We start from the raw sequence: 55,959 nt of genomic DNA, 5'->3' as shown, positions 1-55,959 counted from the left end.
AACCCATCTGCTCAGGCTGCCTGCCCCTTCTCTCTATTCTCCCTCTGCTCAATTCCATGTTTTCTCTCTGCTCCTCACTTTGTAAAAAAATTCCCTTTACTTGCCTCCCCCAGAATTTAAATAAAAACCAATCAATCAATAAACCAAGTGCTGCGGTGGACTTTAATGTAACGAGAAAAGGTTATCCCTAGCTGTGGGGTACCCAAAGCGCTGGTACTGCAGAGGGAAACATAGATGGAATGAGAGAATGGGAGCTAGAGAGAACCAGAGACAAATGAGAGAAGCAGGAAAGCAAGTCCTGGGCAGCAAGAGTGAGAGTGAGCAAAGTAGAGAGGGAGCCGGGGACATGGCAGGAAGGACGGCAGGAGACAGTGATGGGCAGAGCGGCACCGTGGAAGGGGAAGGGGGGGGCGGGGAGGAAAGGAGACTCCAAAGGACAGTGATCGAGAGAGTGGGCAGAGAAACGGGGAGGAAGGAAGCGGCTAGAAGCTAATGCACGATGAAACATGTCCCCCTGGAGACAGACCATTTCTCCAGCCGTGCATAATGAGCACGCGCCCCTCTGTGCGTTGGCCCTGTACTGTCAGCGTTACTTACGTTCCGCAAGAATCTCCCCATGTCTGCCCTGCTTGTGCGAGGTCGGGAAGAAGGTTTGAGCCCTCAGAACCACCTTCTCAACCCAGCCAGGCCAAAGACAGGAAACTAGAACTCTGTCTCACAGGAGGAGCTGGGTCACAGATTCGGTACCTTTTACCTTTTTACTTTTAGGTTCATGAAGAGACCCTCTCTCCCCTCTCGGCTCCGAACCCCTGGCCACGCCCACCACACTTGCATAACTCATCCCGTTTCTTTCTGTAATGCCCACAGGTCAGGGCCAAGGCTGTTCAAGTGGAGAGAGGAAGGCCACAAACTCCCAGAAAGACGGGAATAGCGGGTGCTCCCAGTGGGAAGGAAATAAGCAGCTCCAAGGAGGAATGTGTGCAAATCAGAAGGGACCAAAGTCAAGGGGATATTTTTGCAACTACTGCAGCTCTTTTCCCAGCTTAGCCTCAGTGCCACCGTTGTCCCAAGGACGTTCATATGTTTGAAGCTTCCCCATGCATACAGAGTTTCACACAATACCTAGGCTCTTGCATGGTAGCTCATCTCCAGCGGTGATGTGTGGTGATGGGCGGTGGTGTCTGAGCAGAGGGAATCCAGTGAGTACCAGGGTTCTGTGGGAGGGCTTGTAATCACCCGGTGTCTCTTGAGTCCTGAGGCTGCACCCCCAGCTTAATCTCTAGAAAGAAAGCAGTGGAACATTTTAAACCAAAACAACAGGTGAAGCATAGTCCCATAGTAGCCCCCAAAGAAGCAAAATGTGCAGAAAGGTGGCTCAGCCTTGAGTCAATAGAGCCTGAATGTGGTCCGTGGGTAGGGGTAGCAGTGTTCCCCAACTCATTTAAACAGTCTATGGCACATGGCCCATTGGAGAGCGTCTCTGTTAGGGTCTCTGGTTATTTGGTGATCTATCTTCCTTTTCAGTCAAACAATTACTAAGCTGTACTTTTTGTTTGTTCCTATATGTCTAGCACAGTGCAGTCTACTCAGTAGAGATAATATAATACATGTATTTTTTTTTAAAGATTTTATTTATTTATTTGAGAGAGAGAGAGAGTGAGAGAGAGAGCGCAAGAGGGCTTAGGGTTAGAGGGAGAAGCAGACTCCCCGCCGAGCAGGGAGCCCAATGTGGGACTCGATTCCGGGACTCCGGGATCATGACCTGAGCCGAAGGCAGTCGCTTAACCAACTGAGCCACCCAGGCGCCCTATAATACATGTATTTTAATGAGTAAATGAATGAATGGACTTCACTATGTGCCCTTATGCCAATGGATTCTTTCTTCCCTTCTCGGAACTGTGACTCCCTGTAATTGTTGAATTTCAAGATGCTGTTTGCTGCCTTTTTGTTTGTTTCTAAAGATTTTAGGGGCACCTGAGTGGCTCAGTCGGTTAAGCATCTGCCTTCGGCTCAGGTCGTGATCCCGGGGTCCTGGGACCGAGTCCTGCATCGGGCTCCCTGCTCAGTGGGGAGCCTGCTTCTCCCTCTCCCTCTGCCTGCTGCTCCCCCTGCTTGTGCTCTCTCTCTCTGTCTCTCTGTCAAATAAATAAATAAAATCTTAAAAAAATAAAAAAAAATAAATCTAAAAAAAAAGATTTTATTTATGTATTTGTCAAAGAGAGAGAGAACACAAGCAGGACGAGAGGCAGGCAGAGGGAGAAGCAGGCTCCCTGCTAAGCAGGGAGCCCGATGTGGGACTTGATCCCAGGACCCTGAGATCATGACTTGAGCTGAAGGCAGACGCCCAGATACTTAACTGACTGAGCCACCCAGGTGTCCCTGCTCTTTTTTTTTTTTTTTTTTTTGCTGCTCTTAAGCATACTTTGAAACATATATTAATTTCTTTAAATATTTTATTTATTTATTTGACAGAGAGAGACAGCGAGAGAGGGAACACAAGCAGGGGGAGTGGGAGAGGGAGAAGCAGGCTTCCCGCCAAGCAGGGAGCCCGATGCGGGGCTCGACCCCAGGACCCCGGGACCATGACCTGAGCCTAAGGCAGACGCTTAACAACTGAGCCACCCAGGCGCCCCTTAATTTTTTTTTTTAAGATTTTATTTATTTGACAGAGACACAGTGAGAAAGGGAACACAAGCAGGGGGAGTGGGAGGGGGAGAAGCAGGCTTCCAGCTGAGCAGGGAACCCCATGTGGGGCTCCATCCCAGGACTCTGGGATCATGACCCGAGCCGAAGGCAGATGCTTAACGACTGAGCCACCCAGGCGCCCCTAAACATATATTAATTTTTAAAAAAGATTTTATTTACTTGAGAGAGAGAGAGTGCGGAGGGGGAGGGGCAGAAGGAGAGGGAGAGAGAGAATCTCAAGGAGACTCCTCACTGAGCACGGAACCCGACTCAGAGCCTGAGACAGGGCTCCATCTCATCATGACCTCAGCCAAAACCAAGAGTCAGATGTTTAACTGACTGAACCACCCAGGCGCCCCTAATTTTTTAAATTAAGACAAAATTGAGAAGTTTTTAAAAATGTTATGCCACCCCCTGCTTATAAATGAAGACAACTAGGTGTCATAAAAAGCAGTTTTTATTTTATTTTTAAGTAATCTCTACACCCAACATGGGGCTTGAACTCACAACCCCTAGATCAAGAGTCGCAGGCTCTACTGACTGAGCCAGCCAGGCGCCCCGTAAAAAGCAGGTGTAAGGAGCAATCTTGCCCAGATTCTGCAGTCCTGCTGTCTTTCCCTTCAAATGCTAGCATTAGTCTCACACAAAATATGGTCAGGCCCTGAAGAATTGAGTTCCCCAGGGTAGCTCTGCAAGGTATCTCTCTTAGCATGTGTTGTTTTGTTTTGTTTTCTGTTAGATCAATGGGCAGAGGCTTAGCCGATACTCAAGTCTGGTCCCTGGATGTCAGGTGCGTGAGTAAGTTGCTCTTCACAAGGGAAGAACTAATCGATGGTGAAAGGGAGGTTCGTGTATCACCAACCCCCTCATCTTAAAAACAAAAACCACTTTTCTTTGGGTTTGGGCTTTTCTCACAACTTAGAATTGTTGCCACTTGTTCTTCTTCCACCTGTTTAAAAACATTCTTTGATTTTCTAGGTGGTATTCATTAACATGTTCTTTTGAATTTTCTGAAGCATTGTATAACAAAGTCTAAAATAAATCAGGGAATGCCAGAGACCATGAGACTATTTCCTTGTCTCAAGTAAGGGCTGAATCTAAATATCTAAAGCAAAAACATGAACTATTTTTATTATTTTTCAAATTTTGAAATGTTTCAAGACCAGAGAAGTTGAAAGAATAGTACAACAAATACCCATATACCCTTCAAATAGGTTCACTAATTGATATCATTTTGCCACATGTGGTTATCTCTATATGTATATATCTATTTATTTGTTAACATGTATTTTACCGAATCATTTGAAAGTTAAGAGATCATGACATTTTACCCCTAAATGTGTCTCCCAAGAACTAAGATATTCTCCTGTGAAACCACAATACCACACCAAGAAATTTAACACTGATACAATCATATTATCTTGATATCTTGTTCATATTCAGATTCCTCATTTGTCCATATAGTGCCCATAATAGTTTTCTCTTTTCCTGATCCAGAAGTCAATCAAGGCTCACACATCACATTTAATTGTCATCTCTTTTTAGTTTATTTTTTTATTTTTTATTTTTTTTTAAAGATTTTATTTATTTATTTGACAGAGAGAGACACAGGGAGAGAGGGAACACAAGCAGGGGGAGGGGGAGAGGGAGAAGCAGGCTTCCCGCCAAGCAGGGAGCCCGATGAGGGGCTCGATCCCAGGACCCTGGGATCATGACCTGAGCCGAAGGCAGAGGCTTAACCGACTGAGCCACCCAGGTGCCCCTCTTTTTAGTTTAGTTTAGAACAGGCTCCCATGTTTGTGTGCGTGTCTTTTATGACATTTATATTTTGAAGAGTCCAGGCCATCATCTGTCATGTGCAGCCCAGATTGTCTGATTGTTTCCTCCTGATTAGATTCAGGTTAAACATTCTTAGCAAGAATATTACCTAGGTGATATTGTGTATTTCCCATTGTACCACACCAGGAGGCACATGTCAGTTTGTTACATTACTGGTGATGTGAAGTTTGTCTGTTAGATTTCTCTACTGTAAAGGCATGTTTGCCCTTTGTAATTAATTACTAAACTGATAATTAGTAGAGTGATCATTTGAGATCATTTGAATATCCTGTTCTCCGACAATCTTGCACCCAGTGGATTTAGCAACCATTGATTATCCTTCCTGAAACCATTTTTGCATTGGTGGTTGCCAAATGCTGGTTTTTCAATTTCTGTCATTCTTCTACATACATTAGCTGGCATTTATCTTTCTCCTCCTCCTCCTCTTCTTTCTCATTCTCCTACGTTTTCACATTTATCTATATTTAATTTTTTTACATTGTAACTTTTTCTATACTTATTGCTTTTTGCTGGCCTTTAAGAAAGACTTCTCAGCTGTTTATACAATTTCCTTTGCATTTAATAATCAGTCTGATTCAGAAATTTTTTCCTTTAAAATCTAATCTGCCCTGGGGTGCCTGAGCGGCTCAGTGGGTTGAGCAGCTGCCTTCAGCTCAGGTCATGATTCCAGAGTCCTGGGATCGAGCCCAAGTTGGGCTCCCTGCTCAGGCGGCGGCTGCGGCACCTGCTTTTCCCTCTCCCTCTGCTCCTCCCCCTGCTTTTGCTCTCTCCCTCCCTCCCTCACTCACTCAAATAAATAAATAAAATCTTTTGAAAAAATGAAATAAAATCTAATCTGCCTTCACTCTTGCTACAGTATGAACTCCTTTACTCGCTGTTCCTTGAGTGCTATTCTCTGCTGCCTGCCTATCTTCCTTCTCTTTCCCTTTGCATTATCTTCGACCTTTCTGTAACCTCTCTCTTCAAACCTCAACTCTCTTACACTTCCCTCTCCAGTCCCTCTGAGGACATACTCCGAACTGACTCTGGGATTTCCTTCCACTACTGTTCTAAAATGCTCTCGGGTGTGTTAATGAATGACTGCCGGAAGAAGCTTCCCGGCCTCACTCCAGGGGAAGTTAGATTTCACTGTATGGGGAGGCTCCCATTGGATTTCACTGAGTAGAAATAGCTTAAAATAGAGAGATCTCCTTGATTCAAAGCCAAATGAGCAGCTTTTCCTCAATCGACAAGTCATCTGTAAAGCTTAACATTTGAAATCTCCAATGTTTTGGAGTTCAAAATTATAATTTTTTTTAGGTGAAAAAGGTGCATTTTTCTTTCTATTCTCATTACCTAATAGCACAAAAATGCTTTACTCCAACTTTCTACCAAAGATTCCTCTATGACCATAGGGGGGAAAACAGAAACTTAAAATGAAATGGCTTTTCCAACTTAATTCTGACCTTTGTAGAAATGGACTCATAATTTTTTTTTTTTAAAGATTTTATTTATCTCACAGAGAGAGACACAGCGAGAGAGGGAACACAAGCAGGGGGAGTGGGAGAGGGAGAAGCAGGCTTCCCGCAGAGCAGGGAGCCCGAGGCGGGGCTCAATCCCAGGACCCTGGGACCGTGACCTGAGCTGAAGGCAGACGATTAACGACTGAGCCACCCAGGCGCCCTAAATGGACTCATAATTTAAAACGTATCCCAGGACGGGTGTCTGGGTGGCTCAGTTGGTTAAGCGGCCAACTCTTGATTTTGGCTCAGGTCATGATCTCAGGGTCGAGAGATCGAGCCCTGGGTTGGGTTCCGCTGGCCATGGGGCCTGCTTAGGATTCTCTCTCTCCCTCTCCCTCTGCCTCTCCCTCCCCCCCCCCACACTCTATCTCTTTCTAAAATAAAAAAATAAAAATAAAATATATCCCAGGAGACATTGGTGGGGGCAAGGGGGTGGGTATGAACATTCTATTGACCCTCAGAGGGAAGACAGCTAATCTTTCATGGACTCAAAACAAGAGACTAAAAGAGAGTTAACGCAGAAAGGCAGAGTAGATTTCAATTTAGGCAGAGACTAATGATTGCTCAAGGGCACAGGTTCTGAAGTCAGGAGGCCTGGATTCAAGTTCTGACTCCACCATTTAGTGAGCTCAATGACCTTGAGTCTGTTTTCTCATCAGTAAAAGAGACAGTATAATAGTACTTATCTCATAGAACTGATTAAATGAAAGAGTGCCTGGCACCAAATAAACCCTCAATAAATGTTGATTATAGTAATTGTCATTAACAATTCTATTTTTCCTTCATCCTAAAATTTTGAAAATGACCACCTATATGTTTGTGGATATAAGATGTTATAGTAGGGGCGCCCAGTTAAGGGTCCTACTCTTTTTCTTTTTTTTTAAGATTTTATTTATTTGAGAGGCGCCTGGGTGGCTCAGTCGTTAAGCGTCTGCCTTCGGCTCAGGTCATGATCCCAGGGTCCTGGGATCGAGCCCGCATCGGGCTCCCTGCTCTGCGGGAAGCCTGCTTCTCCCTCTCCCACTCCCCCTGCTTGTGTTCCCCCTCTCGCTGTGTCTCTCTCTGTCAAATAAATAAATAAAATCTTTAAAAAAAAAAGATTTTATTTATTTGAGAGAGAAAGAGAACACGAGCGGCGGAAGGGGCAGAGGGAGATGGTGAGAAGCCAACTCTCCCCTGAGCACAGAGCCCAACATGGAGCTTGATCCCAAAACCCTGAGACCATGACCTGAGCCGAAGTCAGACGCTTAACTGACTGAACTATGGTGCCTCATGGCGTCTGACTCTTGATCTCAGCTCAGGTCTTGATCTCAGGGTTGTGAGTTCTTAAATATATATATAATTTTTTTCCCTATGATTTCCTGGCTGGCTTGTATTATTTTAAAAAAATTTTTAGGGGCGCCTGGGTGGCTCAGTCGGTTAAGCAGCTGCCTTCCGCTCAGGTCATGATCCCAGTGTCCTGGGATCGAGCCCCACATCGGGCTCCCTGCTCGGCGGGAAGCCTGCTTCTCCCTCTCCCACTACCCCTACTTGTGTTCCCTCTCTCCTGTCTCTCTCTCTGTCAGATAAATAAATAAAATCTTTAAAAAAAAAATTTTTTTTTAATGGAAAATATGGGAAAAGAAACAGAAAATCTATAACCCTTAAGAATATAAACACTGCTGGAGTGCCTGGGTTGCACAGTGGGTTAAGCATCTGACTCTTGGTTTCAGCTCAGGTCATAATCTCACTGTCATGGGATTGAGCCCCACATTGGGCTCTGCGCTCAGTGTGGAGTCTGCTTCAGATTCGCTCCCCTTCTCTTTCCCACTCACTCTCTCTCTCAAATAAATAAAATCTTTAAATAAATAAATAAATAATATTGGCTCAGTCAGAGGAGCATGTGACTCTTGATTCCCATGTTGGGTGTAGAGATTACTTAAAAAAAAAACCCAAAATCTTTTTTTTTTTTAAGATTTTATTTATTTATTTTGACACAGAGAGAGAGAGAGACAGTGACAGAGGGAACACAAGCTGGGGGTGGGGGTTGGGAAAGGGAGAAGCAGGCTTCCCGCGGAACAGGGAGCCCGATGTGGAGCTTGATCCCAGGACCTTGGGATCATGACCTGAGCCAAAGGCAGACGCCTAACGACTGAGCCACCCAGGCGCCCCAAAACCAAAATCTTTAAAAAGCAAAAAAAGCTATGCTGTGGAGCCAGTGAGGCATAATGATTAAGAACTTGGGCTATGGAACTAGATTTTCTGGGTTCAAATCCGAGGTCTACCTCTTATTACCTGTATAACCTTAGTCACTTATTACAGATGGCCCCTGACTTAGGATTTTTTGACTTTACAGTGGTGTAAAAGTGATACACATTTAGTAGAACCCATACTTGGAATTCTGAACTTGGCTCTTGTCTGGGGCTAGTGATATGCCGTAGGATACTCTCTCATGATGCTGGGCAGAGGCAGTGAGCTGCAGCTCCCAGGCAGCCAAGCTATCACGAGGATAAACAACCAATACACTTACAACTGTTGTGTTTTTCACTTTTGGTATAGTATTCAATAAATTACATGAGATAGTCAACTCCCTATTATAAAATAGGCTTGTGTTAGCTGATATTGCCCAACTGTAGGCTAATGTAAGTGTTCCAGGCACTTTTTTTTTTTTTTTAAAGATTTTATTTATTTATTTGACAGAGAGAGACACAGCGAGAGAGGGAACACAAGCAGGGGGAGTAGAAGAGGGAGAAGCAGGCTTCCTGCAGAGCAGGGAGCCCGATGCGGGGCTTGATCCCAGGACCCTGGGATCATGACCTGAGCTGAAGGCAGACGCTTAACGACTGAGCCACCCAGGCGCCCCTCCAGGCACTTTTAAGGTATGAGGTTCAGGAGGTGAGGTGTATTAAAATCACTTCCAACTTAATATTTTCAACTTAAGATAGGTTCATTGGGAAGTAACCCCATTGTAAGTTGAGAAAGATCTATATACCTTTCTGCATTTGAGTCTCGAATATAAAATGGGGATAGGTGTGCCTGGCTGGCTCAGTCTGTAGAGCATGCAACTTTTAAACTCAGGGTTATGGGGCATCTGGGTGGCTCCGTCATTAAGCGTCTGCCTTCGGCTCAGGTCATGATCCCGGAGTCCTGGGATCGAGCCCCGCATCGGGCTCCCTGCTCCTCAGGAAGCCTGCTTCTCCCTCTCCCACTCCCCCTGCTTGTGTTCCTGCCCTTGTTATCTCTCTCTCTCTCTCTGTCAAATAAATAAGTAAAATTTTTTTTTTTTAAGATTTTATTTATTTATTTGACAGAGAGAGACTCAGCGAGAGAGGGAACACAAGCAGGGGGAGTGGGAGAGGGAGAAGCAGGCTTCCTGCTGAGCAGGGAGCCTGATGCGGGGCTCCATCCCAGGACCCCGGGATCATGACCTGAGCCGAAGGCAGACGCTTAACAACTGAGCCACCCAGGCGCCCCAAATAAATAAAATCTTTAAAAATAAAATAAAATAAACTCAGGGTCATGAGTTCAAGCCCCATGTTGGGGGTGGAGTCTACTTAAAATAAAGAGAGAGAGAAAAATACATTACAAAATGGGGAAAAACATAGTACCTCCCCACTACTGAGGAGATTAAATAAATTAATATTTGTGAAGTGTTCAGAACAACCCTTGCACAGTAAGTGCTCATGAACCATTACTATAGAAGGCACATTCTTGTTGTGGGATCTGAGTTTCAAAAATTTGTGTCTTAGCTAGAAAAAAATTCACTCATTTAATTATAAACGATTTTTTCCCAGTGCTTACCAAATGTCTACAATTATGCCAGCTGCTGAAGTAAGAATTAAACAAAAACAACAACAACAACCAGTTCCTGAACGGAAAAAGAAGTTTAAGATATGATCTCTGATCTCGAACAGCTTACTAGTGTGAAATCACTAAAGTATGTGAAACAATCAAGTTAGAGTTAAGTGCCACTAACCCGAGAAAGCCTGAAGTTCATGCTGATAGGGGAGAAGGAAATGGTCTGTGCTGACTGAAAATAGCTGAAGAAGAATGGGTAAAAACTGACTAGTCAGAGAAGACGAAACAGGCATTATTCCAAGCAGACAGGAGCACTTGAGCAAAGGAATAATTCGGGGCTGAAAAGGTGAGGGCAGTGGGAACCAAGCACAAACCAGGGTGTGGGACCAGATTATGCGTGGTTTAACATTCAAGTACAGGCCACCAGGTCCTCACACAGGAGGGAAAGGGGAGCCATTTTAGGTTCCTGGGAATGCTATTTTAGCCAGGTAGAGAAAAACTGGAGGCTCAGGCTGAGCAAAAGCAACGCCGGAAGTTTATTTTGTCCTCCACCTTGCTTGAAATGTTCGTTCATGTAAAGGTGGGAGTGTCAAGCAACAGACACGACCCAGAGACGTTCTACCTGGAAATCATGAGCTCAGGCCGACGCACCAAGTCCTTGATGCCTAATTCCAGTCTGAAATTTTACTGACTAGCTAGCTAACCAAGTTTAGCAAATTGTCAGAAGGAGCTCGCTCACTGAACTGTTACTCGTAATCGATGCCGAGGGCCTCGTTTCACCGAGAAAGGACGATGGGAAAGGGTGAGGAGGGTGAGAAAGTGAAAGGAAAGCGAGAGAGGTGGGGAAGGGGATAGATGCGAGCCGACCGCCAGGGTCCAGCTGGGAGGGGGTCGGGGGTCGGGGGGCCCTCAGGGGCCCCCTGGGGACCCAGCCTCGGGCGCGGCGCGTGTGCTTGCGGGAGGGGCGCCCGGCGGCCGCCGGCGACCAATCCGGGAGGGCGTCCGGGGAGGGGCGGGGCTTGCCGGCTCGGGCGCCGCGAGTCCTCCTTTTTGCACACACACGAATACAAAGAGCCATACGACCTTCGGGTATCCTTTTTCCATTTTTTTCCCTCCTTAATCTTGTGTGTGTTTTCAAAATTTTTAAAAATAGAGATCTGTGGCAGTGCTGGGGTGAGGAAACTGTTGCTAAGGGGAATTTGCGCTTTCCCCCATTTCTTTTTCTGTCTCTCTTCCTCTTTCTTTTTTCCTGGTCAAGGTTTTAAATATACCAAGAAGTTGAGAAGCCGGATGGCCGTGTACAACTATTTCCAGCCAAATTTATAGAGATTTTTTTTTTCTTTTTGTTATCACATTTTAAAAACTGGTAAATTTTTATGGTCGAGGTATTTAAAAAATTCAGCCGCTTGGGGAGTATAGATTTTTTTTTTTTTAAGGCGGGGTGAAGGGATAATGTAAATTTCTGCCACGAGCAACGTCAAGGGCAACGTCGAAAGAAGCGGAGAATTGAGACTCCCTCACAAAGCTGTTTGCGTGCGTTTTACACACCCTCCCCCAGAACCAAAACCAAGTGGCTTTAATGTGGCAATTGTCCAAGGCCAATAGGTTAAAAATGTTTGGATATTATAATTGAGACACTCATCTCCCCGGGGAGGGGGGCAAAGCCCTTCTTACAAATGTGTCTTACATTTTCATGAAGACATCGTGTGTGTGTGTTTGTGTGTGTGTTTTGAAGCAAATGATTTCATAAAGATTTATCTTGGGGTTTGTGCTTTGTGTATATGTACAGTATGTGTATATGTGCCATATCAGATTTTGTTTTCAAAAGAGATTACCTTTGATTTTATGTGTGCAAAGTAGCCCTTATTAGGATGTGATTTTTTTTTCTGTTGTGTTCCCAAATGTGATCCAAACAGGATTTCGTGTGCAAATTAGAGCTTAGAAGAAATCCTATGCTTAGCATACTTAGGCACTTTCATTTTATGTGCATTTACTGTATTTTTCTACTCCTCTTTTAAAGTATCAGATTAGTGAATAATTAAATAATTGCCAGGGAGTATATAGTCCATGTGGCAAATGAGAGTAGGCAATTTACTGAATCTGTGGTTCAAAGCCTTCTTTAGTGACTGTTTTGCCTTAAGTGGTTTTGCTTTTTATTGTCTCACGTTCTTAAATGTACAGCTGTGTATATTTTGGCCTTCATGTGTGGTTTGGTTGGTGTGTTCAGAGGGGAAGTTCTCTCTTGGCTTTTTGACAAAATGGTCGTTTATAGGTTGGGATTTGTTCGAAAAGCTCCACAGCTGGCAAAGTGTCAGGAAAATAATCCAGTCAAGTCCAATTCTCAAAAACCGTTCATGGTGGTTGTGATGGGGGAGGGGCGAAGAGGAGGCAAAGGCAAATAATACATAGGAGGGGGATAAGAAATGCATTGTGGTTATCGTGTTGCATTTTTGGATTGAGTAGCCTTCTCCCCAGGTCTAAGAGTCAAGAGAAAAGGGTAAAAGAATCAGAGGACAAAACAGGCTCAGAGCAAAGCCTGTTATGTGAGCCATAGTCTCACTTCATTCTGTTACTGAACCACTGTCTCCTATTAGGAGTCATATGGAAAATATATTCAAATCTGTTTTCACAGATTGGAGTGAAAGCATAGGAAGTGTATGGGGTGATGAGGGAGAAACTGGAATGTCACCAGTGAAGTAGCAACCAGGATATAAAAAAGGATCTACTGTAGAGTTCAAATTTAATTACAACAAAGCCTCTGTAGGATGATGGTAATACATTTCCATTCCTCAGCCAGCGCCCTACTCAGTTTCAAGTAGTATTTAGGACGCCTCAACAACAGCTTTAAGATTATTTGTCCAGGTCTTGAAATTCATTATAATGAAAGTGGCCCTCTGTGGGCTCTCTGGGCTTCTTACCTGTACTGGGTGTATTTTTATTTCCTGACAGTGCAAGTCAGATCAGTACTTAATAAATACTGTCTCAAATATGGATCATTCCACAAGTTTAGACCTGCATGCGTATCTTTGAAATCTAGTCAGATTCCAATGACTTTGTGATGGCGGCAGCGCTGGGAATTTTTAATGGAGTTTTGTTCTAATTCTTTTCCACATCACTGCAGGTCATCACTCTTCAGCTTCTCGGGAGAGAGCGCTCGTCCCAGAGAGGTACACAACCCAAGCCTCTGACTTGCTAAGCTATTTGATTTTTCCTAGGAATCTAGACTCACGTCCAGTGTCCTTGCTTTGAGTCCCACGAACATATCGTTGGCTTTGTCTTCCTACCAAAGCACAGCTAAACTCGGTTGACTGGGAATCGCGGGGCTCCTAGAGATTAAAACTTTGAACTAAGGGGAACTGCCACTTTGCTAGTGGTATCTGAAAGACCCGTAACCATGGCCGACAGAAATTTTAAGCCTTCCACCACCAAATGTATGAGACCTATTTGTGGCACTGAATTTATAATCGTGTACACGCAGCTTTGTAAGCAGCAAAGAACTAACCCGAGTAAACAAAACAAAATAAGCTAAAGATGGCGCCTGACGGCCTTGAAAAAGCCTCGCAGTCGTGTCCCTCCCTGAGGTGGCCCCTCCCCTCCCTGGCTCGTTGAGTGATTGCGGATTGCAGCCAATAACGTCCCTTGCCCTGCTCCCCTCATCGTCCAATCGCCAATCACCGGGAGCCAGGGACAGGCGGGGCGGTGCCTCCCCGCGTGCGCGCGCTGGCGGGGTACACGGGCCGGCGCCGCCGTCTTCCTTGCGAGGCTGCGCGCTCGTGTAGGCGCCGCTGAGTCAGCTGGAGCGGCGGCGCCGGGCACACGCGGTGGAACACCCGGGACGAAGCACCTGTAGGGCTGCCAGAGCCGGACCGCAGCGGGAAGTTCCCGGCGGCTCTCAGCCCAAGTCCGCAGAGCTTTTGTGGCCACGGAGTCTACCCACGGTGACCCGGCGAGATCCCCGACCGCGCCTCGGGCCACGGGGCTGTTTGCCGCTACACCCCTTTCCCCCGGAACCCCCAGGGCACTCTGCGGTGGGGCTCAGGGGCGAGTCGTCCTGACCCGTGCGGCCTGACCCGAGGGCAGTGCTCGAGCTCTCTTCTCCCAGTGTCAGAAATGGTTCTGCTGTCTCTGGTGCCCACCTTGTCATCTCTGACTAATATTTAATCAACATTTACCGAGGGTTCAGGGCACGTGATGTAGCTTTAGGAGCTAGCTTTTCATCTTTTTCAGTTGATCCAGAAATGCAGGACTTGTCCTTTATGTCAGGTACATTTCTATGAAAATCTTAAACCAATCTTAGCAAGTTGCATTTTAACAAATGTAAATTAAAAAGACGGCTACACTAGGCTAAAAACTCTTAAACCACTATACAAGTATACTTGAAATCTTCGGATTAGTGGAGGTCTTTTTTTGGGGTCTCATTCTCCCCTTAGATCTACATCTCTCTCTCTCTCTTTTTTTAACCCCTGAAAATGAGGTCTTAGATTTTCTCTGCAGAGCAGTAGATGGGTCGATCTTTCAAAATGTAGGAAAATAATATTTTCTGGTATTTGCTTACTTGCTCTGGTGTGATAAAGGGGCTCTTTCTTGATAGAAACAGGTGAGCCATATTGCACCTCCAAGTGGAGGAGCAGGGCTGACCAGCACGGCTTGAGCTTTAAGTGGCCATTTTCCTCTCTTTATTTCTTAAAATGAAAATTATGGTATGAATTGCTGTGCTTTCAGTAATCACATTTAAGGAAGTCCATTGCTAGCGTGACCCTGAATGAGCCAAGGGCCCATTACAAAGACATATATCATCAGAGTGATACCATATCATACACATCTATTAAATAGTGAGGAAACTTTTATTTTTCATAGTTTGGAGGTGAACTCAGTCATGCAGAAAATTCTAAGCTCAGAATGGGTTGAAAGCAAGCAAGGGAGCTGCCAAGAGGATGATATATTTAGTTCTAACACAAATACATGTGACTTGGGAGGAAAGGCGTAGTTAAGATTATGGACAGTCTCACCCTGAACTGTCTGAAGAAGATGACTTTTGTTTCTTTTTTATCTAAATATTTATTTTTTTTAAAGATTTTATTTATTTATTTGACAGAGAGAGATACAGCAAGAAAGGGAATACAAGCAGTGGGAGAGGGAGAAGCAGGCTTCCGGCTGAGCAGGGAGCCCGATATGGGGCTGGATCCCAGGACCCTGGGATCATGACCTGAGCCGAAGGCAGACACTTAACGACTGAGCCATCCAGGCGCCCCTTTATCTAAATATTTATGAAGAAAATACCAAAATTACCGAAAAGTACATTTTCCGGGCCCCTTTCACATGTGTTAAAATTAGACACTGAATGAAGCCCAAATATATATTTTATGGAAACTTGTTTGACAGCTCCTGTCATTTTGTGCTGGCAACTCATCAAAAGATTAGAGATCTTTTTCTTAACACTCAATTCTAAAAGTTGATAGCATTTTGCAAATGGCCTGTATATTATTCTGTGGCGGTCAACCTTAGTTTATTCCTTTTTTTTTTTTTTCCTTTCTGGAATGAAAATATGAATTATTGGCTTGAAAATAAATTAGCAATCTGAAATTGCAAAAGTTGACCGTATTAAAATGTTTAATAATGATGGTTTATATACTGCCCAGATAATTTACTTCAGTTAACCATTGCTTTGCCAAACATTCCATGGATTGCTTCATGGGTTATTGAATTAAAGTTACACATTTTGAGAAGTAAAATAAAGATATTAGAATAAAGTTTATGCACCTTAATAATGTTGGCAGGGTTAAATGGGCTCTAGAACCGTAAGCCAGTGCTGGAAAAAAGCAAGAATAATTAATTATGTTAGTTTGGGAGCGTTAGAAAAGGATTTAACAGGTTGTAACAACAAATAATGCAGCACTGTTTATAATAAAGTTCTGTTATCAATCTGGATTATTCATACTGAGGAAAGTCTGCCTCTAAGTAAAAAGAGAGTCTCAATAGTATATCTCTTTGTCTTCCTATCTCCACGTCAAAGAATTTTTGCCCTGTATTCATTTTTTCTTCTCTGCAGTTTCAGGGAAAAGTTACCATTCCTTCCTTCTCCCATTGGGAGGATCCCTCCTAGAAGAAAACTTAAATTCTTTTCTAATATCTTCATCCTTTACTTTCTCACGGCCTTCTTTCTTTCTTTCAAGTCTTGTTCTTTTTTTTTTTTTTTAAGTAGGCTGCACACCCAACCTGGGGCTTGAACTCATGACCCTGAGATCAAGAGTCACGTGCTCTACTGAGTGAGCCAGCCAGGTACCCTTGGTAGTTCTATTTTTGAGGAATCTCCATACGGTTTTCCAGAGTGGCTGCACCAATTTGCATTCCGAACAACAGTGCACAGGGTTTCTTTTTCTCCACATCCTCGCCAACACTTGTTGCTTCTTGTGTTTTTGATTTTAGCCATTCTGAGAGGTGTGAGGTGATAGCTCATTGTGGTTTTGATTTGCATTTCCCTGATGATGAGTGATGTTGAGCATCTTTTCATGTGTCTGTTGGTCATCCCTATGGCCATCTTCTTTGGAGAAATGTCTCTTCATGTCTTCTGCCCATATTTAAATTGGATTATTTGTTTTTTTGTGTGTTGAGTTGTAAGTTCTTTATATTTTGGATATTTATTGGATATCTTATTTGCAAATATCTTCTCTCATTCAGTAGGTTGTCTTAGTTTTGTTGACTGTTTCCTATGCTGTACAGAACTTTTTTGTTTTGATGTAGTCCCGATAGTTTTGTTGTTGTTTGTTTGTTTTTTAGAGAGGAAGGGGGGAGGGGCAAAGGAAGAGAATTTTAAGCAGGCTCTACGCCCAGTGCAAAGCCTGAAGAAGGGTTCAATCTCATTACCCTGAGATCATGACCTGAGCCGAAATAAGAGTCGGATGCTTAACCGACTGAGCCACTTAGGCGCTCCCCAGTAGTTTATTTTTGCTTTTGTTTCCCTTGCCTCAGGAGATATATCTAGAAAAATGTTGCTGTGGCTAATGTCACAGAAATCACTGACCTTTTTCCTTCTGCTTTGTAAGTGTAGTAAAGCTCTAGAGCCTCTTCTGACTTCCTTGTTATTTCCTTCCTTTCATAACTAAACTCTAGAAGACTTGACTTCATGTCTTGTTTGCATTTTCTCTCCATCAATTCCTCTTTCATCTACTGCATAGTATTACTTTCACTGAAAAATTACCTCTCTGATCATGACCAATGACCATCACAGACAAATAAAATGTATCTCCTTAATTTTCATCTTTTTTAGCCATTCTGCTGCACCTGTCACAGTTGATTAGATCCACGTTCTTGAAATTCTTTCTACTTTGGCTTTCATAACACTCTTTTTCTCCCACCTCACTGACCATTCTTCTCTTTTAATGAAGCCTCTTGCACAGAGTGGCTTTAAGCACTGTCCTTGGCCTTTGCATTTCACACTTTATCCTTACTCCTGGGAGAGTGCATTCACTCTCTCAGGTTCAACTGCAACCCTCCTGCTAAAGATTCTAAATCTGCATTCCAGCTCTGACCTTCCTCTGGGTTTTTTTTTTAGGTCCTAGTTAGTTGCTATCAGGACATCCATTTAACGATGTTGTTATCAGTTTGAAATTTAACTTGTTAAGTAAATACACATCTGGGGTGCCTGGCTGGCTCAGTTGGTAGATTATGTGACTCTTGATCTCCGGGGGGTGAGTTCAAGCCCCAAGTTGGGCATAGAGCTCCCTAAAATATAATAAATAGGGGCGCCTTGGGGCGCCTGGGTGGCTCAGTCGTTAAGCGTCTGCCTTCGGCTCAGGTCCTGATCCCAGGGTCCTGGGATCGAGTCCCGCGTCAGGCTCCCTGCTCCACGGGAAGCCTGTTTCTCCCTCCCCCTCTCCCCCTGCTTGTGATCCTGCTCTCACTGTGTCTCTCTGTCAAATAAATAAATAAAATCTTTAAAAAAAAAAAGGGGGGGGGCGCCTGGGTGGCTTAGTCGTTAAGCGTCTGCCTTTGGCTCAGGTCATGGTCCCGGGGTCCTGGGATCAAGCCCTGCATCAGGCTCCCTGCTCTGCGGGAGGCCTGCTTCTCCCTCTCCCACTCCCCCTGCTTGTGTTCCCTCCCTCTTTGTGTCTCTCTCTGTCAAATAAATAAATAAATAAAATCTTAAAAGAAAAAAATACATACGTACCTACACATCTTCCCTAACATGGTGGTGCCTCCTCTCAATGTCCTCGTTTCCTTTTTTTTTTTTTTTAGAATTTATTTATTTGAGAGAGAGAGTGTGTGTGCACATGTGCACATGTCAGCAGGGGGTGGGCGGGAGGGAGAGAGGGAGAGAATCTCAGGCGAGTTCCCCACTGAGCACAGAACCCGATGTGGGGGCAATCCCACAACCCATGAGGTCATGACCTGAGCCGAAACCAAGAACCGGGCGCCCAACCAACTAGGCCACCTCAACTTTCTCATTTCTATCATTCTGTCAATGGTACCATCTGCTGACCCTCAGGTTGATAAATCTTAGCCAATATTTCTGTCCCCCATATTTATTAAGTAAAGAAATATTATCAGGTCTTCCTTCAGGATGTTGAAACTTCATATCCACAACCCTCATTCTCAACTCACTTCAGGATTGAAGAGTCTGCTAATAATCTCTAACTCTTCCACTAGGTATCTAAGACAGGGGTCAGCAAATTGCAGCCCATAGGCTGGCTGGCCTGCCATCTGTTTTTGTATGGCCCGTGACCTAAGACTGGCTTTTATATTTCTTAATGTAAGTGTTAAATATAATATCTGATGACATTTCTGTGTCCATAAATAAAGTTTTATTGGAACACAGTTGTGCTCATTATGTATTGTCATGTTTATGTATTGTCCGTGGCTGTTTTGTGCTACAATGGCAGAGCTGAGTAGTTGTGACAGCAGCCACATGACTTGCAAAGCCAGAATTACTTACTGTCTGGTCCTTTATGTAAAGGAAAAGGTTTGCTGACCCCTACACTAGAAGTTTCCTTAACATGGTTTTCAAAGTCCTATGTCAGCTTTCCATACCTTTGCTCTGACCTCGCACATGCACCTTGTAAATTCCTGTAATGTTTGTTTTTCCTTTCATCTCTCACGTCTTCTTTCCACCCTACCAATTCCTTCTGTACATTGCCCAAGGCTCAGTTGGAGGTTTTTCTTCTGTAAGACCCCTTTCTCATATGATTTCATTCTGTTATCTTTCCATTATTTTAAACTATCGCCTCAAGAATTTTTGTCTGCACCATATTTTTAGGCACTTGTATTTTGCTTTGTTCCTTAAACATTCCATTCTCACATATGCTATAAGCTCCTTGCATATAGGGACTTTGTCTTCCCTTCATTTGAGTACTTAGTGGTGGCAATCCATTTTGGTGACTCATCCTTCAGCATGGCCTTGCATACAGAGAATTTTTAGAAACTTTTTTTTTCAACTTGTTTTTTTTTCTCTAGTGGGGATGTATGTAGCTAATGAAATTTGTGCTTTGTTTTATTTTTAATCCAACTTATCCAGCATTTAAGTTGTTATCTGGTTATTAAATATTATAATGTGAAAGATTCCTTTATTACCTGCTGACTCTCCTTTCTTTCCTTGTCCTTTCATTTCAATGTCTTAGAGCTTAAGTGGATATAGGAGCCAGTACAATTAAGTCAGCAGGAATGTCCACAGAAACCAAATAAGAGTTATTTGAATACCCATTGTGCTACACTGCACTGTACCAGATTTATATAGACAGGTTAATTAAAAAAAAAAACACCAATTGTTGCTCTGAATGTGACGTTCTAAAATGGACATAGTTAGAGGCACCTGAGTGGCTCAGTCAGTTAAGTGTCTGTTGATTTCAGCTCGGGTCATGATCTCAGGGTTGTGAGATTGAGCCCCGAGTCGGGCTCTGTGCTGGGCATGGAGCCTGCTTAAGATTTTCTCCCTCTCTCTCTGCCCCTCCCCCCTCAAAAAATAATAATAATTAAAAATAAATAAATAAAATGGACATACTTAGGGTTTTTTTTAAGCTTTATTTATTTGAGAGAGAGTGTGTGTGTGAGAGAGAGCACGAGCAGGGGAGGGGGCAGAGAAGAGGGAGAAACAGACTCCTTGCTGAGCAGGGAGCCCCACTCCGGGTTTGATCCCAGGACCCTGAGATCATGACCTGAGCCGAAGGCAGATGCTTAACCGACTGAGCCACCCAGGCACCCCAAACGTAGTTAGGTTAATACACAAAGTAGAAAAGCAGAAAGAAATTGAGGAACAAAATTATAGAGATGGTAGAATCATGATTTAGGGTGGGGGGAGGGGCAAAGGGAGAGGGAGAGAGAGAATCTTAAACAGGCTCCACACCCAGCACAGAGCCCGATGTAGGGCTCAATCTCGAACCCTGAGATCATGACCTGAACCAAAATCAAGAGTCAGACTCTTAACTGACTGAGCCATTCAGGCACCCTGAATCATGATTTTTTATGTCAACACAAATATGAAAATATATTTATCATTAAAAGCTAGCAGAGTTGTATATTATCCCCAGTCTAAAGCCAGTTCATGAGAGTAATAAATTGCAAATACTCTGGGTTTTTTGTTTTATTATTTATTTGACAGAGAGAGACACAGCAAGAGAGGGAACACAAGCAGGGGGAGTGGGAGAGGGAACACTGAGCAGGGAGCCCGATGCGGGGCTTGATCCCAGGACCCTGGGATCATGACCTGAGCCAAAGAAGGCAGACGCTTAGCGATTGGCCACCCAGGCACCCCTGCAAATACTCTGTTTTCTCAATAACTTTTCTAATGTATATCATAGAAGCTTTTATATGTATACATGCCTCTTTGTAGACTTGAATTTATTGTGTCTTAGAAATTTGTTATTAAATTTAGGGGGAAGTCCCCCAAGTTCCATTTCAAGCCATTGCATTTTTTTCAAGATTGGGAAATCAGGATGGGGGTCCAGGATGGGAACACAAAATATTTCAGGAATAATCGTATCATCCAGCTGCTATTTGCGGAGCACTGACCATGTGCCAGCACTCTGTAGGTGCCTTACATACATTATGTATGTATAATCATCACAAAAATACTCCAAGTAGGCAGACAGAAGAGCACTGGGGCTCAGAAAAGGGAATCATTTTTCCAAGTTCACACAGCTGTTAAGTAGTGCAGCAGGATGAGAAATACACACACACACACACACATATTTTAAATTTCCAGTTCAGTGCTGTTTTGGAATGATGACCTGGGAATGACCATTCAAGGGGGAAGGAAGGGCTCGAGGCAGGCACAGCACTGGCAGGGGTTAAGGCCTCTTGCAAGAAAGAGTAAGTGTTGGGGGCAAGAACGTAGCCATTGTCATTTTGGTACCAGAAGGGGTACCCACCCAGTGTGCCAACCTGATGCATCTTAGTTTCTGATTTTACATATACTGAACCCAACTGGCAACCATTTGTATCTTATCTTCTACATAACTGTCTTTTTCTCACAATAGCCATGGTTCAGATTAAACTCCTTGCATGACGTTGGCTAAAAACCCTGCAAGAACAGTGAAGGCCCGGGGCGCCTGGGTGGCTCAGTCGTTAAGCATCTGCCTTCGGCTCAGGTCATGATCCCAGGGTCCTGGGATTGAGCCCCACATCAGGCTCCCTGCTCCGTGGGGAGCCTGCTTCTCCCTCTCCCACTCCCCCTGCTTCTGTTCCCTCTCTCGCTGTGTCTCTGTCAAATAAATAAATAAAATCTTTAAATAATAATAAAAAAAGAACAGTGAAGGCCCTTATTTAGGAAGGGAAAGGTTATATAAATGATTCATCCATAAACTGACACAGGACTTGCTTAGTGTTTTCCTCTAACCTTTAGTTTTAGGTTAAGCTGTGCCTTCCAGTGACTCTAATGACAGAGAAGCTGCAGATGGATTTGAGTGAAGTTCTTATAAGTAGAATACCTGGCACAGAAACCGTTTTGTTTTGTTTTGTTTTATATACACACACACACACACACACACACACACACACACACATACATACATATATATATTAGAAAGAGCAAATCAAAGACTATTCTTTATTAACCAAATGTAATGAAAATGCAGTCAGATTTATGTTTTAGTACCGCAGAGGCATCGATATTACCTGTTTCTGAAATGAGATTGCTGATTCAAAAAAAGCCCCCAAATCTCAATATATAGAAAATTCTCTTACCCACCTCCTCTTTTTTTTTTTTTTAAAGATTTTATTTATTTGACAGAGAGAGACACAGCGAGAGAGGGAACACAAGCAGGGGGAGTGGGAGAGGGAGAAGCAGGCCTCCCGCTGAGCAGGGAGCCCGATGCGGGGCTCGATCCCAGGACCCCGGGATCATGACCTGAGCCAAAGGCAGCTGCTTAACCGACTGAGCCACCCAGGCGCCCCTCCTCCTCTTTTTTTTAATTGTGATGTTATGATATAATTTACAGGGTAAGATGGAAATGTATCTCTTGTGGAAACTCTAAACATAAGATTCTGTCACTTAGGGGGCTTCAGGCAGAGGATTCTTTTTTCTATAATCAAGTATTTAGCAAAGACAACATGAAGCTCCTTGGACTGTTCTCAGTCGTACAATCCAACCCTCCCTTACCTTTTTTCTTTTCCTTCTAGAGTAGTTTAGTTGCTTACCTACGATGATTCAAAAGTGAGGCAGTTTGGTTTATCATTGATATTCTGGTTTCCTCTTTAATGGGGCTGGTCATGTGGGCAAAGTGGCAGCACTGAGCTATTTAAGCATGCCTTTTGAGCTTTGCCCCTCCCTCAAGGAGTTTGAGAAGTGGAGATGAGGGGCCTCAGAGGTGATTTCTCTCGGGGCTACCAGCTGTAGGATTCAGAACAGCTGGATTCCTCTTCAGAGGCTGGACGCCCAGATGCACAACTGTGAGAGCCAGGGGGCTGTGCGGCTGGGGTCACCGCAGCTTTATTCTCTGATACAGCTTTCCCCTTCCTTTCCCTGCCCCACCCCCAAAGCGTCAGTGATATAATAGTGTGAGGTTGGTGACATGTTGAGGGCTGTCGGCATATTCCTTACTTAGGAGTCTTACTCTGAATGCATCTGTAAGAAAATTATAGGGAGGGTAGAATCGTGATTCTTTATGTCAACAAAAAGTGGTTATCAGTTAAAAAAATAAACACTAGATTGAAAGTAGCAATAACTGGATTCTGCCGTCTCCCTCTGACCTTGAAAAAGATCTATAACTCGTCAGCATGTCTCTTCGGTGGACCTGGGGTAATATGTGTTTCCTAGAGCTTCTGTGTGGTTGAGATAACCTGCGGGAAGTGTTCTGAACTCCTTAAGGAATGATGTCAAGGAGACAAAAGGCAATGACTGTTATTACTGCAAAGATAGTGAGGAGGCAAAGACAGATCTGCATTTTCTTCCTTAATCTTCTCATCTTTCCAGATGCTTGTGGGTCCTTTTGAGTCCCCCTCTCTGTTCCTCAGGTTGGAGTGGCGGGGGGTTCCATGCTTGGGTGCAGAAAGAATGCCTTCTACCCCCTGACACTGTCTTCAGCAGGAAGGCCTGTGTAGGCACCACCCTCTGGGTCAGGGGTGAGTGGGACCCCCAGCGCCCTGGGAGAGCACGGGATCCGCAGATAGAAGAAGGCATCTCTCCTCTGCAGGCCCAGGCTAGGCAGCCATGGACGGTGTGCTCCTGCACGGCTTGCCTACTCCTCCTTCACACAGCCCACTGCCTGGTGGCCAGGCTCCTCTGGTCGCCCTCCATGACACAGGGAAGTGAATCCAAAGAGGCCAGTGCTTCCTACCCGCCTTGAGTCGGGCCGACTGGGGACACCTTTCGGAGCAGTCCGGCAGTGTGAGCCCAGTTGTTCCTGTGGCCATCAGCCATGTCCTTCAGCGCCACCATCCTCTTCTCCCCTCCCGGTGGCAGCGAGACCAGATGCTGCTGCTGCACCTGCAAAAGCGAGACCAGTGCGAGCAGCACGGGCTCCCAGGGCGGGAACCCTCCTGCCAGCACCCCCATCACGGTGACCGGACATGGCCTGGCCGTTCAGAGTTCAGAGCAGCTCCTGCACATTATCTACCAGCGGGTGGAGAAGGCCGTGGGCCTGGCCGAGGCCGCTCTGGGGCTCGCCCGGGCCAACAACGAATTGCTCAAACGTCTCCAGGAGGAGGTGGGTGAGCTGAGGCAAGGGAAAGCCTCAACCCCGGATGAAGACGGGGACGGCCGGGCGCACGGCTCCCCGCCCGAGGAGCCGGGGCCTCTCAAGGAGAGCCCTGGGGAGGCCTGCAAGGCGGCGGCCGCGGCGGAAGAGGAGTGTGACAGCGTGGGCAGCGGCATGCAGGTGGTGATTGAGGAGCTGTGGCAGGTGGGAGCCGCCTCGGCCGTGGGGCCCGGGCCCTTGGGCTTCCCGGCGGCGCAGAGAGACGCGCGGCTCCCGGGGTGCGCCCTGGCGGCCGGCGAGGCGGCCCCGCTGCTCAATCCCGTGAGTATGGCCGCAGAGCAGGACGCGAGTGCCGTGGGGTGGCTCCCGTGGGCTTTTCCGGGCCTGTCCCTCTTCCTTCTCCCTCCCTCTGGTTCCTTTCCAGCCTTCAGCCTTGCTTTTTGGTGTTCCTTGTGCGGAAACAGGACCGCACCAGGCGTCCTTTGCCGGCAGGGATAGGCAGCCCTCGCCCGCTTTGCCCGCTTTCCCCTGAACCGCAGCCTCCGTGGCAGGAGCTCGGGTCTGGTGTGCGGGGTGCCGGCCGTGGCCGCCCCCCCCCCCCCAGGAGCTCTGCGTGCCACCTTCCCGTCCGCAGCTGGCTCCGCTGCTCCGGGGGCTCTGCTTCTCCCAGCTAGGAGGCCTGCGGTGCACAGACGGCTCATTCATATTTTATCACGGGCCCTCCGCCTGCCAAGAGCAATTCAGTACAGAGAGAGATGGGAATGTGGGGGGGAGAGAGACAGAGGTGGAGAGAGAGGGAGAGCCGGAGAGGGACAGAGGGAGGGGCGGGGAGGGAGGAGACGGAAGGAAGGAGAGAGCGAGAGGCCAAAGGGAACGGAAAGACAGGTGTAGGGAGGGAAGGAGGCAGGTGGAGATGAAGGGTTGAGGAAGGAGGAAAAGTGAAAAGAGAGCATAGAGGAAAGGCGAATCTAAATGGCAAGAGACTTCACGCGCACAAGAGAACGTGAGGAAAGGTGGGAAGGAGGTAGAGGGAAGGGAAAAACGTGAGGACAAGAAGTGGACGGCTGGGAGTTCCTGGGAAGAGAGACACGTCGGGAGAAGGAGGGAAGCAAGCACGCCTATTTTGTGAGCAGGAAAAGACACAGAAGTACACTGTGCTATTTCAGTTTCTTTACTGCTCAGGGCCATCTGAGCAGGAAAACCCTGGCTGAGTGGAGTAAAAACTGCAGAGCGTGGCACATGGAAGTACGGAAAGGAGATGGAGCAACTAGGGAGATCATAGAGATGGGAAAGTAACAGATGTGTCACCACTTGAGAGACAGTGGGAGGTCTGTCAGCTCTCCTCCCCCATGCTCTCCCCCCCCCCCTCACTTTCCTCCTCCCTCCACAGGCACAAGGCCCAGACACCCAGGAAAGAGAAAAGGAGCAGAACACACAGGGGAGATGGGAGGGAGGAAACTCCCAGCCCATCTGCTAGATCTGAGAAATGAATGTAGAAACCCCCTGTCCCCTTCCAGTGTCACGCTGCAGCTGGTCACTGCTCCCTGAAGGCCTAGCCATGTGGTGGGTGGTGGCCACTGCTGCTTGCCCCACTCTGCCCAGCCAGGACTCTGGGGGGTGGGGGGGGAGGGTTTGGGGCTGCCGGGAGGTGGGAGGAGGGGGGCGGCGGGCAGTACCAGGTACCAGGCCAGGCAATGCCCTGAGCTTTGGTTCTGTCAGGCAGGGAAGCCTTCCAAGCCGACAGGATGGAATTAGATTTCACAGCGTAGAAAGCAGCTCACAGGTCTATAAATCTCAGCCTCCTCCCCCGCTTCTGTGTTTTTTTTTCCCCCTTCTTTCCCTGTTTTGTTTTCTTGGCTGCAGAAATCCCCCCTCCTTTCTTCCCTCTCTGTCTCCTTCCTCCCTCCTTCCTTTCCCTGCCCTGTATGTCCTTGAATGAGGGCACAGGCAGCAAGTGGATGTCAGGACGGTGACAGTAGGATGCGGCCAGGACAGAATCAAGGTGAGGGCACAGAGAGGTCCTGCGAAGGGAATGGGGTGGGGTGGGGTGAGGCAGTTGGTGCCAGCCTCTCTAGAAATTTCTGACTTTATATCTCCCTTCTTTGCTCCCATTTTTCTCCTGTTTGTTGTTACCATTTTATTTTCTTGTTCCTTCTCTTGCTTGGTGTTCCTTTCTTACCATCACTTCCTCCCCCAATCCCTTTTAGACAAAATACTTGCCTGGCTAGTGTTCTTATACCCAAGAGCAAATCACAGATGATTCCTCACAAATAGAGCGTCAAAACAATCCTTGTCCTTGTAATCAGTCCTGTGGGTAACGATTCAACCCGAGAGGCCCTGTATATCCAAGAAGTATTTGCCAACACTCCCGTAGGAGTCCCAGAGAAACAAGCTATTGACCATTAAGACTGTGCTGGATTCCCCCTGCTTTCTACTCTCTGTTCACTATCCTTGGCCAAAGAATGATGGTTGACCAGGTTCCCCTAAGCCTGGATGGCTAATAGGCTATTCTTTTTTATGTTCTTAGCTGGTGGATGATTATGTGGCCTCTGAGGGTGCAGTACAGCGGGTGCTGGTCCCTGCTTATGCCAAGCAGCTCTCACCAGCCACACAACTGGCTATCCAGCGGGCAACCTCAGAGACAGGGCCAGAAAATGGAAGCAAGCTGCCACCACCCCGCCCCGAGGACATGCTCAGTGCTGCTGCTGTGCTGGATGGTGCCTTGGAAGAGTCAGGCCCCGGGGGAACAGGGGAGCTGAGACACTCTCTAGGGTTTACCGCTTCCCCATGCAGGACCAGAGGGAGTGGGCAGAAGAACTCCAGGCGCAAGCGGGATCTGGTACTCTCCGTGAGTGAGCTCAATTCTATACATTTTTCTTCAGTCTGGAGAGAGAAGTGAAGAATGAAGTGTGGGTTGATTTTAAACATCCCATATTGAATGAATGGTATCCTGAATCCTACTGGAATGGGAGGGGCAAGAAGGAGACAGATTGGTCCATAGCCCTAGGGATAGGCAGACCCCCTGCTAATTGGGGAACTTTTTAAAGGCTTTTCCAAATAGATTGAAATCTTCTGTTTAAAGAAAAGAGAATTGTATCATATCTTCTCCCCGTGAGCTAATAGTCCTGATGGGAAGATCTTTAAGGGATTGATCAGACTGACCACTGAAGGATAGCACTGGGGTAGCCTGCAGATGACCAGTGTTCAGGGTAAGCAGCAAGGGGCCCCTTGGCAGAATGGCCAAGGTATGCTGAGGTAGTCCCAAACTCCAGAGGCGCAGAGGGCCCCTAGACACTCAGCTCAGTTATAAAGGTTTGGCGAGCCTAGGGATTCTAAGAGCTCTTGGCAGGGAAGGTACTGGGCTGAACCAGTTCTGCCTGAAACTTGGAGTGGCTTGGAGCCTCAGGAGCATCCCTAAACATCCTCCAGTGCACAGGGCAGCCGCCCACAATGATTCGACCTAAAACGTCCATAGTGCCAGGGTTGAGAAACCCTGCTCTAGGGTGACCATAGTCCTTTGGATCACCTCTGTGTCCCCAAACATCTTTCTGATAACCGTCGGGGTGTTCTTTGGCTAGATCCTGTTCATATGGACTGTAAGGCATTTCCCTTCTCTGGCTCATGGCTGGTAGAGTCACTGGAGAGTTCTGGATAGGAAGGGAGCTCACCATTCACACCCACCCAAAATCTCGTCACAGTCTAGCCCTTTTCCTCTTGTCACAGTCTTAGTAAAGGTTGAAGCCTGCCAGGTACCGTGCGTACCTCCTTCATCTTCACTGGAGATTGATTCTTCTTTCATTACTTCTTGCTTCTTTTTCCCTTTTCTAAGGGCTCCTGACTCTTACCCTCCCTTTCATTTGATTTGTTTTTACATTGAAGGGTTCTTTCCTTCCCTGGGAAGGAAGACACCATTCATAATCAGAATCAACTGGTTTCTAACCTTCATTTTCAATTTTGGTTATATTCAGGGATAGCTCACTTATCAAAAACGGAATGGATTTAGTTTTTCTGTCAGAAACTTCTGGCCCAAGAGGGCCACTCTCACTGCCAGTGACAGAAATGGAGGCATATACTTAGAAATGCACTGCAAGGGATTTCCCAAAACTTCATAATGTTTAAATCATGAATAAATGTGTGATAATTACAATTTGCATAAAAATGGGACTTTTGACCACTCCCTGTTCTTCTGCCTACGGCCTCCAGTGAGAGGTCTGGGGTTGAGGCCTGGCTGCTGCCTGCCCTTTGGAGAGCCTGGTGGAACTGAGGACCTTACAGGAGGACAGTGGGCTCACCCCTCCTGCTCTCTGTTGCAGTTGCTTGAAAAGGCTCTGAGGACCAGTCAGGGAATTTTGCTGCCCATCACAGAGGAAGGTTTCAGATGTTCTTGTGCCAGACTGTGGTTTCGAGGGAGACGGTTAGCTGCAGGCCTTTAGCTCTGGGAAGGAATCAGAGAGGCATCCCTCCAGTCTGCTCAGGCCGCTGTGGATTGCTGCTGGGGATCCAGAAAGGGGAACCACTGATTTCTTGGAATGCGGCTGATCCCAGCCACCCCTTGGGGAAATGTATTTATTTTTAGCTCACTCAGGAGGTGGGTGAGCCAGCAGCCTTTACAGTCTTAACACTTATTATTGTCTTAGAGTATTTTCCCTTTCCACTTCAAGCCTGGTTTGATTTTTATCAGCTGATTTCTTCCAAGCCACTTGAATTGGAAGCGGTGCAACTCCTCTTTTTTCTTTCTTTCTTTTCTTTCTTTCTTCCACTTTTTTTTTTTTTTTTTTTTGCCAACACTTTCAGATTCTTTCTGAAGCATTCACCCATCCCTTGTGATTCCTTAAATTGGGACTTCTAAGAGGTAAAATAACGATATCAAATATGAAGCTAATTTCGTAACAGTCCTTTTTATAGAGTGGAGACCCTAACCATAAAAAGTTGACAGTACTTTCCTAAACTGATATGGTCAGTCAGTCATAGAGGCAGAAGGGTAAATTGGGGATTTCTCAATTGAAGCTGAAGTCCTGAGATCAGGATATGAGTCCATCGGTTTGGGACTGGGAATTTCCACTGACTGAGGGAGCTTGGGATGAAAATACCATCAGAAACACCGGAACTAAATTTAATCGGAAGAAATGTAAAATCCTGCATCAAAGTTTAAAAAACAAAACAGTTGCAGAATGGCCGAGATAGTAATCCGTATGAAAAATGGACTTGAGTTGACTGTAAGCTCACTAGGAATGACAACTGTGACCTTAGGAATAGGGGTGGGGTTGCTAAGAAAGGTAATACCATCTTGGGTTTCATTCCTAGAAGTGTAGCGTGCCACTCGGGGAAGTAATGCTCCCTTCGGCCAGGTCTCCACTGATGCATTAGATTCGGTTCCCACTGCCACGTTGTCCAAGGGACACTGGCAAGCCAGGGAGCCTGATGGTTTCAAGAGGCGTCTGTCTGGAAATTGTGTCATAAGGAATGGTTGAAGGACTTGGGGATATTTAGACTGGATAGAAGACTTAGAAAATACATGAGAGTCTTCAAAGATTTTAGGTGCTGTTAGGGGCAAAACTGGCCAGATTTTGGAGTCTAAGGCAACACTTTTTAACAATCAACAGTAAAAAAGCTGACTCGAAAAAGAGTAGTGAGAACCCATTCTTAAAGGTATGTGAGCAAAGCTGAAAACCTGTTGAATGTTGTGAAAAGGAGGTTGAGTGATAGCGTCTTCAAGGTCCTTTGCATTTCACATTTCTGTTATTTTAGGTTTGTGTTTTTCAGACCATGCTGTGTGTACCCTTGAGATTTGTGGTAATGTGCAAAGGAATATACTTAGGACATTTTCCTGGGTCATCGATTTTACTAGGAGATTAAGAAGACATTTTTTAAACATTTTATTTTATTTAAATTCAATTAATTAACATATAGTGTAGTGTTAGTTTCAGAGGTAGAGTTCAGTGACTCATCAGTTGCATATAACAGCCAGTGCTCATTACAAGAAGACATTTTTAGATTAAAAGAAATACAGATATATTGTAAAGAGTAGCGGCCCTCAAGAAATGTCCACTTGCAGTAGTCCTGGTGTATATTTGCTCTCTCCTGGCTATTAGGAAGGAGTATGTTTGTGAAAATGTCTGAGACCTTCTGCCCTAGTGATCATATTCCCTAGAAAAAGAAGTAAGACCAGGGATGATCCTGGAGTCTCCATACAAATTAAATGAAAAGGACCACAAAAGGGAGGACATTCAAAATACTGACTTGGATAAGCTCTCTGGCTAAGAAGGGGCATGAACAGAGATGGTGCCCAGACTATGGGAAGGATTCAGGCAGAGAACCCCATAGGGACAATGCTTAGGGAATAGAGGAAGGTGTTATCATATCCACTCCCGGCTTGAATCTGTTTTTGTTTTTTTCCCCTAGAAATTGGTCCACAATGTGCATAACCACATCACCAATGACAAGAGATTCAATGGGTCTGAAAGGTATGATCCTCTTGAGGGAAAAGAATCACAAGGTACTCTGCCAACGAGAGGGAAGCACAGGGCTTCTCCAATACAATAATGAGGCTAAGGCTTTGCCCTCACCATTGTCCCTTGCCTCCTGTCCTTGGCCACGGGGGAGTTTGCCACAAAGTTGATTCGTGCCAGGAATCTCTGTCTGGCTTTTAATATGCTGATTGCCTTGTTCATGATCTTCTTTGTGGCAGCATCAAGTCCTCTTGGAATATTTCAGTAGTGAAGTTCCTTCTGGAAAAGCTCAAGCAGGAGCTGGTGACCAGTCCCCACAACTACACTGATAAGGAGCTGAAAGGTGAGAAAAACGGAATTAACTTCCATCTCATTCTTTTTCCACTCGCTGTTCTTGGTCAGAGAAGAGGCATAATGGAGATGATTTAGGTGGTTTTGAAAATAGTGGACTTAAAAATTTTTTTTGGCTATTCTCACATCTTCGCAGGATTGTTTCTTTTTCTTTTCTTCTTTTCTTTCTTTCTTTCTTTCGGGAGATTGAGCAGGGGTTTGGGTGGGGGGGAGGGAGAGAATCCCAAACAGACTCTGCGCTGAGCACGGAGCCCAACACAGCTTGATCCCAGGACCCCGAGAGCACGACCCAAGCTGAAATCAAGTCAGAAGGTCAACCGACTGAGCCACCCAAGCACCCCTTCTTTTTTTTTTAAAGATTTATTTATTCTAGAGAAAGAGAGAGTGTAAGTGAGGGCAGGGGCAGAGGGAGAGAGAAAATCTCAAGCAAACTCCCTGCTGAGCATAGAGCTGACTCAGGGCTCAATCTCAAGACCCTGAGATCATGACCTGAGCCGAAATCGCTCAACCAACTGAGCCACCCAGGCGCCCCAGGATTGTTTCTAATTGCCTTTTTTTTAATTCCCCTATCCCACTTGAAATGAAAATGGGAGAAGGAAAGGGCTAACACCAGCAGGCATGATGTTTCCGCAGGGCCTGAATCTAGGGTGTTAGGAAAAGGAAGTCAGAATCCAGGCCTGCCCTTTTGTCCCTAAATATTACCTCCTGGGTTTTCTACTTTCCTTACTCTTCTATTATTTGCCCATAGCTAACCCTGAAGCATTAAGAAAGCTTCTGCTGAAAACGCGCTGGTAATCCACTACCAGCAGAGTAGAATGGGAGTGGGTTTAATGGAGCCCAGGTCCGGGGAGGGAGCTACAGAAGCTTGGACTTGTTGTGTGCCAGTGGGAGATATGGGGGGAGTCAGTCTGGACAGGGAGGTGAGCAAAGAGAGCCAAACCAAAGAGGAGTAAATAGATGCTTATGGGTCTGTGAGAAAGCCCACCATCTAGAGTGATGCTCACCTCCCAGCCAGTAGTGTTAGGGCAGAAAAAAAGGGCTGAGCACCTGCTCTCTGCCCCCTCCCTTTTCCCTCCTCAGGAGCCTGTGTAGCCTACTTCCTCACTAAGAGGCGTGAGTACCGCAACTCCCTGAACCCCTTTAAAGGCCTGAAGGAAAAAGAGGAGAAGAAGCTTCGAAGTCGCCGATACCGGGTAGGTTTCTAGGCCTTCCTTTCAAGATGCTAAACACTAAACCCTACTAAGCTCCAGTGGGAAGGGCCAGTGGACGTGGCATCTGAGAATAGGGCTGAGAGCCAGGAATGTTGGCAGATAGAGGAGGAGGAGCGGGAGCCGGTTCTAAGATGACTTGGGGGCTAGGTTCTCTCAGACACAGATTTTACACAGCCTTCTTCCTACGAGAACCTGCTCCCCAAATCTAATGCATAGTTTGTTTCTCTTCCTATCTCTGCCCTGGGCCCCTACCTTAGCTTTTTGCCAACCGATCCAGCATCATGAGGCATTTTGGACCTGAGGACCAACGCCTGTGGAAGGATGTGACAGAAGAGCTGATGTCAGATGAAGAGGACAGTCTTAATGAGCCAGGTGTCTGGGTGGCCCGGCCTCCCCGGTTCCGGGCCCAGCGCCTCACAGAGCTCTGCTACCACCTGGATGCCAACTCTAAGCATGGCACTAAAGCCAACCGTGTGTATGGGCCTCCCTCAGACCGATTACCTTCTGCTGAGGCCCAGCTCCTTCCACCAGAACTTTATAATCCTAATTTTCAAGAAGAGGAAGACGAGGGAGGTGATGAGAATGGACCTGTCTCTCCATCCTTTGACCAACCCCACAAAACCTGCTGTCCTGACTTGAACTCATTCATTGAAATCAAGGTGGAAAAGGATGAATGAAATCTATAACCAAGAATAACTCTGGCATCTGCCACTCCCCATGTCCCAGGGATGGGTGGCCATGGGGCTTCCCAGATTAACAAGGTGTCCTCTGCAGTCTGAGAAAGCAAATCTGTCTCTCTTCTTACCACAGTCCCCAACGGAAGTGGAAGGTGGCAGCTGTGGTGGGGTAAAAAGACTTACCTAGAAGGGGGACCTCCCCGGCTCCCTGTGAATGGCAAGCCAGAAAATGCTTATTTCTAAGCATAAATAGTGCCTCGGGGCGCCTGGGCTGAGGAAAGGAGGAGGATGGGTCTAAGAAACATGAGGCCTTTGTGACATATGCCCCAGTCTCAGAGTTGGTTTTTTTCTGGTTTCACGCAAAGCCCTGGGGAAGCAGCCCTGGTTGCACCTTCTGCTTCACCCTGACTGCTGGTCTGGCTCTGCAGTGGCCGCCCCACAGGACCAGTCCAGGGTCCTACTGCCCCCTGGTGGGCAGTTTCAGTCATGGGCTTGCGTCTTCTGAGCAGAGCACCGCTCCATTATTTGGGAATTGGGATACAGATATAATAGCTATTGTTTATTGAATTATGTAAGGCAGATTTTATTATTCCCATCTAACACATGAAGAAATTAAAGCTTAAAGAGTTCCCATGTCTCACTGGCAGCTGCTGTCCCACTGTGTGACCCAGCAGTATATGGGGCTTTGTAGCTATTTCTTAGTCCTGTCAGCCAAGCTGTATTTGGAGGAAGGGGTGTGTGTGTGTGTGTGTGTGTGTGTGTGTGTGCGTGCGCACGCGGGTGCACACACTCACGCACATGCACCCACACACACTTGCATACAAACTTTGTGCCTGATGAATGGGTTGTGAATTAAAAACGGCTTTCTGTTCAGTCATACAACAAATACTAACTACTTACTAGGTGTCAGGTACTGTGTTAGGTGCTGTGGGTACACTGTTGATCAGGTGAGGTGCTGATTAGAGGTTTGGTTATCTAATCAGGAAGCCAAGCAGTTAAGTCGACAGTGAACAGAACTGCCGTGGGGGTGATGATAGGGGGGTGTAAGGTGCCTCGGCAGCAGACAGCAGGGGTGGCTGACCTACTCTGGTGGTCTGGAAAGGCTTCTCAGACAGTGGTGCTTAAACTGGTACCTGAAAGATGGGGAGGCGTTAACCAGAAGGGAAGGGGAGGCCGGGAGTGTTCCAAACAAGGGAATAGCAAGGACGAAAGTCCAGAGGCAAGAGAGAGCACAGAGGAGTTGCCATCCTCCTGCAGAACAGTTTGAGGAAGGGATGGTGCGGAGAGAAGCTGGAGAGACACCGAGACCTCGTCAAGTATCTTAAATAATAGAGACTTTAGTTCGAAGGCAGTGAGAAATCGTTCAAAGGCGGTGAGCAGGGAAATGAGGTCATCAGTTTTGTGTTTGAGAAGAATCGCTTGCCCTTGGTATGAGATGGACGGCAGGGAGAAAGCCAGGCCGGGGTGGGGGGGGTACTTCTGCAGTGGCCCAGGAGAGAAGAGACAGCTGGAGAGAAAACAATGGTGACAGGAGGACAGATTTGAAAGTGATTTAAGAAGCCGGACTGATAGGACTTGGTGATTGACAGGCCTTGCTGACGGGACTTGGTTGGACTTGAGGCGGAGGGAGGAGGACAGAAGGTTGATGTTCAGGTTTCTGGCTTAAGCAGCAAAGTGGTTAATGGTGCCATTTACTCAGGGGACACTGGAGGAGCCAGTTTCGGGAGGCAGGGAAGGTGAAGTCAACTGAAAGCATTGTATGCCTTTGAGACAACCAAGTGGAGATGCTAGTAGTCAGCTGAGTTTTTCAGTCCAAGAAAGTCTGGGCTAAGGGGCGCCTGGCTGGCTCAGTCAGTGGAGCATGTGACTCTTGATCTCAGGGTCATGAGTTCAAGCCCCATGTTGGGCATAGAGCTTTATTTATTTATTTTTTAAGATTTTATTTATTTATTTATTTGACAGAGAGAGACACAGAGAGAGAGGGAACACAAGCAGGGGCAGAGGGAGAGAGAGAAGCAGGCTTCCCGCTGAGCAAGGAGCCTGATGCGGGGCTCGATCCCAGGACCCTGGGATCATGACCTGAGCCGAGGCAGACGCTTAACTGAGCCACCCAGGCGCTCCTAGAGCTTACTTTAAAAAAGAAAAAGTGTCTGGGCTAGAGATAAGGATTTGGGAGCCATCTGTGTACATAGTTCATAATTCAAATCTTGAGGAGGGAGAACAGGGCGAACAGGGCCTGTGGAGCTCCTGGCTCCAGATGAGACTATGGAACAGTTACTACTGGAGCATGCCTTCATTGCATCCCTCTGCCCCTTCACTTGCCTCTGGTTCTTGTTATCCCCTGAAAATACAGGTCGTTGGTCTCAACTGTGCCCATTGCTGCCACCACCAACTCCCACATGGGCCTCCTTTAAAGGCTTCTCAACTTCTCATAAGGTTCACTCTCCCATCCTCACTCCAGCGTGGGAAAGCTTACAAATATAAGAGGCTCTGTGGATATTTTGGTTGTAAGTAGTTGGAAGGAAGAATCCAGGTTCTCCTTTCCCATCTGGAGACAGGAAAGGAGGGAGAGCCTTATGGTTAATTCTGAAGATGTCGCTCACAGCAGGTTCTGGAGGCAACCTGATAGCTCCCCTCTGTTACTAATGCTTTCAGTGCTCCCTGCTTCTAGTCTGATAGTGAACCCTCCTCTGGATCAGAGAAAAGCTGTAGGCCTGACAGGGAAACAGAGAGGCTGATTCCCCAGAGATGAGGTCAGGGAGACAATGCAGCTAGGACAAAGAAGCCAAATAGTTTGTGCCATTCCCCAAAGATATTAACCTCCTTTGCTTCCCATTCCCTAAGGCTACACTAAGATTATGAAAGGTGTTCAAAATGTTGAAATGAAAATAATATGCATGATTTGTTTGCATAAAATTTTCATACTCATTTACTATCTAAATACAAAGGAATCATTTTCCTTCCCCATTTTACCTCCTCTACCTCTTGTCCCTGATGTGCTAAAGACAAAATCAGTTGCGCTGGTATTTAATTAGGCATGTTCAGCTTCAGCCACCGTTTCTTCTTTCCTTTATTCTTCATGTTTACAGTATGGCCAACACTAGAAGCCTCCTCTTTCCCTTTTCCACCCTGATCTTTTTCACTTGCTAGCCCGTCTAAATGACATTTCTTTTCTTCCTCTTCAATACTTAACTCTTTATCACAATCTCCTGTGGGCCCACCAACGGGCGAGGCGTTCGCTAGCCCTAACACCAGGCCTCCTATTCCTATAGTCCCCTGAAATAGTTGCTAAAAATCTCTTTTCCCAACACCAGGGGGTGTCTTCTAGTCCTCTTTCTGTCCTACCCGGACGGTAGAGATGAGTCCCAACCCTCCTCCTCGTTTCTTTTGCATAGACACCAAAGCTCCTTCCCTCCCTACCGGCGCAGAGCTTTGGGTTCAAAAAGTGGTGTCCTTTTATTGCAGTTTATATGTTGGGCTCTCATTCTGTCTGGACTTGCACAAATTTGCCTTTTTCTTAGTCTGCTCATCCTTCGGGCTGCGCACCACCCACGATCCCCTCCCTTTGCTCCGGCTCCCCCTTTCTTTCGCTACCTGTCTTCCACCACCTCTCTACGCGACCTTCCTCGCCCTTCTGGGCTCTTCACATTAGCGTCTCTGAACCTCTTTATGTATCTACCTCTCTTTCTCCCTGTCCCCCTCTTTATGGATCTCTCCCTGTCTCACTACTTCTGTGCCAGTCTCTCTTCATCTCTCCCACAGTCCCCACAGTAGGAACAAAGTCACGATGTTTGCGCAGAACATGCCTCGCGTCACCCCGTCCCGGACCGCGACATTCCACCGTGCCCCTCCGCGCATTCCAACTGCAAACAAAGAGTTCCTCTCCCCCCTCCCCCACTTTTCCCGGTCCCAATTCCTGAGAGATGTAGTAGCAGCTGCCCAAACTGCCCCTCGGCCGCCTCTCGCCTCCAGTCGGCGGGTCTCCACGTCCAGGACAGTTAGCATCAGCAGCACCCACCCCCGCCGGCGTACGAGAGATCCCTGCGCAGACACCCCCGTTCCTCTCGCACACAGCGCTCCGCCCCTCCCGGAAAGTAGATCCGGCCAGGCAGACAAAAGTTTGGGAGAGAAGTTCGGTCTGTGCTGAGTGTGAGAGCGAGGGGGGCGGGGGCCGGGGAGAGTGGGGCTGCCGGGCGAGTGGACGCGTGAACAGACAGACCTGCGGACGGGACAGCCGCGGCCGTAGGCCCTTCTAGCTCCGCTTAACCCCTGATGCGCGGGGGGAAGCAGCCCCTCTCGCTGGGGGATGCTGCGGGATTCCCGGCGCCGGGCATCCGGGCCGCCGGCTAAACCCCTGTGCCTACCCCGTGCCCCCGGGGAACCGGAGTCCGGCCGCTGGGAAGGAGAAGCGGCCGCCGAGACGCTGCAGGGTGCCGGGCGGGGAGGGGGCTGGAGGCCCCAGGCCCGAGGGCATGGAGCGGTTAGGGGAGAAAGCCAGTCGCCTGCTGGAGAAGTTAAGGCTCTCGGACTCCGGCAGCGCCAAGTTCGGCCGCAGAAAGGGTGAATCTAGCCGGTCTGGGTCTGATGGGACCCCCGGGCCGGGCAAGGGGCGCCTGAGTGGGTTGGGGGTTCCTAGGAAATCAGGGCCCCGTGGAGCTACTGGGGGACCTGGGGATGAGCCGTTGGAGCCAGCCCGGGAGCAGGGCCCCCTGGACGCTGAGCGGAACCCGCGCGGCTCCTTTGAGGCGCAGCGCTACGAAGGCTCCTTTCCCGGGGGGCCGCCTCCCACCCGGGCCTTGCCTCTACCTCAGTCATTGCCCCCCGACTTTCGGCTGGAGACCACGGCCCCAGCCCTAAGCCCCCGCTCCAGTTTCGCCAGTAGCTCAGCCAGCGACGCCAGCAAGCCGTCCAGCCCCCGCGGCAGCCTGCTGCTGGACGGGGCGGGGGCAGGCGGAGCCGGAGGTAGCCGACCCTGCAGCAATCGTACCAGCGGCATCAGCATGGGCTACGACCAGCGCCACGGCAGCCCCCTGCCCGCCGGGCCCTGCCTGTTTGGCCCTCCCCTGGCTGGAGCTCCAGCGGGCTATTCCCCTGGAGGGGTGCCGTCCGCCTACCCGGAGCTCCACGCTGCCCTGGACCGACTGTGCGCTCACCGGCCCGCGGGGTTCGGCTGCCAGGAAAGCCGCCACTCATATCCCCCGGCCCTGGGCAGCCCCGGAGCTCTAGCCGGGGCCGGAGTGGGAGCGGCAGGGCCCTTGGAGAGACGCGGGGCGCAACCCGGACGACACTCAGTGACCGGCTACGGGGACTGCGCCGCGGGCGCCCGATACCAGGATGAGCTAACAGCGTTGCTGCGCCTGACGGTGGGCACGGGAGGGCGAGAAGCCGGCGCCCGCGGGGAACCCTCGGGGATTGAGCCGTCGGGTCTCGAGGAGCCGCCGGGTCCGTTCGTTCCAGAGGCCGCCCGGGCCCGGATGCGGGAGCCGGAGGCCAGAGAGGACTACTTCGGTGAGTGAGAGAAGTGGTTAGGGACGGGACGGGACCCGTCACCGCTTTCGTTCCCCACTGCCCCGACGGCCCAAATTGCCGGCGCCGGGAAGTCGGAGGCGGAGACGCGGAGCTAGAAAAGAGACAAGAGGGATTTCCCCTTCCCACCAGGTCTCAAATGGACCAGGGGTTCCTTATTCCTGCTACTCTCGACCCCCCTGATTATCTCGTGAGTCCCAGTTGAAGCTTTAGAGCCTCCGTTTTTCGTGGTAGGAGGCCTCGTCGGGAGGGGACCAAGTGGGGAGTGAGAGCATCCCCCCATCCTGCTCCCCCCTTGGCGGCGGTGCCCCTGCAGGCTTCTGCGCGCCGCGCCCCCACCCGGGCCCAAGCTCCGCCCGCAGGAATTCGGGGAATGCGCGGGTGGGGGGCGGGGCGGGCGGGCCGCGTGCGTGCCGGCTCCTGCCCGGGCGCTCCAGGTGCCCGCGGGCGGGGCCGGCCGCGCGGCGCGGGGCGGAGGGTGGGGTGCGGTGGGGCGGGGTGTGTGTGGGGGGGGTGCTGTTTGCTAACACGCGCGGAGCCGTGGCCGCGGTCGGGGAAATGGAGCCTGGGAGGGAGGGTGAAGCGCTCTGGGACGGAAAGCAGGGACCCTGCCGCCGGCTCGTCCCAGTCCTGCTGGCTTGCTGCGTGCGTGGGCATTTAAGCGGAGACCTGGTGGTGTCCGCTTCTACTTTCCCCATCCTCCGGAAGTCAGGGCAGAAGCCGTGACCACCTGGACACTAGCATCCCTAGCAGGTTAACGACCCTGTGTAACTGCCAGGAATAACCTGGCCTTCAGTTTGGGCCACAACCTGCTCAGAATTCAGGCTAGAAATGGCACGTTATTTTCTGCCGCTGTTAAGGAAACCTGGTCGCTCGCTCTCTCCCGCACGCGATTACCTTTAAGGAGTATTGATTGATTATATGTCTCAGCTACCGGGGGATATTGGGATCTTGAAGGATCTTTTTAGCTAAGACCCACAGCCACCACTTCGTTATATAAAGAAATGCTAATACGGTGGGAAGAAAAGAAATGGAAGGCCTTGGGCCTCTCCTCACCTTTCCCACCATCCATGTTCCTGCCCTGGACCCCATGCTCTAGACCTCTATGGCTAGAAATGGGGAGAGGGAGAGGAACCTAGCCAGGGAGGGCAGGTTGAGGCGGAAGTTGAGAGGTAGCAGGGCTGCAGGCCGACAGGGCCCTCCCTGCCCCGTTCAACCCCAATCCTCCCATCCTAAGAGAGGAAAACCTAGAGTACATGACGCTTTGGTCAAGGGAGACTAAGTGACCAGGTCCTTTTAGCAGTTTCCTTTTGGGGCCCATGAGAAGTGGTGGTTAAGGGCAAAGAAGTCTCTTTGGCCAAGCCATCAGAATGAAAAGGAAGAAAGGAGCTTGGACAGAGTACAATAAAATGGCAGGAAGAACCTAGGTGTGGATATGCTGGGTTAGAGGAGGCTAGGTGGACATGTCTGAGCAGTTTGCACCTGTCTTCCCATAATGTCCAAGGCTTCCCAAAGAAATGCTTCTGATGGGCCCCCCTGGCATGGCAATCTTGGCTCAGTCTTATGGGCATTTTGACCCCAGAGGTAGAAGCTTTTTCTCCCTGAGAGTCAGGTTGCCTCCTCTGACAGAATTCCCAGCCTGACTGTACCCTCCTACTCTGGCCCCTAGTTAGGGGCCCTCTTCCTTGGCTCAAGCCTTGCCAGCTGCCAGAGGGTGGGAGCAGGACAGGCCTGGGCCCATCAGTCGCTGCAGCTGCTGCACGGGCTCCCAAGCCCGTGGGCAAAGACTGGGATGGGCCCCAACAGGCAAGGAGTATGGCAGTGTGCCGAGGGGGAGAGGTGGGGCGGGGTGAGGCGGGCCCGTTGGGATCTGCTCCCCAAAGACAGGCCCTAGCCCTCACTCATGAGCCTGGAATTGGGGAGTGGAGGGAGGGAAGAACACACCCAGGAAAGGTGGGTGCCAGAGCCAGGTGTATGTATTTTAGGAGGGGGGGTGTCAGAGAAGAGCAGTTCAGCTCTATCCTTCCCGTGATAGATTTCAGGGAGACCTTAGGGATTCTGTCACCCTTCCCCCACCTTCCTGTGCAACCTCCAGTGCCTGGAACACACCCTACATTCTTAGCAGCCACCTCCCCACAGGAGTCATGCTCACATGGTCCCCTCTGCATAGGGCCCTCTGCTGAGCCATATCCGTCTTTCCATCCTTGGAAACCTAGAGGTGTGGAGCAGTAAGAAGCAGCTCGTTTTACGGATGGGGAAACTGAGGTCCCAGAGAGGCTTTCTAGGCCTCTAGGAGGCCACTGCTGGGCCATTATGGACTGGCATCTCTGACTCTTTGTCCCACACAGTGCAACGGGGGTCATACCCTTGCCTGTTAGTCTTTTCTCCCTGACAGAATCTGCACATTTGCAGGTCAAGGACCATATTTTTGACTCTCTCCCAATTTTCCACAGTATCGGGCACCATATTTTTGTCAGGCACAAAATAGATGCTCAGAAAATATCTGTTGATTAATCAGTAAACAGGGATGGGTCTGCTCAGCCAAGACCTTGCTGTATTCCATTTCTCGTTCTCCTCTCTTCCCAGGAGGGAGCCCATCAAAGGAAGTCTGGGACTGGTGGTCCTCTGGAACAATCAGGAAAGAGCAGTCAGGAAAGATCCTGAATCCCTGGTTTTGAGCTGGGGGTGTCGGGTGTGATGCTGACAACCTCTTCTCTCCCCTCAGGCACCTGTATTAAGTGCAACAAAGGCATCTATGGGCAGAGCAACGCCTGCCAGGCCCTGGACAGCCTCTACCACACCCAGTGCTTTGTCTGCTGCTCCTGTGGTGAGTGGACCCCTAGGCCTTGTGCACTGGCAGGCTGAGGCCTCAGGCACGCCCCACACGCATACACACTCTCAAGGGCCCGGGGAAAGCAGAGCTTGTGCCTCTTCGGGTCCCGCCCCCATGTGTCTGGTTGCCCACTGCTGCCCCACCTGCCCTCCTCTGGCTCTCCAGCCCCCATGGTGCGTCTGCTTTCTGGGGTCAGCCCTCCCTTCCTCCACTCAGCCTCTTTTCCTCCCCTCTGTTCCTCCCTCTTTCTTCTGCCTCCTTGCTTGCCCAGCCTGGACTCCAGCCCGGCCTCCTCGGCCTCTCCTTGGTGGGGTTTGGTCCTGGGCAGTCTGAGTTGCCTGGGGCGACAGTGAAAGACTGGAATGTGGGAAGGGTGGGGGTGGGCTGGGGGAGTGGGGAGCCCTGGGGGGCGGAGAGAGGGGGTTTTCTCTTGGCTGGTCAGAGTTCAGCCACCTCGCTGGAGTGCAGGCCACAGGGCCATGCCAAGCTGATGACATCACGCTCCAGGAATGCCCGCCACTGTTAGCTCAGGAGGCCCGCCTGGGGGGGGGGTGCTCCCAGCGGCTTCAACTCCCCAGCCCTTCCCTCACCTCCCTCATTACCCCTCCCCACTGCTTGCCCACTCTTGATTCCTTTGCTAAACCTTTAATCTCCTATCTCTGCCTGTCTGACTCCAGCACTCAGCTTTTCTCTCCCCTACTCCAGCCACCACCAGCACCCCCGCCCCCTGCCGCCCCCCACCTCTGCCTGGTTCTCTTAGGTTCCTCCATCTGTCTGTCCTGTGTATAGGGCCTCTTCTGGGTGTGCCTCTTTCCCTCTCTGTACCCGCGCTGTGTCTCATGAGTTTCTAAGTCAGCTTTTCCAAACCATTGGGCAGAGGTGGAAGAGATTTTGATCAGAAGAGGGCAGAGGAGGTGGCACACTTGCCCGTTCTCCACCCTGGGTCTCACTCCTCCCCTCTCCCTGACAATTTAGACACCCTGGAGCAGTTCCTAAGTGTTGGTCACATGCCTTGTCTGCTCACAGAAGATCCTGGATTCTCTGGGTTCCTCTAAGCTTGGGGGAGCAGTCTAGTGCAGGGGGGAAGGGAAATGACTTTGCTCCCAAGCAAAGCACTTTGTCCCCAACAGTAATGCCAATATTTCCTGACCTCTACTGAGCCTGTCCCTGGAAGAAGACAGACAGGGCTAGGAGAGCAGGATGGCTGTGCATAGGCAGAGGCCCTTCGGTTGGAAGGTCCCAGAGGGCAAGGCCTGCAACAGAGCGACCCCCACCCTGGGCATTGGATGGCACCTTGTTCAGAGCTCCTTCACCTTGCACCCCAGCCTGGGGTTGGCTTTGCTCTCCCTGGTGGCTCCGCATGCACTGGATAGGAAGGCACTCATCGAGGGAGGGCGGGATCCTAGAAAACTGTTGAGGCAGGAACTGGAGGAGCAGCGAGCAGAGGAGAGGGGAAGTTGGCAGGAATGAGACCAAAGGAAATTGGAATTGCGCCAGATGGGATTTTTGTGTAGAGAGGGAGGACACACAGCAGTGAGGAGCATGGGCACTGAAGTCCAGGTTTAAATACGTCATGCGACATTGGAGAGCAGTGACCCTGGGGCGGGGACGCCCTGTACACGGACCCTGGGATGGCTCCAGTCCCTTGTCTGCTGCTTCTAGGGCGAACTTTGCGCTGCAAGGCTTTCTACAGCGTCAATGGTTCCGTGTACTGTGAGGAAGATTATCTGGTGAGTGAGGGGTCCCCCGGGCCTGGAATGGCTCCCATGCTGGCACCCCCCCTTCTTGGCGGCTCACTGGGGTTCCACCCATCAGGTCGTTCTCTACTTGTAATATTCTCCCTTGGTCTTTTCTTTGTCCCTAGTTTTCAGGGTTTCAGGAGGCAGCTGAGAAATGCTGTGTCTGTGGTCACTTGATTTTGGAGAAGGTAAGCAAAGTGTCGTCAGCTGAGACTCTCTGAGGCTGGGGGAGCTGATGGGTAGAACCAGGGTCTAAGTGGGTACTAAGGAAAGGTGGAGGGAGGAACCCTATCACTGCATGAGTCGCTTTCCTCTCATTCTTCCCCAGAGCAACTGTTTACAGTGGCTTCCCTCTGCCGGTGGGGTCAAGTCTGGACCCCTAATCCTGCCATCCCCAAGCCTCTGTGATCTGGTCCCTGCCTTATTCTGCACGCACAGCCAAGCTAGGAGTGCGGAGTCCTGGGTCTTAATCCCCTTCCTGCTACTGGTTGGGCTCAGTTAGAACTCAGGGTTGTTGTTGGATTTTTTTTTTCCATATGAAGGAGGAATAGGATTAGATCAGTGGTCCTCAACCCTAGCAGATCACCTGGGAAGAAGTAAAGAATATGACCAGTGCCTGGGTCGTCATCAGAGATTGTGATGAAAACTTCTGCGGTGAGGCCCAGGCATTGATGGGTTTTACAAGCTCCCCCGGTGATCCTAATATGCAGCCTGGGGTGAGAACCACTGTCCTGGATGCTCTCTAAGACCGTTTTCAAGGTTTCTGCTTGTTTTTTGTTTGTTTGTTTAAGATTTTATTTATTTATTTGACAGAGAGAGAGATAGCGAGAGCAGGAACACAAGCAGGGGGAGTGGGAGAAGCAGACTTCCCGCTGAGCAGGGAGCCCGATGCGGGGCTCGATCATGGGTCCTGGGATCCTGACCTGAGCCGAAGGCAGCCGCTTAACGACTGAGCCACCCAGGCGCTCCCCCTGCCTCTGTTTTAAGAGTCCTAGGCCCCTCAGATTACATAGCATTGTTCTGGGAGGAGGGCAGGGAGTTGGATGAGGTTGGGGGGCAGTGGGGAGCACCATGGGTAGCTGGAGAACTGAGACTAGAGGGAGACTGATTGATTCTCCTCCCACCCCGTGAGCCAGATCCTGCAGGCCATGGGGAAGTCCTATCACCCAGGCTGCTTCCGATGCATCGTTTGCAACAAGTGTCTAGATGGCATCCCCTTCACAGTGGACTTCTCCAACCAGGTGTACTGTGTCACTGACTACCACAAGTGAGTCTACCCCCATGGGATGTGGTGTGGAACTGGCCTCGGGGGTTCCCCAACCTCAACTCCTCTCTCTCTGCCCTCTCTTTTTCAGAAATTATGCTCCTAAGTGTGCGGCCTGCGGCCAACCCATCCTCCCCTCAGAGGTCAGTATGTCTGGGTTCTCCTGCGGGGCAGACAGTGCCGCTGCCCCTGGGAAGGGGATGGGGACATACGGCCCGGCTTCCCGCGGGAAGCGGTGGTGCTGAGGAATGTACTCTGAAGATTCCCGTGTGACTCTGCTCTCAGGGTCACCACCCTGACCCTAACATCCGGGCCTGGACATGTCTGACAGCCTCACTGGGCCCAGGCTTCATCCCGTCTCTCCCAGTCCAGAGGAGGAGACTTCCTTTCTTTGAGGTCAGGGTCACCAGATCCCAGATGTAGGGGCTAGAAAAAGGTGGGAAGAATCCTCAGGGCTGGTAGGAAGATGTCGGCAATGATTTATGCTATGTGTGCTACACGTTTGCCTAGGGAGAGAATCCAAAAGCCAGTGAGGAACCAGACCCTACTGGATCTCCTCATCCCCAGCCTAGCTTACTTTACTTAGGCTGCCTGCCCCTTTTCCCTCCGCACAGCTCGGAGAGGTAGGTAAGGCCAGAGCTGCTGGACGGAGGGAAAACTGTGAGAGGACATGCCCTTCTGGAGGCAGCACCAAGGAAGGGGAGGGGAAAGCTCTAGGAGGACTTGCAGAGGCCATCTCAAAGCTACAGACGATTGCAGAGCGCTCTCTCTGGAGGCCCTCCGTATGATCTTCGCACTGGGGTGGGGAGGGGCCCGTAGCGGGGAGGGCAGAATCGGGGTTGTCGTGCTACGCTCATCCCACGGGGGTCTGCATCATTTCAGGGCTGTGAGGACATTGTGAGGGTGATATCCATGGACCGAGATTATCACTTTGAGTGCTACCACTGTGAGGTGAGTGCTAGGAGCCGGGACTCCTGGAGGAGAATCTGGAGCAGGGGAACGGGGCTGGGGGAAGAGGCATGACCCTGGACTGCCCGAGTCTGTAGGAGAGGTCTGAGGCATGGAAACCAGGAAGGTGCTCCGACCCGTCCCCAGTATCTCTCCCGTCCTCCCGTCCTCCAGCCAGGCTCTCTGGTCCTGGGGGTTTAGTCCTTTCTGCATCTGGCTTCCCCAGAGGCAAGACTAAACTGGGGACTCCTGGTAACCCCTGCAGATGGGAGGCCGGCTCATTATTTCTGCTGTAGCAGCGACACCTGCTGTCCCGCTGAGGTATTTTCTCGGGCTTCTCTGGGAGTCCGTCGCTTCCAACCCCACCCCCTTTCTTCCAGTCCTTAGGAGGCTGGTGTGGAGCAGGGCAGACTCCCAACATGTCCGAGGTGCCCGGGCTGAGGTGAACTAGGTGTCCTTCTTCCCTAGGACTGCCGGATGCAGCTGAGTGACGAGGAAGGCTGCTGCTGCTTCCCTCTGGATGGGCACTTGCTCTGCCACGGCTGTCACATGCAGCGGCTCAGTGCCCGACAGCCCCCTGCCAACTATATCTGAACTGCGGTCACCGCTGCTGCCTTCGCCACCCCTGACAAAGTCCTCTGGCCAGAGGGCCCCTCTGAGGCCAGCCGAGGCCAGGAACGTGCTCCCAGGTCAGGCAGAAGAGTCCTCTGGGGAGGGCCCCACGGGCCAGAGACCCAAAGATACGACATTCCAAATGGACTGTGGAGAAGGACCCTTCCGGTTGCCACGGTGGGGCGACTGGCTTGCTTCCCGCGTGCACAGCCTGTGCTGTAGCATACACTCAGGCGTGCGCAGGCAGGTTCCAGGACTTTCTAAAGGTCTGGTTTTAGTCTGTATCTCCAGTATCCGTTTATGCATAAGCCAAGCAATGTTCTGGCTTTGGATTATAGGAAGAGAGGACATTATGAACACTCCTCACTCTTTTGCACCCCTCACGTGGGTCAGATACGGGGTCAGCAGGTTCTTACCACAGTATCTTATCTCTGTATCTGGATGAAGAGGTGGAAACTGGACCTTATTCATGAGTTGTTTCTTGGTGACCTTCTCTCTAAGGACCAGGGGAGCCGCTCACCCCTGTGCTGGGAAGCGGGGGCAGCTCGGGTGGACCTGCTGCCTGTGTTGCATGTCTCTCAGGGACTCACGTGGGCCTGGGAAGGCCGGGTGGGTGCCTGTCCTGGGTTCCTCTTCTCCTCGGCTCGGGGATGTAACGAGTGGGTCTTTGGGGGTGGAGGTTCCAGGCGAGCGGTGCAGGAGGCCTCAGGCTAGGCCACGTGCCCAGGTGCGGGCGCACGGAGCCCTCCAGCCCACTGTACACACGCAGAGGCACACTCGCTCTCTCACTCCCTTCTTCTCAGGACACTGTCATCCCTGTCCCCTCACAGGAGCCCACCACTCCAGACCTGCCACCCTGCAGAGGGATCCAGGATTCCAGCCACTGCAACTCCCAAGCCCTGAGGTTCTGGGGAGCCAGAGGGGCGACACGCTTTGACCTGGCTCTAGTCCGTTTGGCTAAAATTGGTCCCTTAAAGCCAATTCATGGAACATTTACACACTTCAACTTCACTGGTTTTTTTTGGTGGGTTTTTTTTTTCAGTGCAGAAAGGATGGTTTTATTGAAAGCGCGGGGACAGGACCCGTGGGCAGAGAGAGCTGCCAAAGTTTACGTCACTTAATGACCAGTTTGCCAAAAGCTTGGTTCCATCTGGGGAACCGTTTAGGTGTTCACTTAGGTGTTCTATTATGTTTTGGGTGTTTTAAGGATTTATATCTATTCCTCCAACAGTACTTCTGAGTTATTGCCAACATAAATTTATCAAATTTGCAGCACTTTGTAAATGAGATTGTTTCCTACTTTTACGGACATCTTTTCCTATGTTACCTACTTTTCCAACATTTTTCAAAAAAGTTTAAAGTTCCTAGCAATAAATATAATTAATTGGTACAGACATTTTGTGTATCATTTTTTGTGTTTCTTAATCTAATATCCCTTTACAAATTAGATGCCTTGGAAAACGTAATGGAGCTCATATGATTTTGATGCTTTGGCCTAACTTCTGCATTCCTGCTGTTAAAAATGCCAATGTATTCTAAAAAATGAACAAGCATGTGGCATATTCAGTTGGCTAACAATTAAAGGTTACATAGACAAGAGCAATAAAAAGTGAAAGGGTGACTCTGCTAAATCCTTTTGAAATGCTGCAGATTTGATAAATATTTGAGACTAATTGTCTCTAGGTGAGTTGGTTTTAGGCAAATTAATCTGATAATCTTTGATCCTTAGTCTTCATTCTTTGTCACTAAGAGTTTCATACTGGAAATGGTGACTCCTGAGAACAGAAATTCCGCATTTAGGGGTTATTCTAAGGTGGCCGTGTCAGCCAAGCTGGGGTCGCAGAGAAGAGGCCTGTGCATGAGGGTATGATTGAGAGGAAGAGCTCACATTCATACCACTGACTGCCGGAGGGGATGCACTTTTTGGAGTGATAAATGTTCTGAAACTAGATAACCTGGTCTACAGCTGGGATTGCTTCTTCTGAATTATTATTATTATTAAATAAGTGAATACAAAGACTCTGACTGGGCAGTTTTCTCACCAGGCCGCTCCAGGACTGGGAAATCCAGGCAAGCACGTATAACTTTACATCCATCCTTTCTTTGACTCTTGGGGGTCGTGTCCGCTCCGACCCTTTGTTTCTAACTCTGATTTCAGCCTCCCATCTGTTGCTGACTGGCTGATTCCTTTCTGGGTCTATGCTCATCTGTGCCAGCCCTGGGGCTTCCCAAGACTTCTTGACACTGGGGCTACTCTCTCCTTCTTTCCCGAGGAAAAACAAGTGCTAACATCTGATGAGGACAGGCCCAGGGAAGGCAGGCCGTGGCAGTCTCCCAAGTGTGCCCTGCATTGCAAAAGTTTGCCTTCTTCATGTTCGCTGGGAGACTGCTCATCTTTAGTCGTTCTGTTTCATATCTACAGCTGATAGATTCCTGGGGCACTGCAAAGGATACAGCAATAAGCAGACCTTGTTTGGCCAACTAACCACCTGATTTTCATCAGCAGCCACTAGGCCTGAGATGGGGAAAGGGGGAAATGGAAGAATTACAGATCCATTTTGTGTCTCTAGATGAGAATCACAGTATAGGGGCCGACTTCGGCAGTTTGCTCTGGTCAGCCCCGTTCACCACAGGCCTGAATATGGTTTGTGAAGAATAAGGCTGGTGGTGGTTCTCTCTCTGCCTCACTCCTTAGAGACCCGTTTCCCCCTTCACCACCTGGAGCTCTCTAGGCCAGGGAGATGGTAAGATTCCATTTGTAATCAGGCTGGAGACTGTCCTCAGTCGAGAAAGTAGAGAAAGCTATTTTCAGGCACGTAAAGCCAGCTGGAGGAGGTCCTTGAGATTGTACCTATAAAGAAGGGATAACAAGAGAGAAAGGAGACTGATAGAACTGAGACAAAAGGATTGGAAAAACCAGTGAGCAAAAGCATTTTGTTGTTTAGAAGGATCCAGACCCCAGAGTGGGCCTGGGGTCATTCAGAGCCCTAATGTGAGGGGGCTCCATGGCAAGGGCAACCTCTGTCCTCTTCATTCTCCCTCACAGCCAAGGAAGACCTAAGACGGCCTCCGCCATGCCAATTACTGGTGTAGAGCCCTCGGGATATCCACACTTGGCCCTGGTTGTGAAGGACTGAGGCTTGACCTTGGAAACAAGAGCAAACTGTCATTGGGACGGATGGATTAGAGCAGTCTAACTGGTGTTTGAAGAGTCGTCCAAGGCAGATTCTGTCCGCCTAGGCTTAGAAAGGACAGCACTGCCCCATGTGAAGGGAGCCAGGGAGCTATACAAGCAGGGAGACATGGCTTAGGAGGAACATCCAAAAGGTGCAGGTTCAACTCGTATGCTTAGAGCCGAGCGGGGTGTGACTTTAGAGAGAACCCAGTGACTTCATTTTACCAAATGAAGAAACAGAAACAGTGATAAGGGCACTTACCCAAGGTCATGCAGCTGGAAAATGACTTTCCCGCTTTTGAAGACTAATAGCTTCTTTCCCCTCTTCCCTCCCACTCCGGCCCTCATCCTCATCACAGGGACTCCCATAGCACAAGTAAACTGTAAATTAGATCAGCCCTTCATTATGATAAATAACTAGGGAAAGTTTTAGTGGGAAAGCCAGGGAATCCAGGAGACAATAAAAGCACGTTAGGAGAAGCAAAGGAAAGACGCTGCAGGACAGTCCCTGCCCTTGAGGAGGTCACCGTCTAGCCAGGGAGACAAATACGCACATCAAGTGTCTGAGAAGATTACAAGCAACATGTCACCAAGTGCAAAGTAATTGAGTGTCACAAACAAAAGACCTAATGCTGCAGGGGACAGATGACAAGGGGGAGACTTTGTTGGACTTACACTGTGGATCAGAAGGTGGCGGCCCATAGACAAATCCTGCCCCCAAATGCATTCTTTGGCCCGCTGGGAGTTATTTTTCATAATATTAATTTGAACCCTCATTGAGGAGGGGGAAAAGGCCAGCTAACAAATGTAGAAAGAATGACAGAATTGGAAGAACAGCATTTTGTGAACTTGAATACCTGATTGATCCTGGCAAAGATTATTGGAGTTAAACGATAAGTGAAACGGTTGGTGGACAACTGGACATTGTCAAGTAGCCTCTCAGCACATGGTCTTGGCATCACCCTTTCCTGGAATGATCTTGGTGTCACTAACCAGTCGACCAGTTCTGGTGTGAGGCAAACAGAACCCAACCTAGTGTATAGTCTAGCTCCTCCCTGCACCCCCCCCCCCCCGAGATGTTAGATAGAGTTTACAGTTTACACGCCATGCCAGGAACAGAGAAAGTAAAAGACGCTAAGAGGAAGCAACTAGACAAACTTAGGAAGGGAGGCGTTCTGCAGGACAACTGGCTAACTCTCTTCAGTAAGTCAGTATGATTTTTTTTTCTTCCTTTTTTTTTTTTTTTTTAAACTTAAATTCAATTAGGCAACATATAGTACACCATTAGTTTCAGGGGTAGAGTTCAGTAATTCATCAGTTGCATATAACACCCAGTGCTCATCACATCAAGTGCCCTCCTTAATGCCCATCATCCAGTTACCCCATGCCCCCACTCACCTTCCCTCCAGCAATCCTCAGTTTGTTTCCAAGTCAGTATGATCTTCAAAAAATTCAAAACTGCTAGATTAGAGAGACTTAATCTATCTAATAATGATACAATGTGTGGTCCTGGATTCCCTATTGGTTTAAGCAAATTGCTATAAAAGATATTTGGAGGGGCGCCTGGGTGGCTCAGTCGGTTAAGCGTCTGCCTTTGGCTCAGGTCATGATCCCGGGGTCCTGGGATCGAGCCCCGCATCAGGCTCCCTGCTCAGCGGGGAGTCTGCTTCTCCCTCTCCCTCTGCCTTCTGCTCCCCCTGCTTGTGCTCTGTCTCTCTCTGTCAAATAAATAAATAAATAAATAAAAACTTAAAAAGAAAAAAAGATATTTGGAGTCAACTGGAAAATTTTTTTATATGGACAGGGAATTAGATGAGGTGAAAATTTACTGAGATGGAAAGGTCAAAATCATTAACAAAATGCCAGTTACGAAACCAGTACAGGGGACTTGTGTTTTGTTTCCAAAGTGTCTATATATGTATGGAAAAAAAAGAACTGAAAGGATATGCATTAAGGTGTTAACAGTGGTGATCTCTGAGTGGGAGAGTATGTTTTATTATTGTTGGCCTACATTTTCTATTTTTATACAATGCACGTGTCCTGCCTCTGTAGTAATAATAAGCTGTTGCAAATAAAATAACTGGTTGCCAATATTTACAATTCAGGAGATTTCACATAAAAATCTGGATATTGTATATGAAGAGTGGGATTTCTAAGGTTTTTTGAATAATCAGAAGATCTGTCACACACACCCCCCTTCCAGTCTCACAAGACAGCAAGTATTTGGAACCAAGTGATGGCTGCTCCTCCTTTATTGGGTGTATGGTCTCCTTTCATTTTTCATAGTCCCTACCGCCCTGTGTGCTTCATACACCGCTTACCTGCCTGGCTTCTGTAGACTTTTGATGATTTGGATGATCCTGATGGGCTCCCCATCCATAGAGCCTCCCATTAATAATCATTTGAAGGTATCAATAAATTAGTTTTGAAATGCTGCCCAAGAAAAGCATCCATTCCAGAATTACCTATGGCTGGGTTTGTTGTTGTTGTTGTTGTTGTTTTAAGATTTATTTATTTATTTGAGAGAGCGAAAGAGAGCACGACTAGTGGGAGGGGCAGAGGGAGAGGGAGAATCTCAAGCTGACTCCCCGCTGAGTGTGGAGCCCCACTCAGGGCTCGATCTCATGACCCTGAGATCATGACCTGAGTTGAAATCAAGAGTCAGATGCTTAATCGACTGGAGCCACCCAGGCGCCCCCTATGCCTGGGTTTTTTATAAGGCTACCTAGTCATGGGAAACCCAGATGTGATACTTAATCTACTTAGCTACCATGGTTGCATACTTGCATACTGTAAATTAGTTTAGCAAAATTTTCTCTTTGGTAAATGGAATTTAGAAAGTATACTAAATTGGTAACTTCCTCAAGGTTTTGCTTTTTTAAAATTTATTTATTTATTTATTTATTTGCCATAACACCTTAATCTTAGGAGGCATTTCAAAATTTATAATGTATGTTCTTCCCAAGCATGAAACTCCAAATGCCCTTTGGTTGGTCTGTTTCTCCCACTGGTTCTGATACAGTTTTTATTATTTTTTTTATTTTTTATTTTTTAAAGATTTTATTTATTTGACAGAGAGAGACACAGCGAGAGAGGGAACACAAGCAGGGGGAGTGGGAGAGGGAGAAGCAGGCTTCCCGCTGAGCAGGGAGCCCGATGCGGGGCTCGATCCCAGGACCCTAGGATCATGACCTGAGCCGAAGGCAGACGCTTAACGACTGAGCCACCCAGGCGCCCCTCTGATACAGTTTTTAAAGGAGGAAATCTCTTTCATATGCAACTCAATATAAGATAGTGTCATCATCAGTTTAAAATCCAGGGAAATACTTTTATCAGCCTGGCACATGTTTTCTCATTACAACAACACACTCAATCCTTATAACAAGAACTGCACACATTGTGCCTCATGTCTAGCTTTTCAAAATGATACTAGTCTTCTTCTGAATCAATTTCCTTTACTGTCTCATATTCCTTTGGTAAAAATTGTCTCAATCTGTCCCATTTTTTGAGCCAAATTTCTCAGCTCCTCTTTGAGATCCAAAATGTCCTATCAGGCCTTATTTATATACTAGTTCACAGTGGTGTCTCAAAGTAAAACCAGGCTCATTTCAGTTTGTATAACAAAAGTTTCCATGAAGAGACAGGCAACCCTTGAAGCTACAAGGGGGCTTGGTTTGAAATCCCCTTGGAATGGTTAAGCAATTGAAAAATGGCACATTATGAACATTTGTTCTAAAATTTTCATTTGATGTCATAGGTTGATTACATATTTTCTTTATCCACTTGTTTCCTCCTTAAATCATGTACTTACAATGGGCATGGAATTTCCTAGCTTAATCATCAGTAGTTGTGTCTCTGAATACCTTCATTTTCCAGTGAACACCCTTGAAAATAATTCTAAAACCTCTGGACTGCCTGTAAATTTCATTCCTGAAACTAGTTTCTGGATCCATAATACAAATATATTCTTGCTACTTGTCTTCGGATACTTTCAAAGTGGTATGGCTCTTTTTCTTTTCTTTTTTAAATTTTCTAAACGATGGCTTGGTTAAGTGTGGTTCCACAGTCCACTTGCTATTTTAACATCCAGGCTTTGAAACTGGTTATTTAAGCCTAAATTTTCCATGTGAGACCATATTCTACTTGAAACTTTCCATTAGTTTGATAAATAGAACATGTACTAAATACTCATCTGAAATTTCTGTCTTTGTGGCACCATTTTGTTTCCCCAGCTAGAGTGTGGGAGGCAGAGTCCTTCCAGGTGCTCTCAGCAAATCTCCATTCTTCTCTGTAATTCCAAACAATGCAGCAAAGGAATGTCCAAGTCTGAAAGGTTAAGTAAACTTTTTCTCAGGCTCCCATTTACATTTATCATCAAGTTAAAAACATACATGTTAATGTTTTTTGAATACTTGATCAAGAGCAATGTCTTCAAGAAAGTAGAGCTAGATTGTGGGCAAGAGTTATGCCTAATTTATCTTTCTACACCCTCCCCCACAACTCCCTGCAGGAATCTAGCTCAGGAATACTTTTGAGCATGTTCTTGGCTTTATCATTAAAGAACATTTAAGACGTGAGTGATTGTATTTTGCATATGGCATAGCAGAATGTGAAATGAACAACACTGATGAAGAGACAGGCCTATAAAGGTCAAGCATTCCACTGAACAAACAAAACTATATAAAGAATTAGCATTGTGGGGGTGGCCAAATTCACTCCTGCAACAAATAAGTGCCTCCGTATGCCAAGCACCGAGATAGGTAACTTAGGGTTATGAAGGAAACACCCCCTTAACTACAAACCCAAACAAATGAAAGTTTTAAAGAGGATTCTGTACTACTTCTCAGCAATAAAAAAGACGTGAACTAAAGAAATGGATTATTGATACTAGCAACAACGTGTATGAATTGCAAAATTATGCTGAGTGAAAGAAGCCAGACAAAAAAGAGTACATCTTTATTTGATTCCATTTATATGAAATTCTAAGGAGTGCAAACTAATCTATAGTGACAGCAGATCAGTGGTTGGGAGGGGCCCGAGAGAATTACAAAGGGGCACAAGTAAACATTTAGGGGATAATGCCTATGTTCACTATTTTGATTGTGGTGATAGTGTATATAGTTAAGGTTAGAATTTAATGAATCGTACATATTAAATATTGTGTGTCAAAATACCTAATAAAAATGTTTTCGTGTGTGTGTTTGTTGTTGTTCGTTTTTATTTTTTTTTTCTAATCTACACCCAACGTGGGGCTCGAACTCACAACCCTGAGATCAAGAGCCCCATGCTCTTCCCACTTGAACCAGCCGTGTACCTCTGTGTGCATGTTTTTTGTTTTTGTTTTTTAATCTGGGAAAAAAAAAAAGGAGAGAAGGAGGGAGAGGGAGGGAGAAAGAGAATGAATTCTAGGCCTTCTCTGGCAAATCTTACTTGCTCAAGGACACCAGATGGTGTGTGATTGTAAGATCTTTTTCCAGTACTTTTCTGCAGTTTTTATTGCCAAGAAGGTCTATAGGCTCAATGTTCTAGTCTTAGGTAGAACTGGCCTATATAGTCCCCTTCCCTTCAGCCAGTCCTATCTCCTCTTGAACCCAGGAGGCAGCTTGGACTCCCTGTCCCTGCCTCTGCTTGCTGGGATGTTTCCTCCATTTCTAAATGATCCAAATTTTCTCTCCGTTTAGGCCCAGTTAAGATAAGATTGATTTCATAGTCTTTCCTATCCATTCCTTCAGAAAGGGTTCTCTACCTTAGTTTAAGTTTCTCAAGTATGTATGTATGTATTTATTTATTTATTTAGAAGATTTTATTTATTTGTCAGAGAAAGAGAGAGAGAGAGTACACAAGCAGGGGGAGCCGCAGGCAGAGGGAGAAGCAGGCTCCCCACCGAGCAAAGAGCCTGGGACTGGATCCCGGGACCCTGGGGTCATGACCTGAGCCAAAGGCAGATGCTTAACCAACTGAGCCACCCAGGAGCCCAAGTTTCTCAAGTATTTATAATCTAAACTGCTCTTTTGACACATTTTTGCTGCCTTGTACTATTTGCTTTTCACATGTGCATGTCTTAATCATCTCAACTGGATTATGAAATTCCTCAGGGTAGGGACTGGGTCATATTTATGTTTGTGTCTCCTAAGGCACTTAGTACATGCTCAGTAAGTGTCAATTTTTAAATACCTCACTTTGATAGTCTTTCCAAAGCACTTTCTCAGCCATTATGTCATTTGATCATTACCTCAACACTCCGAGATTGGAGGAGCTAGAAATATGTTATTTCCTCCTTCTGACAAATAAGGAACCTGAAGCCCAAGGTCACTGAGAGAGAGAGAGAGAGAAAGAGAGAGAGAAAGGGATGGAACAGATAACTGCATATGAAGGTTTGATTCAATTCAAGGCTTCCCATGGCTCTCCCCCTCCCCTCCGCTCTACCCTACCTGAAGACAGGCCTCTGCACCTTTCTCCCATTCCCCAAGTCCTTTAGAGCTGCTTAGACAAAGCTTATAGTACCCTCTTATAAAACTTGACAAATATGAGACATGAAATTTCAGTCGATTTCTGGTCAGCTCTGAGTCACCAAAGCACATTTGCTATTTTGTTCCAAGTATCATTTGTTAGGAACATTATGCCTGATATTTAATGATGCTGCACTACAGAGCTGAGGAAGCATAAATGATTTTTAAAAGCCGTAGAAAATGACAGGACTTTAATATTAAGCACGAAAGGTGGCAGCTGACAAGATGACCAGGGATATAAAATTTCTGCACTGGATCACACTATTCCTCTATGTATTGCTAGTAGAACTCTCTAGTTGGTACTAAAGGAAAAGATGAAACTCTCTACCGCTCTGCATGCCTGACCGAGATTCCTTCCCCACCACCCCAGACTATCAGCTTCTCTGTTGCAAGAGATTGAAGAAACTTGGTGTAATTTACTTAGTATCAAATATTATTTTTGAGATAATTCACTTAATGACTACATTCCAGTCCACTTTGAAAAGAGGGTGGGAGTGGTGTCAGAGGTAGTTGTCCCCCTCCTCCCATGCAACTCGTGCTGGGACCCCTCATTGGTTGAAAGCAGTCAGAGAATATGGAACCCTGAAGTACTTACTGGTCTAAACAGGGTGTCCAAAAGCAGAATGTGCATCTAGGGGGCAAATGGAAGACATCTAGCTCATTGGTCTAGAGATGGCAGGTGACCCAGTCTGGCCCATGAGACATATGGGAAAGTCTGCTGGGTACTTTGGGAAAG

The 55,959-nt window shown here is 47.9% G+C and overlaps 2 protein-coding genes across 5 annotated transcripts; both read left to right on the top strand.

Annotated features, from left to right (window-relative positions):
- Window positions 1-10,843: 10,843 nt before the first annotated feature.
- Window positions 10,844-33,246, top strand: C8H14orf93 (chromosome 8 C14orf93 homolog). 3 transcript variants are annotated; one of them, XM_036114815.2, is made up of 7 exons: window positions 10,844-10,892; window positions 23,206-24,250; window positions 26,457-26,777; window positions 30,332-30,393; window positions 30,618-30,721; window positions 31,810-31,922; window positions 32,198-33,246. In XM_036114815.2, the coding sequence occupies exons 2-7, from the start codon at window positions 23,651-23,653 to the stop codon at window positions 32,615-32,617; spliced, it is 1,620 nt and encodes a 539-aa protein (XP_035970708.1). In that variant the 5' UTR covers window positions 10,844-10,892; window positions 23,206-23,650; the 3' UTR covers window positions 32,618-33,246. The 3 variants fall into 3 exon arrangements, with proteins under 3 accessions (XP_035970708.1, XP_035970710.1, XP_035970709.1); XM_036114816.2 differs by having other exon boundaries at window positions 10,848-10,892; window positions 23,426-24,250; XM_036114817.2 differs by lacking the exon at window positions 26,457-26,777.
- A 3,538-nt stretch (window positions 33,247-36,784) lies between these two features.
- On the top strand, window positions 36,785-53,916 carry AJUBA (ajuba LIM protein). Of its 2 annotated transcripts, XM_036114813.2 has the most exons (8): window positions 36,785-38,125; window positions 40,869-40,970; window positions 42,639-42,706; window positions 42,841-42,903; window positions 43,852-43,982; window positions 44,071-44,122; window positions 44,862-44,930; window positions 45,396-53,916. In XM_036114813.2, the coding sequence occupies exons 1-8, from the start codon at window positions 37,090-37,092 to the stop codon at window positions 45,519-45,521; spliced, it is 1,647 nt and encodes a 548-aa protein (XP_035970706.1). In that variant the 5' UTR covers window positions 36,785-37,089; the 3' UTR covers window positions 45,522-53,916. The 2 variants fall into 2 exon arrangements, with proteins under 2 accessions (XP_035970706.1, XP_077909590.1); XM_078053464.1 differs by lacking the exon at window positions 44,862-44,930.
- Window positions 53,917-55,959: the final 2,043 nt, after the last annotated feature.

Source organism: Halichoerus grypus, chromosome 8 (assembly GCF_964656455.1).
Source record: "Halichoerus grypus chromosome 8, mHalGry1.hap1.1, whole genome shotgun sequence".
Lineage (NCBI taxonomy): Eukaryota > Metazoa > Chordata > Mammalia > Carnivora > Phocidae > Halichoerus > Halichoerus grypus.
Note: the sequence above shows the minus strand (reverse complement) of the source record. Positions and strands in the feature narration are given on the sequence as shown.

Excerpts from the sequence above, each read along its gene's own strand:
- C8H14orf93 (XM_036114815.2), top strand. The coding sequence starts at position 23,651 with ATGTCCTTCAGCGCCACCATCCTCTTCTCCCCTCCCGGTGGCAGCGAG. Across the intron at positions 24,251-26,456 it reads CGGCCCCGCTGCTCAATCCC|CTGGTGGATGATTATGTGGC; the intron begins GTGAGTATGGCC and ends TTATGTTCTTAG. Across the intron at positions 30,722-31,809 it reads CACTGATAAGGAGCTGAAAG|GAGCCTGTGTAGCCTACTTC; the intron begins GTGAGAAAAACG and ends TTCCCTCCTCAG.
- AJUBA (XM_036114813.2), top strand. The coding sequence starts at position 37,090 with ATGGAGCGGTTAGGGGAGAAAGCCAGTCGCCTGCTGGAGAAGTTAAGG. Across the intron at positions 42,904-43,851 it reads GTCACTTGATTTTGGAGAAG|ATCCTGCAGGCCATGGGGAA; the intron begins GTAAGCAAAGTG and ends CCCGTGAGCCAG. Across the intron at positions 44,931-45,395 it reads TTGAGTGCTACCACTGTGAG|GACTGCCGGATGCAGCTGAG; the intron begins GTGAGTGCTAGG and ends CTTCTTCCCTAG.